Here is a 72089-nt window from a genome sequence, read left to right as displayed (position 1 = left end):
TTGAAATAATGAAAGCTTTTATTATTTAAAATTTATTATTTAATTTTTAAATTGACAGAATCTACACGCCATATTCTTGGTTCTTCAGGTAAAGTCACGTAGATTTGAAAATAAAAATAATTAAATTTAATTTAAAAATATAAATTTTAATATTTAAACTAATAAAAGCTTTCTCATTTTCAATTTATTATTTGAAATTTTAAAATACAAAAAAATAAAATACAAATAATAAATTGAAAATAATAAAAGCTTGTATTATTTTATAATAAATTGAAAATAAAAGCTTTTATTATTTTCAATTTATTATTTTAATTGTATTAACAGGTCCCTGCAGGGTGGGCTGGTAGGGCAAGTCTCTGCGCTGCCTATTGCTGATTTTACACCCAACAGCACGAGATTTCACTTCGTTAAAGTATTGAAAGGGGACGGACGGACACATTAATCTATTGCAGGCTGGTACACTCAGTTTACAACTTCGTTCCTACCAGTATTATGACTTTACCGAAGGAAGCAATAATCTGGCGTGTAGATACTGCCATCTGCTGGCCACCATTGTTGGGTGTAGATTGTGACTTAAAACTTTCGTGACTTAAGGAATTAATATTCTTGGTTCTTTCGGTAAAGTCACGTCCATAGAAAATAAAAAATTATCAAATCAAATAAATATGTGAAATTTTAAATAATAAAAGCAAAAAACCCACATTCATATTCTTGGTTCTTTCGGTAAAGTCACGGAGATTTAAAAAAATGCAATTTTAAAATAATCAATTGAATAAAAGCTTTTAATATTATTTAAGCTTTTGTTATATTCAATTTATTATTTTAATTTTTAAATTGGCAGAATCTACACGCCATATTCTTGGTTCTTCAGGTAAAGTCACGTAGATTTGAAAATAAAAATAGTTAAATTTAATTTAAAAATATAAATTTTAATATTTAAACTTATAAAAGCTTTATCATTTTCAATTTATTATTTGAAATTTTAAAATACAAAAAAATAAAATACAAATAATAAATTGAAAATAATAAAAGCTTGTATTATTTTATAATAAATTGAAAATAAAAGCTTTTATTATTTTCAATTTATTATTTTAATTGTATTAACAGGTCCCTGCAGGGTGGGCTGGTAGGGAAAGTCTCTGCGCTGCCTATTGCTGATTTACACCCAACAGCACGAGATTTCACTTCGTTAAAGTATTGAAAGGGGACGGACGGACACATTAATCTATTGCAGGCTGGTACACTCAGTTTACAACTTCGTTCCTACCAGTATTATGACTTTACCGAAGGAAGCAATAATCTGGCGTGTAGATGCTGCCATCTGCTGGCCACCATTGTTGGGTGTAGATTGTGACTTAAAACTTTCGTGACTTCAGGAATTCTTATTCTTGGTTCTTTCGGTAAAGTCACGTCCATAGAAAATAAAAAAAAATATCAAATCAAATAAAAATGTGAAATTTTAAATAATAAAAGCAAAAAACCCACATTCATATTCTTGGTTCTTTCGGTAAAGTCACGGAGATAAAAAAATACAATTTTAAAATAATCAATTGAATAAAAGCTTTTAATATTATTTAAGCTTTTGTTATATTCAATTTATTATTTTAATTTTTAAATTGGCAGAATAATAAAAGCTTTCATAATTTTCATTTTTTTTATTTTATTATTATTTTCTATCTGCGTGACTTTACCGAAGGAAGCAATAATATGGCGTGTAGATGCTGCCATCTGGTGGCCAACAACGTTGGCAGGTGGCAGCATCTACACGCCAGATTCTTGGTTCTTTGGGTAAAATAGAAATAATAAAGAAAAGTAAAAAAATAATAAGTCATGATTTAGTATTTTTTCATTTAATTCTATTATTTTCATTTTCAAATCTATGTTACTTTACCGAAAGAACCAAGAATATGGCGTGTAGATTCTGCCAATTTTAAAAAAATTACAAATTAAAATAATAAATTTAAAATAATAAAAGCTTTCATTATTTTCCATTTATCTATTGTATTTTTCATTAAATTTTATTATTTTTATTTTCAACCTACATGGCTTTACCGAAAGAACCAAGAAAATGAATCTGGATTTTGATTATTATTTTCAATCTATTTTAATTTTTAAATTGGCAGCATCTACACGCCATATTCTTGGTTCTATCGGTAAAGTCACGTCGATAGAAAATAAAAAAAATAATCAAATCAAATAAAAAGTGTGAAATGGAAAATAATAAAAGCAAAAAACCGACATTCATATTCTTGGTTCTTTCGGTAAAGTCACAGAGATAAAAAAAAAATGAAACACAATTTTGATTTTAAAATAATAAATTGAAAATAATAAAAGCTTTTATTATTATCCATTTATTTTTTTGTATTTTTAAATTGGCAGAATCTACACGCTATATTCTTAGTTCTTTGGGTAAAGTCAAGTAGATATAAAATATAAATAATAAAATAAAAGTACTAATTTTAATAATATTTTTAAAAATATTTATTTTATTTTATTGTTTCCCTTCTACGTGACTTTACTGAAAGAACCAATAATATGAATCACTGCAGTCACGAAAGCTTTAAATCAAAATATAATAATAACAATTCATGATTTTCATTTAATTATTTTCTTTTTATTTTCAAATCTACGTGACTTTACCGAAAGAACCAAGAATATGGCGTGTAGATTATGCCAATTGAAAAATTACAAATAAAAGTAATTTTATTATTTCCGATTTATTTTGTATTTAAATTTATTTAATTATTTTTAAATCTACGTGACTTTACCGAAAGAACCAAGAATATGAATCTGGATTTTTGCTTATTATTTTCAATGTATTATTTTAATTTTTCAATTTGCAGAATCTACACGCCACGTTGGTGGCCGGCAGATGGCAGCATCTACACGCCACATTCTTGGTTCTTTCGGTAAAGTCACGTAGAATGAGAATAAAATAATAAATTGATAAAATAAAATAACACAATAAAATTCTCACGACGTTTCGGCCACAACACAAGCGGCCTTCATCAGGTGAAGGGACGAGACTGTCTGGAGGACAGCGCTGGAGCGAACAAAGCCAAGCTCAGATCGAGACCTTTAAGCTGTGTGAGAAGGAACAAAGCGCCTTGACAAAGGAATTAGCATTGAATTTAGCATTGAAATGGCTGAGTGATTAGCTTGTGACTGGTCACAGATATGGCTATGTTAAAGTCAAAGCATACACATCCACAGAGGCACCCCTTGACAAAGGAATTAGCATAGAATTTAGCATTGAAATAGCTGAGTGATTAGCTTGTGACTGGTCACAGAAATGGATATGTTAAAGTCAAAGCCCACACATCTGAGCTATTAATAGTAACTGGGTCAGTGTCTACTTCAAATATTGTTCAGGCTCTGGAGACTTCCAAAGTTATTCGTGATGTTATACATTTGGTTCGTTTTGAGCATAAACGCGACCTTATTTTATTATGAAGTGATACACACGCTGAATATACGCACACAAACATCGTGTGCACGTGTGTCGTGCCCTCTATTGTCCACATAGACGGCTTGTGCTGACGAGAGAACGATCTTAACGTACAATGTCGTGACATGTATCAGCCCTTTGTCGATCCAGCGTTTTGATAGAGGCCTCCCCCACACCATGTCGTTCGTGGGAGTTGTTTAACCATACTTCACCATGCCGGTCAATGCGGGTTTGGTGAAGTGAGGAGGCCCAGAAACTTGTATATGCAGATACGAGTTTGCCTGTGCTTGCATCTGCAGAATTACATTCTCACACATCTTCAAGTGTAGTTTAATACTTCTAAAAATGCATTTATTCTTGAGGATTCCATAAAGTACTGTGGTAAAAAGAAAACAACTTGATTTGAATAAATTTCGATTTAAAGCTTTCGTGACTGCAGAGATTCATCTTCTTGGTTCTTTCGGTAAAGTCACGTAGAAGGGAAATAATACAATAATAAAAATAAAACATAATAAAATAAAATTCTCACGACGTTTCGGCCACAACACAAGCAGCCGTCCTCAGGTGAAGAAACAGAACTGTCGGAAAGACAGCGCTCCAATGAACACTGCTAAGCTTGGCAGCGTATTTTAAGCTGGGTGGGAGGAGCAGAGCGCCTTGCCAAAAGAGTTTACATATCAACAGAATAATTTAGCATTGAAGTAGCTATGTTAATGTGAGATATTAGCAGGATGTTAAAGTCAGAAATTAGCGTGTAACTGGGAGATTAGCATGATGTTAACGTGAGGAATTAGCATGTAACTGGTCACGGAAGTAGCTATGTTAAAGTCAGAGTTTACATATCAACAGAGGCATTTAGTATATTGACGCTAAAGAACTGCAACTACCCAACTATCATACAATAAACCGATGTGAAAGAACTAAATATAAACTACATCAATATAATCAATGTACTCAATATATTCTCCACTAAGCTGACCTACTAACAATAAGTTATTATACATTACACTTCTATGTCGCAAAAAATATTATAATATGCCTCCAAATAATATTTTTATTATAAACTGGCATTATACACTGAGTTACTATACACTACGTTAGATTATAATAATATTAGACTTGTAATATTACACTATGTATTATTTTACCAACCCTACTGTATACAACACTGCTGTAGATTCACTATACAATTACGATACTATATATTACCAAATAAATTATATTAAACATTACACTGAGTACTTTGTTGAACAGGGAATGCTTTGAGCTTGTGGGTTGAATCCATCTGTGTGGAGTTGTGTTATTTCCCAATATGCAAGGTGGGGTCTCTCTGGGTTCCACTCACACAAACATCTCAATGCAATGGGACCTTTCTGAAAATGCAGTACTTAGACTCAATGAAGCTTTCCTGGGTAACTAGTTAACATTGTAATATTAGCATGAGAGATAATGACGTTCACTTATAAGTGCCATTAATAGTACTATACTGTACTTTTAATGAAGACTATTTTACGTAGTTTTGTGTAAAAAAGTGTCCATTCTCAAAACTTTTTGACGGTCCCTCGTACAGAAATTATATTACAATCTTATATGGAGATTGCGAGTCAGAGTGTTGTGAATAGTGGAGTGAACGTGTGGTGCCATCATTATATTGTTGGTGTGTATATAGAGAAAGGCCTATTGGGTGGGTAACATTAGGAAATTGGAGGTAGTTAGTCATTGTTGTTTAGAAACAAAATATTACTTGGGTGGATAAGAGGGTAATATCGTACATGATAGGAACTGCAATATTGTGGAGTTCTGGTATAATGAGTTGTAGTATAAATGAATCTTATGTCACCTTAAATATGCCTTTGTGAGTACACTCGTGACACGGGTGTCATGCGCGTGACCTTTGTCTTTTGTATCCGATGTGCGAGAGCAACTCCGCTGCGAGTCATGGTGGTGCTGGGAGAATTGCCTTTACCATCGATGGCACTTCACCAGCACCCGTCTCAACCCCACCTCAATCCGGTAGAGTTACAAGAGCTAAAAAACTAATCTCTTGTGACGTCTGTGGGAAAAAATTCCAGTTTTCATGGTGCCTAGAATCCCACTTAAGAACGCATAAGGAGACCCGTGAGCAATGGTGCGGCATATGTGGACAAAGGTTAGGATCAGCCAGGAAAATTCAAAAGGCATTTGAAGAGCCACGAAAAGGATTATATGATAAAGGGTGCACCAGGCTTGGTGAATAACGGCAGTTTTGCCAATGCGGTGTTGAATCCACCGTCGCCCTATGAGATGTGCTCAGTCTGCGGATTTTTAAGTCCTATTGAAATCCTGAAAACTCATGAAAGTCTTCACGCACAGTTCTTGTACAGACCGAAGCCTGAACATGATTACACTTCGACAAAAGATAGCGGCGTTAAGATAAATGACATGAAATCCAATTTTTTTGAATGCTTTGGCCTAGTTCCACGTCAACAAACTGCTTCACCAGTCAGTGAGAATAAACCATACGCTGCCCTTGATCCTATTACGAGCATGAAAGTGTTGATGGCCTTGCAGCAGAAGAAGAAGGAAAAGCGAAGTAGACCTAAGCCCATTAAATAAAAGAAGACCACCACCAGCGTCACCAATTGCAGCAGTAGCAACAGCCAGAATTCGGACATCAAGAGGATGGACTGCACGGAAGCAGGAGGCTGCGTGGAGCAGAGCATCCCCAAGGTGGATGAACCCAACCTGGCACCTTTAGGTACGTCCTAGTAATGCACACACTACATTTCATTTGGATGTAATTCATAATTTCACAAATTAGTTAATGTACGCATATGTTGACCATATCTGTATGCCTGCACTGAGGAGTCTAGAAATCTGATGTGGTGCTGCTCGGATGTTGGGTTAAACCGTGAAACTCAGGGTTTCAGTCACCGAGCCATGATTAAACTGGCTTCTCATTGATGGTCTTATCCAGTTACCAAACACTTCTTCCAGCAAACACTTCTGATGTCGCGTGATGTGTAGGAAATTGCAACAACCTCCTAGTGGATAAAAAACGGTCACGAAGGGATGTCATGAGTAGTGCAATGATATCTCCTTCCACGAGCTGTTCTCTTACATGAGGTGGTTCACTGCTGTGTGAGAGTTGCACAGGGATACTTCATCTCATGACATGGAGCCAATAGCACCATTGGAAGGAAACTGAGCAAAATACATTGCTTGACAAATTACAAAAAGTATCTATTTCTTAACTGGGGTAAATGTTACTTAAACAAGTGGGTAAATTTAGGGAACATTTTTGAATGTATAGACCGAGTCATTTCCACAATGGGAATTTCCTCTTCATTGTACTAACACCTAACTTCCATGTGTATTTACTCGTTCTATTGCAGGTAATTATTGTGTAATTAATGAGCTGTAATAGAATAATCTGGCTCAACCACCTCAATGTTAAATTATAGTTGTTGCTCTGCATCAACATCAACCACACGAAGAAGTGCAAAATGTTGGGGCTTCAAAATAAGCCCCAAAAATGTATTATGATATTTTTCAGGAAATCAGTATCTTGCTTTTCTACTATTTGCACGCATGTTGAACTTCTTTCGTACCATACGTAGCCAACCGTGCTAATCGGAGGTATTTGTTGCTGGCCATTTGGCATTTTGGGCCCTTGGGCCTGTGGTCAGCAACCGTGATTGATAAAACGTCCCATATACATAGTAATGCTATGGCATCCACTGCATGGTGATAAATAAATTATGTATTAGCTCGTGCGTATGCTCAACGGTGGATGTCTTGTGTTCCAGAGGAAAAGCCCTTCCCGTGCAGTGACTGCTCGTACGGAGCGACGCAGAAGTCGAAGCTCAAGAGACACGTCCTGAGCGTTCACCACGTGCCCTTCGATAGCGCGCTGGACTCCGACTGCCCCAAGAAGAGAAGGCGGCTGGCTGGGTGTCGAGACCGTGGCTCAACTCTGGATTTGGAGCGCGCACGATGCTCACGGAGAACTCCCTGATGATTTATTTCATCCTGAGGCTGAGGTACCACGTGTGGGGCGATGAACTCAAGGTTTTGTGCAGCGGACATTTCCATGATGAAATTTCGTCACGTTCACTGCTGCGAGGTTACATCTATTGCCGTATATTTTTAGTCAATTGCTGTATTTTCTGGTAGACAATATATTTTATAAATTGTCCTAATTTCATAACATAGGTTTTTGGTTTAGATCGTGTAAGTATAAATGTGTCGTAATCCTCCACCACCTGACACAACCAATTAGTAAGGAATTTGTCACGTAAACAAAACTCCACTTTTAGTTACTACTTCAGCCCACCGGTGTTTTGGAGAGTAAATCCACAATATGAGTACGACGTTTCGCTGGTAATTACATCCAGCATCATCGGGCGATTTGCCAAAATAGTGAAGCCATCCACCTGCTTCCGGTCTTAAATAGAGAAAGGCGATGTCATCACTGAACCCATCAGGTGCAGAAATCAGAGGCAGAGGAGGGGGGTTATTGAAATTATATAATTAAATAGTAATAATTAAATTAGTATGTTTCCTCTATAAGTAATGATAAATGTAAGATATCTTCTTCCTCCACGCGTTTGTTCCACTCACGTGGGGTCCGCCGTCCTTGCCACCTTCTCCACACCGCCCCGTCCCGCGCCATCTCTCCCTCCGCTCCTCGGGCCACCACGTTCGACCCCATCACCACATCGCCCCACGTCTTCTTCTGCCTTCATCTCCTCATCTTACAATCACAATTACTTAATAATACGCTTCCAGGCCGCACTAAGCCTGTAGCTGTCAGAGAGGTTAAAATAATTACATTTTTCTCAGTTTCAATGGATTCTCGAATTAGTCTTGGCCAGTAATAATGAGTTTTACACACCACTTCATCGTTATCAAAATACATTAAGTGTCCTTGTTGGCAAGCATGTATTGCAACTTCCGACAGTTATGTTTGAGAGTGTTTAATATTTATTTGGTGTTCCTTTAGTCTTACGCTAATGTTACGTCCCATCTGTCCAATATAACATCTGCCACATAAGCCATTAATCCGATACACACCATCCGTTGACAACTTAGGCAATTAATCTTAAGTACAAGATACTATATTTTGAATTTTGTGTACCATGCCAAATCTTACTTAGATGTTTAGCTTTTTGCTTTTCCAAAACTCGAGCTAATTTCTCAATTACTCCCACGATATATGGTATTTTAATTGTTTAATAACCTGATTCAGCAGTATTGCTGTTCGATCTTGGTTTAGCATTCATTGCTGTTAATTTGAGCATTATTGTAGACATTCAATCGTAGCGTTTCTTTGACATGTTCAATCTCTCTCCCCAGACATTCACCATCTGACACTGTTTTAGCCAGATGTATGAGCATCTTGATGAGAGAGGTTTTCTGTACGGGGTGATGATGCGAATCTGCATTCAGATAGGCATCAGTATGCGTTCCCTTTTGGTAAACGCTGTGTGTGTTATTTTACCATTTAGGCCTCGTCCGATAAATCACCTCTCCTAAGGAAATAAGTATTTAGAGGCCACACGGGACCGGGGGGGGGGGGGGGGGAGTTTATCGTTGTGTCTGTTGCTGCGAGCAGATAGCGCGCAATGGAGAGCTTGCTCAGAGCGGAGCTGGGCACGGACTCGGCGAGGACGCTGGGCACTTCGGCCGGTGGAGGCTGCATCAGCACCGGGCAGAGCTACGAGACGGGGCGCGGACACGTGTTCACCAAGATCAACGCCAAGAGCGGGGCACCCTCCTCTACGCCTCCTCTACGCCTCCTCACCACCTCACCTCCTCTACCCTTCTCCTCGCCTCCTCTACGCCTCCTCACCACGCCACCTCACCACGCCACCTCACCTCCTCACCACGCCACCTCACCTCCTCACCACGCCACCTCACCTCCTCACCACGCCACCTCACCTCCTCACCACGCCACCTCAACACCTCACCACCTCACCTCCTCTACCCTCTTCGCCTCCTCTACACCACCCTGCATCCTTGCCTCAACCTTCATTCATTCAGCCCTGTCATTAATGTATCACTTTTTTTTTAGCTGCGACTACTAGCTAATTTGTCAGTTTCTCCCACGATATATGGTATTTTAATTGTTTAATAACCTGATTCCGCAGTATTGCTGTTTGATCTTGGTTTAGCATTCACTGCTCTGTTAATTTGAGCATTTTTGTAAACATTCAATCGTAACGTTTCTTTGACATGTTTAATCTCTCTCCTCAGACTTTGACCATCTGACACTGTTTTAGCCAGATGTATGAGCATCTTGTTGAGAAAGGATTTCTGTGCGGGGTGATGATGCCAATCTGCATTCAGATAGGCATCAGTATGTGTTCCCTTTCGGTAAACGCTGTGTTTGTTACTTTACCATTTAGGCCTCGTCCGAGCAAAATATCCAGGAAAGGGAGTGTGTTATTCACCTCCATTTCCATGGTGAACTGGATGGCCGGTTTTTGTGAATTCAGATGATTTAGACATTCATTCATTAAGTGTATCCTTACCATGTCGCCAGACAACCAAAGTGTCATCTACATATCTACACAAAAAAGTGGGTTTATATGTACTTGAAGCAAGTGCTCTTGCAACCCGGGGGTTGAGGACCCCTGTGTTAGAGGCCACACGGGACGGGGGGGGGGGAGTTTAACGTTGTGTTTGTCGCTGCGAGCAGACAGCGTGCAATGGAGAGCTTGCTCAGAGCGGAGCTGGGCACGGACTCGGTGAGGCCGCTGGGCGCTGCGGCCGGTGGAGGCTGCATCAGCACCGGGCAGAGCTACGAGACGGGGCGCGGACACGTGTTCACCAAGATCAACGCCAAGAGCGGGGCACCCTCCTCTACGCCTCCTCACCACCTCACCTCCTCTACCCTCCTCTTCGCCTCCTCTACACCACCTTGCATCCTCGCCTCAACCTTCATTCAGTCAGCCCTGTATCACTCTTTTTTCGCTGCGACTACTAGCACCACCGTGGTGAATGTTGCAGTGAACTTCCCCTCGTTGATTCCCCCCTCCACCCACGTTAAGGGACTCGGTCTACCAGACACTTTGACCGCTTCGTCTCATCCACTCCGCGTTCAACCACCGCGCCTCACTGCAGTTCACAAGAACGCACTCAACTAAACAACTCGGTCACCCACTCATCCAGTCACTAACTCAATCACCCTATCACACATTCATCCAGTCACTAACTCATCCAGTCACTAACTCAATCACCCTATCACACACTTATCTCGTCACTAATTCAATCACCCTATCACCCACTCATCCAGTTAACCACTCATCCAGTCACCCACTCATTCAGTCACCCACTCATCCAGTCACCCACTCATTCAGTCACCCACTCAATCACCCTATCACCCACTCATCAAATCAGCCACGCATCCAGTCACCCACTCATCCAGTCATCCACGCAATCACCCTATAACCCACTCATCCAGTCACCCACTCAATCACCCTATCACATACTAATCTAGTCACTAATTAAATCACCCTATCACCCACGCATCCAGTCACCCACTCATCCGGTCACTGACTCAATCACCCTATCACACACTCCTCCACTCGTTTACTCAAACACTCACCCATTTACTCACCCACCCGCTCACCACCATGCAGGTCACCTCACTCTTCTTTTCAGATTTATCAGTTTGCACTGCTCCACTCTGGAATCCACACCCGGTCTTCCTGTTTTCCCAAACTCTTGCAACAATAAACTTGATCAATTTAAGGAACGCGTTTCTTTGATCTTAATTATCTAATTACTCATTGGACAGTTATGTATTATTATTTTTTATTGTTACTGGCCGTTTGGCGTTTTGTATTGTGTGGGGTTTGCATCGCTGTCAACCCCTCATCAGTGACTACCTTATTACAGACCAATTCACACCTTGTTGGTCACCCCGTGCCCCTTATAAATCCCAACGTCCATCCTACAAAGTCCCATGACAAGGGAGAAACACACAAATAAACTTAACAAAAATGTTGCCCGTATTGAAACGGCCGTCTGCCGTATGGACCTGAAAACTCACTTTCCCCCAACAGAATACGGGTAAACCGTGTGGGTTGGCGGCTATGGGTTTTGTTGTGTTTGCGAGTCCAAGTTCTAGGACTGCACCCTGGGTTGTGCGTGGTCCTTATTGGTGGGAGATTCCCTTCGCTGTGTTGCATGCCAGTGGCTGGGGGTTGCCTGGGGCCAGTGACGTGTGAGCCGGTCCCAATGTGCACCAGCAAACATTTACCGCCAGGTGGCCCCAGTGTTTATTGCCCGTCCACACGTGGATGCCTGAAACCCATGTCAATCCACTGCTGGATGAGTCCCGCAATGAAGATACAATCAGTACATCCACTTTGCTTTTGGACTCCACCTATTCCATTGACGGCCGAATGCGAATCTAAATGTGCATACGTTAGAGACTGGTTAATGCGCATAGAAATCAAACCAATTGACCTACGACCCCATCAACTTTTGTAGAATTTTAGACGTGCATTACAGCTACTTTAGCCGGATGGTTGTGGTGGCTATGTATCCCTGTAATCAACGACTACGTGGAGGTGAGGGTTGGTGGATCACAAAAATGTTGCGACAACTCCCACCCCTTGGTCGTCAAGGAGGTAGAGAAGGCAGTGTCGAATAATGTGGACTCCGCCTGTTCCATCTGTAGATTTGTGATAGAGCATTGCCCCCCCCATTTGCTTGGATTTCTCCAGGTGCTCCGATTTCCTCCCACATGTAAACACTCATTAATCTTGATTTGATGCTGTCGTGACTGCAGGAATCCTTACTCTTTGGTTCTTTCGGTAAAGTCACGTAAGTAGAAAAAAATAATTTAAAAAATCGTCGATTGCTTGTGTGGCGATCGAAACGTCGTGATCCATTGTTATTTGTTCTACCTACGCGACTTTACCTAAACAACCAAAGGGTACAAACTTTCATTAATTGGCCGAAAACATCTTTATATAAAGAGGACAACAGAGCATGGGCAGGAGTGGTGGGGGGGGATTTGTTGCCAGCTGCTCACCATTTGACTGCCGCCTTCCCTCATCTGTAGTTCCTCGCGCCAAAGTGAAGGAATACTGTGTGCCAGTTACAATTATCACTTGAACGTAACTTGATCTTTCAATGAAAACAGCCACTGAGATTTAATACTGAAAATCTTTATTTTTCACATGCAGTGAAACAATGTTCTTAGTAGGCTTGTTTCCCTGGGAAAGCCTCACTGAGTCTCAAGACTCTTTTTCAGGAGGGGCCTGCCAACTTTTCGCAGGAGTAATTTGGATGTTTCGCTAGTACCAGTTACATTGTATGTTGTTGTTGTTTTGCAATGGGAGTAAACCCATACAGAGAAAGGGACCAGAATGAGGAAAGCGAAGCCAGGCAGTCCTTCAGAAGATGTCATGCACGGGCGTGACCACTGCACCACCCTGCCGCCCAAACAAATGTAATTTAAATAATGTACAATACTGGCAAATAAACCCTATTAGTATCAACCGAATTTCTGGACAATCTAGCACGTGTATAGCTGCATCGGTGTTTCTAAAAGTCGTGTTCAAATTGCTTATTAATAATATCATAAAGAACAGGTTTCCCACCTCTGGTTTCATTTGACTTACCGGTTGTCCTCATTATGTGTATCACAGGTAATATGGCAAGGAAAATATTACGCAGCACGAGTTGTAGGATTAGGGCAATTATGGTGACACACGTGACCCCCTCTACACAAGAAACAGCTAAGATTCATATTCTTGGTTCTTTTGGGAAAGTCACGTCGAAGGGAAACAATAAAATAATACAAATATAAAACAATAAAATTCTCACGACCTTTTGACTGCAACACAAGCAATCATCATCAGGTGTGAAAACCACAACAATAAAATTTGAAAGAACCAAGAATATTAATCTCTGCAGTCACGAAAGCTTTAAATCAAAATTTAACAGCTGAGACTCATTGCTGTGGTGTTGTGCGATTGGTGCAAACGACCCATTATTGTGTTTTGATGTTGAGCTGTTAAAATTGCACTGCTGTGGGGTGAGGTCAAGGCCGATGACTGCTTCCAGCGGTGTCAAGCTCAGCATTTTGAAGAGGCTCGCGGAGGATGATACTGGGCACTGGGGTGCAGTCTCCCTCCATGAACAACAGAGGGCAGAAGAGCGACGCTCACAACAACAATTGGCGGAGCACAAGGCGTATAAAACACAAAGTTGGAAGAAAGTTTATCTCGGGGAATTAACCCACAACACCTGGGTCTGTCCCGCGTGTTCACACGATAACGCGTTTTCACTACAACGCGTTTTCTTTACTTTAGGGAACGCTTCTCGCACAACGCGGAACGCGCTCCGTCACAACGCGCTTTCTGAGCGGACTACTTTCTTGAGCAGTGAAATTAATTAAAATCTTTTGCTCTGCCATTTTATTTTAAATTACGCCTCTTCAAAGAGCTTTGGTTGTAGTAAGCAATATTTGAATTTGTTTAAACGACCTGTATTCTTTTACAACATGTTTTATATTCCTAGGCATTAAATGTGTACTAAAGATTCAGACTAATTGTAAATCTAATGGGACCACTTTAATCGATGTCCGTAAGGTTTCGAGACGCACTCGGCGATGCGTGAAATGCAGTCCGTGTCCTTCCTCGTCCATTTGTCTTCATTCCAACGTCAACTTTGTTCTGCCGGTCTCTCTCATTAAGGCCACATGGCCACACTGTCTCTTAGTTCTTGCAAGCTAAGCTGGAGTCAGTCTCTCTCATTAAGGCCACATGGCCACACAGTGTCTCTTAGTTCTTGCAAGCTAAGCTGGAGTCAGTCTCTCTCATTAAGGCCACATGGCCACACTGTGTCTCTTAGTTCTTGCAAGCTAAGCTGGAGTCAGTCTCTCTCATTAAGGCCACATGGCCACACTGTGTCTCTTAGTTCTTGCAAGCTAAGCTGGAGTAAGTCTATCTCATTAAGGCCACATGGCCACACTGTGTCTCTTAGTTCTTGCAAGCTAAGCTGGAGTGAGTCTCATTAAGGCCACATGGCCACACTGTGTCTCTTAGTTCTTGCAAGCTAAGCTGGAGTCAGTCTCTCTCATTAAGGCCACATGGCCACACAGTGTCTCTTAGTTCTTGCAAGCTAAGCTGGAGTCAGTCTCTCTCATTAAGGCCACAATGGCTACACTGTGTCTCTTAGTTCTTGCAAGCCAAGCTGGAGTCAGTCTCTCTCATTAAGGCCACATGACCACACTGTGTCTCTTAGGTCTTGCAAGCTAAGCTGGAGTGAGTCTCTCTCATTAAGGCCACGTGACCACAGTGTCTCTTAGTTCTTGCAAGCTAAGCTGGAGTCAGTCTCTCTCATTAAGCCACATGGCCACACTGTCTCTTAGTTCTTGCAAGCTAAGCTGGAGTGAGTCTCTCTCATTAAGGCCACATGGCCACACTGTGTCTTTTAGTTCTTGCAAGCTAAGCTGGAGTCAGTCTCTCTCAATAAGGGCACATGGCCACACTGTGTCTCTTAGTTCTTTCAAGCTAAGCTGGAGTGAGTCTCATTAAGGCCACATGGCCACACTGTGTCTCTTAGTTCTTGCAAGCCAAGCTGGAGTCAGTCTCTCTCATTAAGGCCACATGGCCACACTGTGTCTCTTAGTTCTTGCAAGCTAAGCTGGAGTCAGTCTCTCTCAATAAGGGCACATGGCCACACTGTGTCTCTTAGTTCTTGCAAGCTAAGCTTGAGTCAGTCTCTCTCATTAAGGCCACATGGCCACACTGTGTCTCTTAGTTCTTGCAGGCTAAGCTGGAGTCATTCTCTTTTCGACATATGTCCCACCAAATTCTGTAATAATAATAATGTTCCAGTTTCTCTATATGTTTTAAATTTAGAAATTAAATAAATCTACATTTAAAAATCCACAAATCTGGCTGCCTCCTGATGATGCTGGTTGTAATTACTGGCGAAACGTCGTACTCAGATTGTTAATGTTGTGGCTTTGCTCTCTAACACACAACCGGTGTGCTGTACTAGTAACGAATTGGCATGTTCTGTTTAAGTGACAAACCTTACTAATTGGCGGTTTCGGGTGGTGGTGGGTTTACCGACATATTTTTATATTTACGCGATCTTACCTAAAAAACCTGTATTATGTAAAAATGCATTTATTTTCCCCCTTTCTTTTTGGACAGTTTCAAATCTCTAACGTCTTTCAAATTGTTCTGATGTACAGTGCTACATTTCAAATTACTGTCATGTTTGCAACGGGTTGTTTAAAATATATTTAAATGGTGTAGATTCATGTTTAAACTCGCTTCGAATCTGCATTCATCATTTTCTTCTTAAGCAGTCCGTAACCACAATTGGTGCATCGATGCATGACCCATTTGATTATTGTTTGTTGGTCTTAATTTATCAATTAAAATGTTGAGTGTGCCAAATCCTAAAGAGTGGCGTTTGAGTCGACCTTATTTATTTTATATTCACATCTGAAATGCCTGTGCACATGAATGTAATCCAGTTACACACTCTCCTACTTGTTCATCAACTCTCTTCGTGGTGTAAATTTGATGGCTTGTATAGCAACCATAAACAAACACAACAAGTCCGGGTGACTCATGATCCATGACTCACGATGCCAGTGGGCCAGGTTTCACTCTCAACTCTCTACCTGTGTGGCATGAATTAAACGCACCTGTAAATTTGACCTGAAATGATTGCACAACAATTGCCCCGCCTTCATGCGATGTTTATCCTCCACTGTTTATCTGGCTTTGACCTGAATTATATAAAAGTGCGGCTCTGCAACTGCTGTAGAGTCACATTGGTATAAACACATTTTACAATATGAACAGCGCATTGAAAACGCGTACTATTTTATGTATTGTTTAACAAGTGTGTTCACAAATCCACACTGAGAAACACGATGATTGGCAGAGGGGAGTAAATTATGTTTTCGATAGTGTATTTAAATAGAGCTACTGTAGGTAAGTAGTTTTCATTTTTAAAGGCATAGTTTAACAAGACAACACTTGCCACCATCCTTCAAACCCATTGGTGAAAAACACCACAGTTTATGTTTACATTATAATATGTTTACATTATATATAATATATAATATAATATTCTTAGTTTTTTCGGTAAAGTCACGTTGAAGAGAAACAACAAAATAATAAAATATATATAAAACAATATATTTTTATATTTTATTATTTTGTTGTTTCTCTTCAACGTGACTTTACCGAAAAAACTAAGCATATGAATTACTGCAGTCACGAAAGCTTTAAATCAAAATATAATATAATATTCTTAGTTTTTTCGGTAAAGTCACGTTGAAGAGAAACAACAAAATAACAAAATATATATAAAACAATAAAAATTCTCACGACGTTTCGACCATAACTCAAACGGTCATCATCAGGTGTGTCGGTTTGCATAAATTTATTTTGAAAACGGCATATTTATTTATTTATATATATAAAAATAACGTTTGCGTCACGCGCAACGATTGGCTGTTTGCCAGGACTAGTCCATCTATTTTTTGAAAAGAGGAGGGGGGAGACGAAATTTGTTTTTATGTATGCTGTCTGAAAGCCACTGTAAGCGTGAACAATCAATCAAGAACTGAAATGATTTATCAAATCTTTCCAATGATTGCTAAGATAGAATCCATCTTCTCGGTTGAAATTGTCTCTGTGTTTGTATATGTGGATAGCCTCATGAACGAATCTCTCATGGAAGCCAGATGGCTTACAAAGAACCTCCGTCTTGGAAAAGTCAATGGCATGTGAGCCTACTGAATTAGAACAATGATCTGCTACGGCCGAGGTGTTGGTCCTACCGTGTTTAAGGTCTGCTTTATGTTCACGAATGCGGTCCGAGATATGGCGTTTGGTTTCTCCAATGTAACTACTACCACAGAGGCAACTTAGTTTGTAGACACCAGGGTATTGTATGTCCGGAATCACATCTTTTACAGACGGAACCAGATCACGGATTTTATGTAATGTGTTGAAACGGACCTGGATCTTGTGTTTATTCAAGATTTTGGAGATCTTTTTTGTGATCCCAGCAATGTAGGGTAAAGTGATGGTTTTGAAAGGCTCCTCAAGAGGGTTCTTCTTCATGGTTTGAGTGATAGCTTTGCGGATTGTATAGTCGGAGTAACCATTAGCCCTAAGAGCTTGGTGTACGTGCTTGAGTTCACTGCTTATGTGTTCCTGGTCGGATATGCATTGGGCTCTATGATACAGAGTCTTGATGAGAGAATTCTTCTGTGATGGATGGTGGTGGGAATCCGGTTTCAGATAAGCATCCGTATGGGTAGCTTTCCTGTAGACAGAGTGGCTCATTGAACCATCAGGTCTCTTTTTAATTAGGACATCCAAAAAAGGTATCTTGCCATCTATTTCGACTTCCATGGTAAATCTGATGGCTGGGTGTATGGAATTGATGTGGTCGAAGAATTGGTCTAGAGCAGGCCGGCCATGTGGCCAGATGACAAAAGTGTCATCCACGTACCTCTTCCATAAGGTTGGGCGCAGAGTGGCAGTCTGGATGGCGTCAGTCTCAAATTTCTCCATGAAAATGTTAGCTATAACTGGAGAAAGGGGGGAGCCCATTGGGGTGCCCTCAGATTGTTTGTAGAAAGTTCCATTCCAAGTGAAGTATGTATTGGTTAAACAGTGTCTCACCAGGGGGGTACCTCAAGGTTTAGTCCTTGATGAACCAAGTCTTCAATGATTGCAATGGTGTCAGGTACAGGAACCTTGGTGAATAAGGAAACTACATCAAAACTGACAAGCAGGTCGTCTGGGGACAGGGAAATACCCTTGATTGTTGATACCAGGTGAGTAGAATTTTGTACCGCAGAGGTGGTCTTTCCAGTGAAAGGACGCAGGATTTCAGACAAAAAACGAGCTAGTTTGTAGGTGGGGGAGCTGATAGTAGAGACTATGGGACGAAGAGGTGTATCAACTTTATGTATTTTTGGTAAGCCGTATAATCTTGGTGGCCTGGCAGCAGAAGGTTTCAACGAAAACTGTTTAGATTGATCAATTAATGCGGTTAAATCAGAAATTATTTTGTTAGTTTGTGTGACGAGGCTGTTGGTGGGATCTCTTTTTATTTTTGTATAACTACCATCGTCGAGTAATTCTTTAATTTTGTTGTTGTATTCTATTTTATCCATGATGACAGTAGCATTGCCTTTGTCAGCTGAGAGAACTACAATATCATTCCTCTTTTTTAATTTATATAATTCAAAACGCTCATCTTTGCTGAGGTTGCTAGCTGGCATCTTAGCGTTTTTGAGGGTTGCAGCGATTTCAGATCTTGCTACGTCTGCAGCGATGTGACCCAGGCCCCTGAGAGCAACGTCTACTTGGGCAATTATATCATTAACTGGTATGTGTTTAGGTGTGACTGCAAAGTTTAGACCTTTAGCTAAAACGGATTTCAGACCATCGGAAATAGAACTGTTACTGCGATTAATTACGACTTTATTAACGTCTAACTTTTTGGTGTGTGGGTCCGGTCTTTTGTTAAAGAGGAGGTTAAATTTGGAAATCAGGTTTTCCTTACATTTGGTCGACATAGTAGCAGCTGAAGAGGCAGTCATATTGTCTACATGTTCCCAATCCGATGTGGACATTATTGCCGTCAATGATAAGTGTGATTTGTAGAGTGTCTTGTCTAACTGATCTAGTTCTGTGCGTATAAGTCTGATTTTTTCTGAGATAAGAGCTAAGCTAGTTTAGAAAAGAATTCGTTTCGCATTAGAAGAAGTTACAGTAGCAGAGGTGAGTGTAAATGCGATTGGTATTACCCCAGAGTCGCGGCATCTCTTCAGGAAGGTGAGAGACTCGATCAGCTGAGCTTTCTTATCCCGGAGTTTGTTGAAGGATCTTAAAGTTATGTGAAAACCCTCCCCGTAGAGGCGATAAAATTTTGATTTAAAGCTTTCGTGACTGCAGTAATTCATATTCTTAGTTTTTTCGGTAAAGTCACGTTGAAGAGAAACAACAAAATAACAAAATATATATAAAACAATAAAAATTCTCACGACGTTTCGACCATAACTCAAACGGTCATCATCAGGTGTGTCGGTTTGCATAAATTTATTTTGAAAACGGCATATTTATTTATTTATTTATATAAAAATAACGTTTGCGTCACGCGCAACGATTGGCTGTTTGCCAGGACTAGTCCATCTATTTTTTGAAAAGAGGAGGGGGGAGACGAAATTTGTTTTTATGTATGCTGTCTGAAAGCCACTGTAAGCGTGAACAATCAATCAAGAACTGAAATGATTTATCAAATCTTTCCAATGATTGCTAAGATAGAATCTGCTGCCAGGCCACCAAGATTATACGGCTTACCAAAAATACATAAAGTTGATACACCTCTTCGTCCCATAGTCTCTACTATCAGCTCCCCCACCTACAAACTAGCTCGTTTTTTGTCTGAAATCCTGCGTCCTTTCACTGGAAAGACCACCTCTGCGGTACAAAATTCTACTCACCTGGTATCAACAATCAAGGGTATTTCCCTGTCCCCAGACGACCTGCTTGTCAGTTTTGATGTAGTTTCCTTATTCACCAAGGTTCCTGTACCTGACACCATTGCAATCATTGAAGACTTGGTTCATCAAGGACTAAACACTGAGGTACCCCCCCTGGTGAGACACTGTTTAACCAATACATACTTCACTTGGAATGGAACTTTCTACAAACAAACTGAGGGCACCCCAATGGGCTCCCCCCTTTCTCCAGTTATAGCTAACATTTTCATGGAGAAATTTGAGACTGACGCCATCCAGACTGCCACTCTGCGCCCAACCTTATGGAAGAGGTACGTGGATGACACTTTTGTCATCTGGCCACATGGCCGGCCTGCTCTAGACCAATTCTTCGACCACATCAATTCCATACACCCAGCCATCAGATTTACCATGGAAGTCGAAATAGATGGCAAGATACCTTTTTTGGATGTCCTAATTAAAAAGAGACCTGATGGTTCAATGAGCCACTCTGTCTACAGGAAAGCTACCCATACGGATGCTTATCTGAAACCGGATTCCCACCACCATCCATCACAGAAGAATTCTCTCATCAAGACTCTGTATCATAGAGCCCAATGCATATCCGACCAGGAACACATAAGCAGTGAACTCAAGCACGTACACCAAGCTCTTAGGGCTAATGGTTACTCCGACTATACAATCCGCAAAGCTATCACTCAAACCATGAAGAAGAACCCTCTTGAGGAGCCTTTCAAAACCATCACTTTACCCTACATTGCTGGGATCACAAAAAAGATCTCCAAAATCTTGAATAAACACAAGATCCAGGTCCGTTTCAACACATTACATAAAATCCGTGATCTGGTTCCGTCTGTAAAAGATGTGATTCCGGACATACAATACCCTGGTGTCTACAAACTAAGTTGCCTCTGTGGTAGTAGTTACATTGGAGAAACCAAACGCCATATCTCGGACCGCATTCGTGAACATAAAGCAGACCTTAAACACGGTAGGACCAACACCTCGGCCGTAGCAGATCATTGTTCTAATTCAGTAGGCTCACATGCCATTGACTTTTCCAAGACGGAGGTTCTTTGTAAGCCATCTGGCTTCCATGAGAGATTCGTTCATGAGGCTATCCACATATACAAACACAGAGACAATTTCAACCGAGAAGATGGATTCTATCTTAGCAATCATTGGAAAGATTTGATAAATCATTTCAGTTCTTGATTGATTGTTCACGCTTACAGTGGCTTTCAGACAGCATACATAAAAACAAATTTCGTCTCCCCCCTCCTCTTTTCAAAAAATAGATGGACTTGTCCTGGCAAACAGCCAATCGTTGCGCGTGACGCAAACGTTATTTTTTTATATATATAAATAAATATGCCGTTTTCAAAATAAATTTATGCAAACCGACACACCTGATGATGACCGTTTGAGTTATGGTCGAAACGTCGTGAGAATTTTTATTGTTTTATATATATTTTGTTATTTTGTTGTTTCTCTTCAACGTGACTTTACCGAAAAAACTAAGAATATGAATTACTGCAGTCACGAAAGCTTTAAATCAAAATATAATATAATGTTTATATTATAATATAATGTGTACATTATATATAATATAATGCTTATAGAATATATAATATAATGTTTACATTATAATACAATGTTTACATTATATATAATATAATGTTTATGCAAGAGCCGGAGACTTATGGGACCCTGGGGTCCCACCATAAGGTTCATATGAATGGTTACCTAATAACTTTTGAAACACGGTAATCGCTGTGAAGTGCAGTTTCCAATTTTTATTGTTCACTCAATCTCTCTGGCCTTTCTATGCAATATGAAGAAGGGTCATTGCCCGAAACGTCGCTTATCGGATTTTTTCCCTTTTTCAAGGCCCCAGTGCTACTGATGCATGAATTTGTTTGGTATTTGAAATGATACGAAGGCTCAGCAAGTGATTCCTTGCAGACATAAACAGAAGTGATACGCGCCACCCCAACCACCCATGTCGCGAATCAATCGATTATCGCGATTGAGGGCTCGTGAATAAATTCTAGATTCAACGCCTTGTTTTAAAACGTGAACACAGCCGGCTCTAGTGACTGGAGTGGGTGGGTGTTGGACAATGTGAAACAATGACACGCAACGTATACAAATCTAAAACATAAATTCTTACGCATGCGATCCGGTGTGCATATCGCGATCTTCAGGATGAATGATCACGTCCGAATCAATGCGTCGTCGTTGCTCCCCTAGCATGCGCTCTGCATAACCCGCTCGTGTTGTTGTTGTTTGCGGCAGAGTTTAGGACCTTCGTGGCCAAGAGCCGCAGCTCCCGAGGCAAAGGAGTGATGGCACGCTTCAAGGTGCCGGACTTGCTGAAGCATCTCATGGAACGATACGGGGCTCCGGATATTCACGATCTGGGCATCCGTATCACCAGCATACCTCTGGGCATTTCCGTACGTGCCGTGCCTGCGTGTACGAGCGTGTGTGTGTGTGTACGTGTGTATGCATTGCGTCGCTTGTTGACTGCGAATTGTATTATTATTGGATGCCTCAAGTTATACTCTTTGGTTCTTTCGGTAAAGTCACGTAGGTATAAAATAAAATAAATCACGACGTTTCGGGCGCAACACAAGCGTCCGTCATCAGGTGGGAAAGCCTTGGTGTGCTGCTGAGGCAGACTGTTTTAAATGGTTTGAAATGTGTGTAGCCCATGGGTCATAAAGAAGTGGCCAGGGCTAGTGATGTTAACGTGAGAAATTATCGTGTAACTGTAAGGTAGGAAAGCGGCCTCCTCCTCGATTTTACGTGACTTTACCGAAAGAACCAAAGAGTGTGGATTCCTGCAGTCGCGAAAGCTTCAAATCAAGATTGCCTCAAGTATGTATTGTTGTTGCCCTTGAGGGGGTTTACTTTCGGAATTAAATGCGTTCTGGAATTGCTGACACACAGCCACAACGTACATGTCGCTGTGTTCACACCTGAGAGTGACACTGCATCAGCCTTTTACCAATATTCCCCCGCCCCTGCGTTTGCCTTACACGGCCACAATGCTGAGCTATCCTCAGTTGCTCAGGCACACAAGTTTTACACCTGTCTCCCTGTCAAGTGAATGCGGTGTATCCTTTTGTCATGCAGTCTGAGACAGACTTCCAACACGACTTCAGTTTTGGGGGTGCAGTGCTGTGACAAGAGCACTGAAGTAACTGCTCGTGTAAGTACATCATGTTAATATATATCGTATTGAAGGCTGAGGCCTATTTTACTGTACCGCTCCTTACAGAAATATTCTTTCCCGAGTGGTTGTGCATTTGTCGCTTGTTTCAGAGGTTCGCGATTCGATCCTAGGAGTCGCCCTCGTTAATATTATCCAAAACTGCATTTCTATATGCTTCACAAATAATGTAAAAAAAATCCCGTGTTGTTATTAATGAATGAGGAGGACATGTGTACCGGCGTCAGAATCAAAATTTGCAAATCTAAACAAGTACTCAGAAATGACTGGATTGGGTAAAACCACATGTATATATGTTGAACTTCTTTCGCACTGTACGTAGCCAACTGTGCTAATCGGAGGTGTGGAGGGCAACAAACTGAACACAAAAAGCAGTTCTAAAGAAATTGTTTTCAATCTAGATTTAAAAGTGCATAGCTCCAATGGCTTCCTAATATCGGAAGGAAGAGCATTCCAGTTGGCCGCAGAAGCCCATCTGAAAGCGAGTGATGCGGTAACTGTCTTTGTTCGATGGCTTGCCAAAAGCCACTGCTGCTAGGATCCACCAATCCCATCTCTCGATTGCAATCGTGCATTAGCAGCACACCTTGCATTCGCTGTTGAACCACTCGTCCATCACGTGTTCCATCATCGCAACTACAGCACTGCCCTGCACCTGTGGCCGCCACAGTTGCTAACATTGTGTTGTTTGTTTAGGTGATCGGCAAGGCCCAGAAAGGCGAGCGGGAGGTGATGGACCGTGGGCTGGCTCGCATCGAGTGTGACATCAAGCAGGAGGTGGAGGGCCGGCCACACAAGATCAAGAAATACCTGTTGGAGTCGTTCCCCTTGCCAGGGACGAGCGCCGATCTTCGCCGACAGTTCACGACACAGCCGGCGACCGAGATGGTGCTGCAGGTCTTCCAGAACGCCGAGGACATCTTTGTGAATAAGCTGAAGAAGGTGGGGGCCATGGCGTCTGGACTTAATGCAACAAAATTACCGTGCGAGAAAGTTCATGCATTTGCTTACATTTGTCAAAGATTTTCCATAATACATTTGTCCTCGGAATTATTTAATGAGTGATAATCGCCATACGTTTCAAGTCTGTGGATACTTCCACCATTATCAAAAAACTTTCTCTACCACTGAATTAACTCTCCTCTAAAATATTTAGGGCCATCGCTTTCACAAAATTCAGTCACACGTTGAGACAAAAGTAAGGGGGGGCATTGAAATTGGTCAGACACCTATGCATGTATCACCCTCTATTTGTCCCAACAGAGTGATATGGCTGCAAGTGGATTGGGTCCTTTATTGTTTCCACCAACAGTGTGTGCAGGACTTCCTGGGGCAGGTGAAAGGGGACACGCTGGCCCGGAAGCTGTTTCAGTTGGCCCTGTGCTGTGGCTCCCTCGATACTCCTCGCGACCTCGTGGTCAAGGAGAAACCGGCCACGTTTCTCGGCAACATCAGCACTCCCGACACCAGACCGCCGCTTCTTCCGGGTAGTAAGGAGACAAATTTTCACATACAGTAGACTCTCGATTATCCGCGCTAATTACGGGGAAGATGGCTGCGGATGATAAAAAATCTCGGATGATCCAAAGATATCTATTTTCTGCGGATCTCTATGACACAAACTAACGATCAACCGATCGATGCACGTGGTCGGTGATAAAACTTTCCTGCTCCCGAGCAGAAGACTCGGCCCTCTAAGTGGATAGCAGAGCCACGCCAATCACCATCAATCAAACTCCACCCACTGTTGTAAAGATATGCAACTACTGTACTGTCGAGGTGATCACGTAGATTTCGGATTCATGGGCGCACATATTTGCTCGATATAAGCACGTGACTTGTAACAAACATTTCCAAGAATTACAATGTATAACTATTTTTAGATTATTAATTTGGGCCTAAGGGAAAATCCATGAGTTATTAATAAGTAAAAATCTCATGTGCGTGGTTAATCCGCAAATCAGATAAACCGCACACGGATAATCAAGAGTCTACTGGATTGCACGCGCGCTGAATTGTCGTAGCTTCTCTAAACACCTTATTTCACATCTCGTCTCGATTATTACTAATGCATTAGTAAGAGTTTGGCATATCACGACGCATCAGTTTGTCAAATTTACATCGAGATGACCCGGGTGGCTGAGAGAGATTATTAGCATTGAGCTGGAAACGCTGAAATCCTGGGTTCGAATCCGGGTAACCACCTGTGATTAAACTTGCTTTTGTCAAGTGCAGCCAGTTGATGGTCTCAGCTCGGTCATTAATGACTGTCAAAAAAACCCAAGACATACTAAATAAATGGCTATGCACTTAATTTGACCAAGTCCAATATCGGCTCAACAGAGTGGGTGGGAATGTGCTTCCCTTTACTCTGTGGACCAGAGGTCACTAGAAGCAATGTCAGAGGTAGCTTTGTGATGTTCTCTTCTGCGGGCCATTCTCCAATAGGACGGGTTCCGCTGCTCCGTGAGAGATCCGAGTGGATACTCCGTCTCATGACACGATATCGAAAGCACAATCTGAATAAAATGTAGTTTCTTGTATTGTACATAGGGGGTCAGACCACGGAGGACCTTCAGAATGCTGAGTGTGATCTTGAAATTAATCCTGGACTGGTTCGGGGGATAGTTGAACAATTCGAATATTGGGGCGATATCGTCTTGCATACGGGTGCGAGAAGTCTGCCAGTGGTTTTTTTAGTCCATCTAGATTTTTGGGTTAGATCATGTAAACATGCACTCAATAATACGCGTTAATATGCACTATTTATGTGACCTAACCCAAAAATCTCTATTATGGATAATATTGGTCGCGAAGGCCTTCGTGTTAAACTTGTTTTTTGAGTCATCTGGAGAGTGATGATGAAACTTATCGGGAGGCCGTAGATGAGACGTGGGGGGTGGGAGGGCAGAGAGAGAGTTGCAGTTGTTGAGCCTATTGGAGCGAGTTACAGCATCGTTGTCCTCTCCTGCAATGGCATTGCTTGTCTCCTTCGCAGAGGCGGTAGTCGAGCATCTGGTCCGTCTGCTGAGCCACGCAAGTAAGATGGCAGAGCCCCTGGGCCTACCCGCGCTGTCACGCGTGGAGAAGCAGCTTGCCGAGCTTTTGACTCGCGCGACCTCCCCAGCCTGGGCCTCGGCTCCTTCTTGGACATCCTCCACCGCAACGCCCAGGTGCGTACGTGGCGTGCGTGAGCCCACCCGCCTCCAGCTGGTAAGAGGCAGTACAGCAAGTAGGTGTACGACACTGCCCGTGCAAAGTTTGAATGTACTTATCGCCTCCGAGTGGCGCTCAATGTTAAGTTTGTTTCCAAAATTGTGCGCGGTAATATTAGTTTATTATTACGAACTTAAAACTCATTTGTCGATAACTCAAATACGTTTTAAGCGTTATTTAATCACTGCCAATGCAGAGCACAACAAAGTGTCACGTAAGATGCATGGGTTTTCTCTTGTCACTCTTAAAAAATATCTGTGAATTTGGCAAACATCCCAAAGGTAGATATTGAAAATCACCGTTAAAATTGAGTGTACAGCGGTGACATTCAGATAAAATATATGATAACACTATATATGCAAAGTGGACGGGTGGCTCAGAGATCAAAGCTGTGCGTTGGCAATAATGAGATTCTGGGCGTGAATCTGGATTTTGACTGCTTGGGTTGAAACCGAGGTCTCAAGTCTTATCAAGTCGATCGTCCGAGCCCCGTCACCAGCGACTGCACAAAATTACAGTCTCATTAAACTTGGGTTTTGCACTTCATTTTCCTAATTCCATCTCTGAGAATAACAATTTCAGCTTGACTCTCGTGCGCCGCACAATCTCATAACACAGCTAATGTGAAAGTGTTGGCTCCTATTGTGTACAAGATAAAAGGCAACCCACCGCATTTTATGACACAGGGCCTGCACGGCTATGCGAGATTTACGAATGGATGATTTATTTGTCTCTTGACATTACGCCGATAGCGCATTTGGAAAACTAAAATTGAGAACGAATTTTGTGTTAATTTGCAAACTTAAATCTGTATTATTTCATCAGTTTTCGTGCACTGCATTGTGAGATGCAGCTCCATGCGTATCGTTTAGCTTTAAGCCGGTGTTTGCCTTGCGGTCGCCTCGGTGTCAACCAACTGATGTTGACGGATTTGTTGTGTCTGTGGTAGCTGTTGGAGGAGACTGGGGTTGTGATCTCTGTCCTGGGTGGATCTGGAGCCACAGAGAGGAGCCGGAGAGCGGCAGCCCTCTCCCCGCGAGCGAGGAGCCGAGTAGAGGCTGCTCTCACTCGAGCGAGGAGTCCGGAGCCCGCAGCCCTCTCGAGATCAGCCCTCCCCCGGGGGGGGAGCCGGGGGCCCGCGTCCCCCACAACTGACAACCTGTGTACCAACTGGCTGAGCGAGAGTTTGTGTGTATTTGAGCGTAATCGTGCCAGTGTTTAGCTGTACCAGGGAGTTTGATGCAGCAGAGTGTTTCGGTGTAGTAGGGTGTCCGGATTGTGCCGGCACACTATCCTTCTATCCGTAATGTCGTAGGGTGAGCTCCATTAAACGTTAACTCGGACCCCAACCTGTCAAAGCGCCTAATCTCGGAACGTGGTTCTCAACCTCTTACCTCACCCATGCTACGTACCTTTGAGACGTCCTGCTTTTACAAATGTTGATGAACTGGAGGGCAAAGGTCTGGAGGACCCCACATGGAGTCTGGTTTCTCACACCCGAGCCTCCTGTGACATTTCTGGAGGCTTCTCTGGGATCTTTGTCCCATTTATTGAGTGCGGATTTGGCTTACTTCTGGCTTCGTCCCAAGACGTCATCCAGTTGGGAAATACCCGAAGGTTGTGGGAGTCGCCCCGTGCTTCAGTTTATTTCCAACCCTCGCAATGGCCGGTTGCTCACCAGCCGGAAGTCTTTTGTTGCATACACCACGACCGAGGTGTTGAGAGCAGCCATCTCGTGGCTGGTCGGCAATGGAGATGGTATTATCAATTAGGGGAGCGTGAGTCTGTGGCGTTGGTGGTGCTGCTGTCACGGAGGCGACACGAGTTTAGGAAATTCAGTTTTGTGGGTTTCCTGTAGGGAGCACTGAAAGATCCTCTCTTCCTCTTTCTCCACCCTTTGTCTGTTGTCTCCATGTCCCCGTTCAACTCTTTCTACGCCGCTTTCCTTGAATGTGCAGCCGCCTTTACGGCCTCCCCTCTCCCCTTCTCTCCACCTCCAACCCATCTCCGTCGTAATCTCCTCCCTTTGTTCAGGCTCTTCCCTTTCTTCCTCAGTCTATGGATGGGGTTATTGTTTATCGGGTTCTTATACAAAAAATGGAGCTTATTTTAGCCTTTGAATAGGATTTTCTGTTTTCCTTCGGTAGCGTGTTGCGCACATAGGGAAGATCGAGCCACGCCACCGGTTCCCATTATCAAAATCTTTGTCAACTTGTCTCCCTCGGTAGGAATGCCTTTCCTTCTCCAGCAGGCAATTGTTTCTCTCTCTCACCTCCGTTATTTCTTCCGATGCGCTTTCTTAATCTCGCTTGCTGTGTGTCTCGACTCTATCATTCAACAAGGGCAAATTTAAAAATTTGCTTTTTTTTCCTCCACTGCTTTACCACTATACCTCCTGAGTGGGTACTCGGAGTTTCATCTAATGTACTATTTGATGGGTCGCTTCCACACAGCACAAAGGCGGTAGCTATCCGTACGGTAAATTTTTCTTTCAATTTCGATAGATTCTCGAATTATTCTTGGCCAGCAGTAGCTAGTTTTGCACAGAACTTCAACATTAAAATCAACTGAGTGTCCTTGTTGGCACGTGTGCTCTGCTACTGCTGAACACGGGTGCCAACAAATAATACATTATTTAAATGCATGCCTATAAAGGGCACCATACTTCAATAGGGATTACCATTGGTACGGCTATTTTAATACACAATAGACAGGAAGGACAAGATCAAAATGCTCTCATTATGCACATGCATAATGTACGTTGACTCGGTAATCTCCCCCCCCCCCCCCCACTTTGCGCGAGAGTGTCACAAATCTGGCTGTCGCCTGATGAAGCTAGTTGTAATTACTGGCAAAACGTCGTACTCCGATTATAAATGTTGTGGCTTGGCTCTCCAAAGTACCAGTGACGAATTGGCTTGTTCTGTTTCCGTGACAACCCTTACTAGTTGGCTGTATCGAGTGGTGGCGGGTTTTAACGACACGTTTATATATGTACGCGATCTAACCCAAAAAACACCTCTATGGATGATATTGGGCCCGAAAGCCTACGTGTTAAACCAAAATAAAAAATATTTACAAAATAACAATAATTTCTAGTTTTCCTCATTCACATCGTGATTCGTATGAAAAGACATGAGATGATTGAGACATGTTAAATCATAAACTATTTATTAATATATATACAGATAGTCCTCGACTGCAATGTCCTTGTCCACGTGCAAACAGCGTTAGGATAGCAGCCTCCTTTAAAAGTCTGAGTAGATTTATATGCTGTAGAAGACAGTTGACGAATCCTCGCTGCTTGATTCCTCCTCGGATCCCTTCAGCAGTGAGTCGTCACCAGTCTTCTCTGCCTGCTCATTCTCCATGTGGCACCGCTGGGGTGGGTGCAATACGCCAGGAGACTCCTTATGCAGTGAGCAGCGAAGCAGGCCCATCTCTGCCTGCTCATCCTCAACGTGGAATTGAGGCGATGGCGGTGAGCTGGGGGCATCGGTGAGGAGGGTGTTATGGAGACGGCCCAGCTCTGCCTGCTGCAGAATCGTCTGTACGACGAAGCGCTCGCGGCGCATGCAGGCGCGCACATGGGATGGCGTGTCCGGGATGATGTATGCAATGCAGGCCTTCGTGAGTAACACCACGTGCTGCACACGTCCACACACAGGTAAAGGATTTTCAGTTTCAGGATTTGCATGTAAAGGGTGCTTACTAAATATAATATGGCAGCATCTCAAAGTGCTTTACATCTCAGGTCAACTATTCCGGGGACCTGCAGCCTAGGGATATTATATTGTTACGTCGTTTTTCCCAAATTAAATTAAGTCATTTGAGTAATTTTTGAACATTTGGCAAATTATACCGAGGCACTTTTTTTGAATTACTTAATGGGTTTTTTACGTTCACTATGCAGCAGGCAACATTTATGTGCAGTTAATGCACCCACCGTATTCACCTGGGCAGCCGCAAATTACCGCAACAATCAGCAAACACTTACACTCGGCCATGTCACCACTACAAAGATTCCCTGTGTAGCCTTTCACAGACTGAGACAAGTGCATCTATGAAGGTTCGCACAGTGCCTGTGGGGGTGGTGTGCACCTTTATCTCGCCAGTGATGATTTTCACACACTTCATCAAGTACTCATTTTAAGATAGAATCAACTTAAGGGAAGCTCAACACTGGTTCTAATATTTTCCACTGTTGTTGGCTGTGGCCAGAAATAGTACTCCGGTCACACAGGATTGGTAGCGCAGTTCACAAACAACAACGCAGCCGCTCCCCTTCCCACAAGCACACATGCTTACGTGTGACAAATTGCATCAACAACATGAATCGTCTGCTGCATGATGAAAGTATTGTATTACCACTATTATTTGTGATCTCAGAAATACTGTGCAATTGTGAGGTGTAATAGCATTACTGGCATTATCTGTAATGACCCATTGACAATGATCACGGTTTGCTCTGCTGACCTTAACAACTGCTCACAGATGAGTCTATACGATGGTGCAGTAGTGTAAGGCTTTGCACACTAGACTTGCAATCCAGAGGTCACGGGTGTGAATTGATCTTTGGTCGTGGGAGTGTAAACAATGGTGAAAGTTTTTTTTTACATTCCACTGCCTCTATCCACCTAGCAGTGTAAATGGAATACATCCAGTCAATTGGTCGGCTGAGTTTGGTTCTGACCAGTGTGGGAACTCCCACATCTTCCCAAGACGTCTGACCAGTGTGGAAGAGCGGTAAAAATACATCTTAAGGGTCTCTCTTCAGCTCCCTATAGCAGGAGCGCTTTTGCCATCAGTGACATGAGCAAGTAATTGGAGGGCTGTACCTTTATCTTTCAATGGGTTTATGAATGTGTGTGTGTGTGCATGTTGATGTGTACCTGCATGGCAATGACGAAGGCCAGCTTTGCCGTCAGTACTTGCCAGTACTGCTTGGTGACGGAGTAGGCTTGGGGATGATCCGGCGGGTAGCGGTAACCTGGATACCTACACACGTACAACCACAAGCACGCATGGACTATATTAAGCAAAGTGCCTCGAAAGTAGAGTTGGCGCTAAATTGAACAAGTATGGTTGTGCTAAAACGGTAAATGCGTTCACAGCCCTTAAAAAAATCCGCTTCTGAAAGAGGGCCTTCCCACAACGTGCAGCTTGTGGGGGCTCTTTTGACAATGGTTCACGCTGGTCCGTGCCAGGTTGGTGAAGGCAGGGAGTACAGATAATGGGAGAGCAATATAGCACAACTGTTAATTTTGCTGAACTACCCACTGCTGACAACCTAGCTCCACAGTCACCTACTGCACCTGCATTGTGCATGGTGATCATCAATCTAAGCACGAACAAGGCTCAAGCCGGCTTGACTTCCGGAATCTAAGATCAGCTGTATTCGTGGTGATTTGATCATAGTCAAGTAAGGTTATATTAAATATCGATCAATATGGTTATATTGATTATAGTTGTGTATGCCAGCAATTCAAAAACGTTAGAGAAAAGGGTTGGTAGATCGCATCAATTTCTTAACTATCTGTGCTGAGGTGACCAGAAGATGGCTGTAGACCAAGTGGTTTCATGTCTGTGTGAACCTTTAAGCTTCATTTCAATATCATGGGTTCTCCAGGACCTCTTATTGCATCCCACATGCATAAGACCACCTTAAACTGGAATCCCAATGCACGGTCTTCCTGCAAAGGGATCTTGAGACTCAATTAAGCAGTCGTGGATCGATAGATAAATAAATAACATTACTCTTTAGCAAGGTAACAATGAGCTAGAATTTATATCAATCTATTATTATATTTCTCTAAGTGGGACTTTGGTTGTGAAGCCATCCCACCCGTACCCACTGCTCCCCCCCTCCAATTCCCCCCCCACCCCCTTTACTGTCCCCACCCACCATGCACACTCTTCCCCCAACCCTACCACAACCCCTTACTACCCAACTAAGCCAAACCCTGTGTCCACGGTAAGGGGCAGGGCATAAACAGAGGTGGGGCCTAGGGGAAGTGTGGGTCTTAAAAGGAAAGTCACGGAGTGAAAAGAGGAAGAGAATGAGCCTAATCAGGAAGGGGCAGAGCCAGGAGGACGCCACACCCAGAAGGATGTCGCATCTACCTGGACAACACACCCAGACATCAGTGCATCACATTCGCAGGGACGGCACCCCCGATAGCTGGGCATGACACTGAATGGCACAAACCTGCAGGTTGTGTGGATTGCCGGATCAAACCAGGCTGGCAGGATGTTGGGATAATTTTGCTCCTTGAAGTCGCTGATCTTGAAAATTGAAAAGCTGTCCTCCGTGTACCCATGCATTGTAGGCGAACCTGTGCCATACTCTGCTGAGTATCCATAATAATACACCAGGCGTGGGATGATGTCCGTTGTGAACGCCAAGATGCATGACTGTGGAATTAGCATACGGAGGCACAGCGATAGCGGTCACTTAGCATGCAATGATTTGACCAAGGCTTCTGAACATCTTACCTTGGCAATTACATTAATTTTCACAAATACAATTTGGGGGGTTGCTGCCAGAGTGAAATGGTTACCATATAAGGACTTGCAATCTGGCAGTCGTCAGTTCAGTCTCCTGACACAACAGTTGAAGCAATGGATCATTTTCTTAAATCTCCCCCACCTCTGTCCAATTAGCAATATAAATGGGTTCATCACTGTTTTAGCGCAGGTAATTCCACATCTTACAACATGTCTGGTCATCATGGAAGAGTAGGCCAAATACCGTGTAGAGGGGTTCTCTAGAGCTACCTTTAGTTGAGGCCCTTCTGCCAGCAGTGACATGAGCAAGCAATTGCAAGGCTTTACCTTTTGCGATTTTGGGAGAGAGTGGATAGGAGTGGTGGTGCAGTGATTCGTGCACTGCACTTTGAATTCAGCACACATGCAATTGACTTCCAGCTACGACTAACATCAGTGACGAGTGATACCCGAACCGCTCCTGGTCCCCCACTACACCTCTTCTCAAACCTGCCATGACCAGAATGGTGAAGTATGGTAAAAAGAACCCACACGGCTAACATGACATGTTATGTCACTCATAAGATGGGATACTGAGCGAGAAAGCGAGCGGACAATCTGGCGACTTACATTGGTGATTACAGAGAGGGTGGCAATGAAACTCAGAATGTCGGCCCAGGCTCCAATTCCTCTTGCTCGCGAAACCACAGGCCTCCTCATCTTCGTTACGAGCTTCCACGCGTCGACCCGCACTTCGATGATGTTGTTCAGCAGTGCGAGCAATGGCGCAAGTGGAAATGATGCCACGAAGAGAGTGACAAACCCGAATTGGATAACTGGGGTATATTTTGAGAATGGGTAGGGGGGGCAAGGATAGGATAATGAGTGAAACAGGATATAGACACACACTCTTAATGCTGTTATGTTGTGATTACTTTAAGCAAACAAAACATATTTTCAATGCATTGAATGTGTTTTAGTCAAAGGAGACCCCAAAATATGATCACATTTTCGTATCATTTGTTCACAAAATTATCGTGTCCATTACATTGGCCACTGAGATGCGACCAGCCACTACCATCTTTAATGCTCAGCTCTGGTTCACCTGGGTTTCTTTCGCACCATTTTCCACCACTAGGTGGCTATAATAACTAGATCACATCCTGTATTGAGGACTCCATTAACCGTACCACACATTTTTAGGCATATGCACTGTGGCTGAAATGCCAACAAATCACAGCAGTTAACCACAGTGGACATGATGCACAAGAGTTTTAAATAAATAGTAAGGGGGAGAAACGTCAACCCAAGCTGACCAATGTAGCTGCATTGGTTAGCAGACAAGAGGAGCAAATATGTGCTCCTATTGTTTCTAAAACTTAACTCCGTACATATGCACATACGCGCATGCTCAAAGACAATTGTGTTACAGTATATCCATAGATTGGTGCCTATGGCCAAATCACCCAGTACGTGTCAGATTTAATCAGATCCCAGAAGTTAAGGAGAGCTGAGCCTGAAAATTGGTTGGATGGGTGACCATGCAATAGTTATTGTGGGGTTGTGAGCAGCAGAGGACAGTGCAGCAAATTACATTTTTGTATTGTACATCTAAGCTCTTACATCTGTGCTCCCTGCCTTCAACAACCCGAAGTGTGGGTAATTTCCCTCCCACAACAATGTCCGACAGATACACAGGGGCCGTACACACGTGCCTATATAGTCAAATGATACCCAATTGTGTGTGTTTTTTTAAATAATAAAGTAAAACGCGTTGACTCCGTAGTGTGATCCTCTGAGCTCATTGTACCCATCTCGAGGTATTCATCAAAGAGTCCAAGTGGGCTCTGGGGCTGTAGGTCCATGTCTTGCTCCCAGCGCGTGTAGACAGCCTCAGGCCTTAGCTTGGCCCGACGCTGGGCCCACCAATTGCTGAACCATCTGGGGAATTGAGGGGGGAGGTACGCATGTGCAGACACAGAGACACCCTTACACACGTGCATATCCATTTGTTCATCAACTCTAGGTTTGCTATTTCATAGCTTTCCACTGCGTTTTCAGGTTGTATCATGTGAATATCCCAAGCACGTGGAGCGAAACGTCAAGACATGCCAAACAATATGCGGTATGACACAAAACATGTCAGAGAGCTGTACAAAACAACTGCTAAAACCTAAGTAGTAGCTGTTTTTCATTTAGCCCGTTGTCAATCCACTACACTCTTTCAGTCATGGGAGTTGCTTGTCTAATATTATGAAACTATGTACGAAGCGTCTGATCGGAATCTCGCATGATACTAACGAGGTGAACTTTGTCCAGTTGACTGGTGTTCACTGCTTAACCAGTGCACACTGCTAACAAGCTGTCGACACGACTTTTCACTGAATGCGTTTTCACACAACACATTTTCATTGTAACATGGTTCCTATATTTGGGAAAACTTTTCACACAACGTGGAACGTGTCCATTATAATGTGGAATGCACACTGTTAAAACGCCGAACGCGGCCATTATAATGCTTTCCTGAGCAGTCGACGATGAACGACTGTCTTGAGTTGCGCGGCTGAGCAGTTTGATAAAGCATGCCGAATGATACAGTAACACGGCAGCCTAGCCTGAGTTATTTATCCCACCATGGGATGACTGCAAGTTGATTTTACTGTGCAAATGTGATTAACTTAGTAATTCCTTCCTTGCGCGTTTTTACTTCATGCGGAAATTTTCAGGAACGCATCTACCGCGTTACACGAGGAAACGCCGTAATCAGACTTCACAGCTATCATGTGTTCATGCGATACTTACGGGATGATGACCTCCTGAAAATTGCCAACCATCTGCTTCACTACCATGATGACAGTGAGTTGAGAAGTCAGTTCAAAGAGACAGCCGTTTGGGGGACACTGGAGGGGGGATGAGGTGGAGAATAGATTCAGGTTAAACACTGAAGATATGAAATATTGGGTAATACATATATGGATACCACACATCATTTCTAATGATCCTCTCACATTCTTCTCTTCAGTCAATTGCACACTGCAAAACTGACGGCTCCATATGTTAGAGGGGACAGTGATTAAGAATATCAATATTCTCCAGATTATAAGAAACACTTTCCCCCTCCCCCTCATGTATTTTAAATAAAGAAAATGGTGGCGCATCTGATAATGTTTTGTTTGTTGTCCTTCCCCCACACATCCGATGCAGGCTGTGTACGGTGCAAAATAAGTTCAACACACAACATGCATACTGCAGTTGGTGTTTAGTATCAGGTGAGTTTAATTCCAGAGCATCGTCTAGTAAATATAATAATCGTAAAACATGAAATTAAGTTGGTAGAAAACACAGAGGCACTTAAATAATAAGCTCTATTCTTTATCCTTTATGTGTATTGTTTTTGAGAGGATATCAATCAATGAATCACCCTCGTGACGATTTCCTACAAATCTGCAGCAGGAGAAGTAGGCACCTTAATATAACACCAAATGTACTCATTATAATCATCTCATGTGTCAACAAGTCTGCCTTCAAACAGAAACATGAGCAACAGGTGCACATTTTGGGCAATGGACTTTCTTCCGAGCATAGAGTGACTGCAAATACTCAGGGTGACTCTGAATGGCAATTATGTAAATGTTAAACTACGTGTCATTAACACTGTCTTAATGACATTGATTTAACGTGTGCACAACGCAATGCTGCTTAATTCCTTACTCCAGAATTCGTTCTTGATATCATATTACGGGGCCGTTCTCTAACACAACGTGCTCCACTGCGCCACAGTGAGTCATAGGTAGTGGCTAAACATATCCTTGAGGGGGGCTGAAATACTGTACATTTTTAAGGATGATCAAATATATAATTTTAAATAAATGGCGTTTGATAAATACGGTATATAATTGAAAATGTCCAATGAGAGACCACAAGGGTACTACTTGCAAAATATGTGATAAACTAACACCCTCAAGTTAACTGGGTTACCAATTGCATCAGTCTAACACGTGTTCTGCTCGTGGTGACCTCGTGCTCTCTCAAGTCTGGTTTCGAAAACTGTTTTACTCCGGAGACTGTGTTAATGCTAGAGCTGGTGACCAGGTGTGAAGACAATGAGGCCTTTTAGAGTTCCAAAAGAAAGAGTCCTTATTTCGACATTTCACCAACAGCACGGTGTGAAGACAATTGTTGGGAAAAATATCAACTACAAATTAAAACATAAAAATGTTGTACAAACAGCATAGAAAACAGAGGGGCCAACCCCTCAGATCTACAGACCTCCTCGATTCTCCATTTTCCAAAGTAAGTGTAGCTTCCGGGGAAGCCGATGAATTTCCCCTTGAAAAATGCAATGTAGAAAGACGCCGAGTAGAAGTTGACGAACTGAAATAAGAATTTCTTGAACGTCAGCCGATACTCATATTCTCCTTGCGTCTTGGGCATCTCTGTGGGTGTGATACAAAGGCACACATGGACACAAACATCAAACAGGGAAATCAGTTTTGATATTACTTTCATAGTTTCTGGCACACAGGCTACGAGAAGCCACTGATAATGATGCCGCATTGAGGAATAGCAACATTTCACAATGTAACGTGCTTTGATATCCATTAAAATGAATTTGAAGATCAAAAGTTAATTTCAAAGATGTTGCTGGGGAATGAGTGACAGTGCACAAGTTGTTTACCAGGTGTTGTTCACCACATTCGCCCTGTGGAGTGTCCTTCAGTCTCCATTTGCAATTAAGCCATTTACACTGTCCGTATGATGTCTGAAAGCCAGTGCACTTGATTCTCAAATATCTATAAGGTGTATCTTAGTAATTATCATGGGTCACCTTTCAGAGGGGGTGCAGGCTTCAGCAGGATAAATTACTAATAAAGGGCTCAGTAGCTGGCAACATGAGCAACACAAGCAGATAGCTGACAGCTGACTAGAAGGTAGCAATGCAGCAGTGAGGGTCAGCCCACAATTACATTCAGTGATTCAATGGATCGAGAGGTGAAATCAGAGTGCTAAGTTGGCACCATTGAGATCCTGGGTTTAAATCCAGGCAGCGGCCTCTGGTAACATGTGTTCTCAAGTGCAGTGAATTGATGGCTTCAGGACGGTTACTAATGATGGCATATACATTTGTAACATACACCATTTGGTTCATCACTTAATTTGGTGAAATTCTAGTTGTGAGAATGAGCAATTTGACTGTTACGAGATTAACATTATATTCCGTAGTAGTGTGGATTGAAAAGTGCTTCCCCCTAATGTGTGAACCAGAGTTCACTTGAATGAAGGGTCTCAGAGGTAGCTCAGTGATATTCACTTCTAGGGCCATTTCATGACATTAAGGGTTGCACTGGTCTACAAGAGATCCCATTGGATACTTCATCTCAAGACACGATTCTGATAGCCCAATCGGAATGAAACTGGAGGAAAAATTTAAGAGAGTTCTGACAAAAACAGGCAGTAGTTGAACAAGTGACTGGATGATGCACTGATGCTGCTATTCATGGCCCCATGGTGCAAGGTTAAAATCATGATGACATTTTTACAGCGACATTATTTACCATGCACAACATTTATCCAAGCTTCAAATTTACATGTGTTCTCTTGTGGCGTATAATAAAATAAACATATGCAAACCGTGATGGTGATGACACCTACCCAGATCAGTGAGGACGAGGGCCAGCTTGTCGTAACCTTTGTTGAGTAGCAATATGATTACGATGTTGAGGATGGAGGCCGTGATGGTGGTAACCATATCAGGTGTGAGTAGGGCACCGATCACCTTGATCTTGGTCACATGATTGGGGATACTCGAGGAGAGTATGCCAAAGATGGACAGGCGGTAAACAACCACACCCAAAATTGCAGCAAGAATCAGGAGGATCTGCCAGTAACACAAGAAACACACAGGTGGGTGAGATTGACAGTCTTGTAGCTCTTTTCCACTATATAACCAAGCCGTGAGTTAGCTGTGCCGAGCTAGCCTGGTGTGGCTCAGGAGGTGCCAGTTCGTTTGTCTACAGCAGAACCAAATGACTGGCAAAATGTCGTACTCAGATTGTAGATATTGTGAATTTGCTATACTAGTAACGAATTGGCATGTTCTGTTTACGTGAACAACTTTACTAATTGGCTTTGTCGGGTGGTGGTGGATTTAATGACACATATTTACGCGATCTAATCCAAAAAAATATTATGGATGATATTGGTCGCGAAAAGCCTACATGTTAAACAAAACCTGAGCTGTTTCGCTAACATCACACACAATGAACGTGTAATGGTAACGTCACGTGGTCAATTGTAGAAAATGATGCAAGGTTATGAAAGGAATTACTATCCCTGGCCCTGCTTGACCTCGAGCCACGTTCAGATGTGAAGTTGAGACCAAAAGCCACAGGGCCAAGGTGAGGCCAAGGCGGCAGCTTTTTAGGCCACAATCAGTGTCAAGGTCACTCAAGGTTGGGTGCGCTAGTATGAGGCCAGTGTCAAGGTCGGTACCTCTAGTAAAACTCCTCGGACTGAGGCCACACACTCAAGGCCAAGGAGCTGAGGAAATCTTTTCCATCTGGCCTTAAGGCCGAGGACTAGTCTCGAGAAACCCAAATCGAGGTTGACAGGAGCAGGTGGATAACATGATACGGCTCATGATGTATTCATTGCCTTGGGCCACCTGTAGATATTTCAGGTGATTGGATTGACAAAGGGCTGTAAGTTATATAATTATGCATGTATCTATACCCCCACTTGTAATCACTCAATGGATCACACAGGAGGAACAACATAGTTTGAGAGCGATTCTGACTGGTGGAGCAGAGTGTGGAGGTTAGGATTGGGTCAAGTAAAAATATATATATGTGTATAACCCGTATATGAATCCACTGCTGGATGATGGCCTTCCCAACCCTGCGCAGATTGTCAGGGTTATTTTCCCATACTTCACCATGCACACCAGTACAGGTTGGTAAAGGATGGAAGCAAAAGAATGCAGTTCTCTGTTGGCCACAAGGTAGCTCTGCAGCAGCCTACAGTCCATTTTGTGCATGATGGTTACCCATTCGTGCAGTACCCAGGCTCAAAACCTGCTTCGCCTCCAAGATGAGGAACATAGCAGGTGACTTGGCCATAGCTCACTGGATCAGGAGAAGGGGTTCAATGTTGCTGTTGAGTTGGCGGACTCACCCAGAACAACACCATGATCCCGGAGAGGCAGTGTCGGAACCTCAGTATCCTCTTAGGCATATGAGGCTCCTCCTTCTGCACTCACAATGCACGGACCCAGACGGAAAAGCATTTGTATATAGATTAGTCTGTCGGAGTGACCAATGTTAGTGTGAGCCGTTAAGGTTGACTGATGAACTATTATTTGTTTTCCCCACTACTAGTTAAGCATGCGATGATATAAAGGAATGGATTTGATGGTCCTGATGTCTGAGAGTTGAGCTGGCAGCGCTGAGATTTCTTGGTTTTAATCCAGGCAGCTGCCTCCAATAAAACCAAGTAGTAAGCCGATCAGCCTGGTCACCAATATTACATTTGTTTCTTTTCTTAATTTGGACAAATTTCACCTTTCAGAATTAAAAAAGATGAGTTTGACCATCATGAACATTTCTTTGTAGCAGGGCTGATGCGAAAGGGCCACCCTCTAGTGTGTGTTCACTTGAAGGGATCTTATAAGTAATTATGTAACATCTGCTTCAGCAAACCTTTCCATAACATAGAGTTCCAAATGGACATTGTTTCATAACGATGCCGATAGGACAATCGGGATAATATTGGGAGGAAAACACAATTGACCAAAGGCCAACAAATATGTTAGAAGAAAAACTAGGAAAACAGTGAACAGTTACACATGCAACATTACAAAACAGAGGTGTGTTTGTGCCATGAGGTAGTCGCCGTGGTGACAGCAAAAAGCATTACCATGGTGATGATGTTACATTTCGTGGTCGTGCAGCGAGCCAGGTACTCGGGCCGGATGGGGTCTCCTTCCTCCGCCGCTGCCGTCAGGTCCCAGCGGTACGCGAGCGATGCCTGGCGACGCTTCCAAAATTCCAGGAACACCGTGGCTGTTGCGACACACCACACGGGGAGGATTTACTTAGAAAAGTAATTTCACTATCGATTGCTCAAGGGTTCAAAGGTTACCTAATGTAGTCTGTTAAATGTAATGTTCAAAGTAACTTCATTAGTACTTTTTTTTCTTTCATAAATACCTTTATTGGCTTTTTTTGGTACATTGCCACAATTTTATCCCACTTGCACTGAGTGGCATGGCATGAGATTGAGTTTTCCTTTGGATCTATAACAGAGCAGTGCTGCTCTTCGTGTTACAAAACGTTACACAAAAGTGAATGTCACAGAGCTACCTCTGTGATCTCTGGTCCACACAGTAGGGGTAGCTCTTTCCCAAATGCTTTGCCACGGAGAGGAGCGTTTGTTACGTGATAGTCAAGCTAACATTTTTATTCTCAGAGCTGGAATGTAGCCTAATTAAGTACAGAACCAACTTTAACATTATGGATTTTTTGTATTTGTTGTGCAGATATCGGTGACTGAGTTGAGACCATCATCTTGCTATAATTGAGAAACTGGTTTAATCGCAGGTGGCCACTTTCATTTCAACACAGAATCTCAGCGGCGGCAACGCAGCACTCTGAACTCTGAGCCACCTGGCCACTTTGCATTTTTCATGGAATCGCCTTGGGGTACCGCATTCGTTGCTTGTTGCAGAGGTTCGTGGTTCAAATTATGTGGCTGCCCTGATTAATATTGCCCGTGTATTAATTACACAAAAATACACACCATCTGCTTCACAGTGGACATTAAAGATTATCGGTTATCATTCGTAAGAGTAGGACAATGTGTGCAAGTCATGGTCCAAATTTACCCTCATTGAGCAGTGGGTTCATAATAGGACTGTCAGGATCACTGCATACGAACATTGCAAGACATGATGGTACTGTATATGGTTGTACGTATGTATGTTGAACTTCTTTAACACTGTATGTGGCCAAATGTGCTCATCATCATTGCAAACATGTTGATACTTGTGAATGTCACAGAGCTACCTCTGTGATCTCTGGTCCACACAGTAGGGGTAGCTCTTTCCCAAATGCTTTGCCACGGAGAGGAGCGTTTGTTACGTGATAGTCAAGCTAACATTTTTATTCTCAGAGCTGGAATGTAGCCTAATTAAGTACAGAACCAACTTTAACATTATGGATTTTTTGTATTTGTTGTGCAGATATCGGTGACTGAGTTGAGACCATCATCTTGCTATAATTGAGAAACTGGTTTAATCGCAGGTGGCCACTTTCATTTCAACACAGAATCTCAGCGGCGGCAACGCAGCACTCTGAACTCTGAGCCACCTGGCCACTTTGCATTTTTCATGGAATCGCCTTGGGGTACCGCATTCGTTGCTTGTTGCAGAGGTTCGTGGTTCAAATTATGTGGCTGCCCTGATTAATATTGCCCGTGTATTAATTACACAAAAATACACACCATCTGCTTCACAGTGGACATTAAAGATTATCGGTTATCATTCGTAAGAGTAGGACAATGTGTGCAAGTCATGGTCCAAATTTACCCTCATTGAGCAGTGGGTTCATAATAGGACTGTCAGGATCACTGCATACGAACATTGCAAGACATGATGGTACTGTATATGGTTGTACGTATGTATGTTGAACTTCTTTAACACTGTATGTGGCCAAATGTGCTCATCATCATTGCAAACATGTTGATACTTGTCACTGTGTCTGGACAATGTGTGCCAATGCTTAGCATCACTTACCCCAAAGTCCCATGAAAACTGCGAAGAATATGGTGACCGGATTTTCATACATGTGTGAAGTCTGCAACGGCATAATCAGAGGTGTTAGTCACAATTAAACCTTAAATCTTAGCATCCACGTCTTTTCAATATCAACAGCAGGAAAGTAATGATGCATCGATTGATTTTTAAGTTAAAATAGATTAATCACTCATGAAACATCCATTAAATTGTGGAGATGACAATGCTCTACAATGTCTGATATTATAGCGCTATTCATGTATCAAACAAATCTGTATAAATGTGACAGAAAGAGCAAAATAAGCAATGGGCAGTTCCATGATTGTGGACATACATTTCTGACACTTTAAAGTGAATAATCATTATTTCGTTATGACATGTCAACTAATTAGCACTGAAATTCAGATTTCAAAATACTTTGTCCACTTGTATTGATCGTGGAGAAATACTCATGAAATACATCGTGTCGGATTTACTCAGACAAAGTAACTTTTGCACTCCCGCTGGGATGTGACGATGCATTCATTTTCATGTATTTGTCTAACCATCGACTTAGTCCATTAAAATGCCCTATTTGCTAAAACTATAACTAACTACCTTAAAAATGATCACACGTGTATTATTAGTATAAATTTTTTTAACACCCACACGAATGGCAGCATAGTGTTTAGCATGATGTGCTGCAATCTAGTGATCATGGTTAATGTTAATGATACAATCTCAGCAACGTGAGTTGGCTTTGTGATAATGATGCACAGCACCAAAAACCAATAAGTATCCTTATTTAGAGGGAACATCGATGGTGTATTTGTGTGATACCTTCGCAGTCTCGCAGGTATCATTTAGCCTCCAAAAGGTGCATTTTTGGTCACACTGGGGACACATGACCAGGGATCCTCCGATGGTGTTGTTGCATATTTCTCCACTGCACACATAGACACGCACGAACATAAACACACTAATGGGCATAGTACACTTGGATGAGAAATATAATTTGCCTAAAGGTCATGCCACCTTTGAATGTGTCATACCCTCCCTTTAAACAAAGTCAGACTAAATTATGGGTTCCAACATCAAGCATTTTCCAAAGTAAAATGTATTTGCTGATTTCGATTTAAAGCTTTCGTGACTGCAATGATTCATCTTCTTTGGTTCTTTCGGTAAAGTCACGTAGAATGAGAATAAAATAATAAATTGATAAAATAAAATAACACAATAATATTCTCACGACGTTTCGGCCACAACACAAGCGGCCTTCATCAGGTGAAGGGACGAGACTGTCTGGTAGGACAGCGCTGGAGTGAAAGAGCCAAGTTCAGATCACGGCCTTTAAGCTGTGTGAGAGGAACAAAGCGCCTTGACAAAGGAATTAGCATATAATTTAGCATTGAAATGGCTGAATGATTAGCTTGTGACTGGTCACAGAAATAGCTATGTTAAAAGTTAAAGCATACACATCCGCAGAGGCACCCCTTGATAAAGGAATTAGCATAGAATTTAGCATTGAAATAGCTAAGTTAAAGCATACACATCCGCAGAGGCACCCCTTGACAATGGAATTAGCATAGAATTTAGCATTGAAATAGCTGAGTGATTAGCTTGTAACTGCTCACAGAAATAGCTACGTTAAAGTCAGAGCATACACATTCACCGAGGCACTTAGTACAAATCAAACAGGAGAATTTAGCATTGAAATAACTAGGTGAATTTAGCATTGAAATAACTGAGTGATTAGCTAGTGACTGGTCACAGAAATGACTATGTTGAAGTCAAGGCCTACACATCTGAGCTATTCACAGTACTATATAGTGAACCAATAAAAAACTAAAATATAAATTACCTTAATGTTATCAATAAACTCTATATTCTCCAATCAGCTAAGCTACCAACAATAAGTCGTTATATATCACAATACTATATGGCGAAAAAATGGGTGGATTCTTACCCTCAACTTTAGCACCACGGATAGCTACGGGCCCCGTTCAGACGGACGAGTTCGTCCATGGTCGGAACAGAGGAGGGGGAGAGAGACAGCTGCGAGGCGCTATTATACTCCATGTTGTAAAACCATACCATTAACCGTGGTGTGAGAGGTATTAAGAGTCAATGCTGGCGAAAGAGCTGCGGTCTGAAGGTCATCGTAAAAATACAATTAATTAAGAACAGAAATGGTTTAAAACATCTTTCCAGTGGTTACTAAGCCAGAATCCATCTTCTCGGTTGAAATTGTCTCTGTGCTTGTATATGTGAATGGCCTCATGAACGAATCTCTCATGGTAGCCGGTTGGTTTGCAAAGAACCTCCGTCTTGGAGAAGTCAATGTCATGTGAGCCCACTGAATTATAACAGCGATCTGCCACGGCAGAGGAGTTCGTCCTACCGTGTTTCAAGTCTGCTTTATGTTCGCGGATGCGGTCCGAGATATGTCTTTTGGTTTCTCCAATGTAGCTACTACCACAGAGGCACTTTAGTTTGTAAACGCCCGGGTATTGTATGTCTGGAACAGCATCTTTTACAGATGGAACTAAATCACGGATTTTATGTACTGTGTTGAATCGGACCTGGATCTTGTGTTTATTCAGGATTTTGGAGATCTTTTTAGTGACCCCTGCAATGTAGGGTAAGGTGATGGTTTTGAGTGGCTCCACAAGAGGATCCTTCTTCATGACTGGAGTGATGGCTTTGCGGATTGTGTAGTCGGAGTAGCCATTAGCCCTGAGAGCCTGGTGTACGTGCTTGAGTTCACTGGTAATGTGTTCCTGGTCGGAAATGCATTGGGCTCTATGGTATAGAGTCTTGATCAGGGAGTTCTTCTGGAATGGATGGTGGTGGGAATCCGGTTTCAAGTAAGCATCTGTATGGGTAGCTTTCCTGTAGACAGAGTGGCTCATTGAACCATCATGTCTCCTTTTAATTAAGACATCCAAAAAGGGTAGTTTGCCATCTTTTTCGACCTCCATGGTAAATCTGATTGCTGGGTGTATGGAATTGATGTGGTCGCGGAATTGGTCTAGAGCAGGCTGGCCATGTGGCCAGATGACAAAGGTGTCATCAACGTACCTCTTCCATAAGGTCGGGCGTAGAGTGGCAGTCTGGATGGCGTCAGTTTCAAATTTTTCCATGAATACGTTGGCTACAACCGGAGATAGGGGGGAGCCCATTGGGGTGCCCTCAGTTTGTTTGTAGAAAGTTCCATTCCAGGTGAAGTATGTGTTGGTTAAGCAATGTCTCACCAGGGGGGGTACATCAGTATGCAGTCCTTGATGAACCAGGTCTTCAATGATAGCGATGGTGTCAGGTACCGGGACTTTGGTGAACAAGGACACCACATCAAAACTGACAAGCAGGTCGTTTGGGGACAGGGAAATGCCTTTGATTGTCGATACCAGGTGAGTAGAATTTAGTACCTCAGAGGTGGTTTTTCCAGTGAAAGGTCGCAGTATATCAGCAAGAAAACGTGCCAGTTTGTAGGTGGGGGAGTTGATAGTAGAGACGATGGGACGAAGGGGTGTATCTTCTTTGTGTATCTTTGGAAGGCCATATAATCTTGGTGGTCTGGCAGCAGAGGGTTTCAACGAGAACTGTTTGATCTCATCAATTAATGCTGTTGAATCAGAGATGATTTTGTTCGTTTTGGTGACCAGGCTGTTGGTGGGATCTCTTTTTATTTTTGTATAGCTGCCATCGTTGAGTAGTTCTCAACGATGGCAGCTACTATCAACTCCCCCACCTACAAACTGGCACGTTTTCTTATTGGTTCACTATATAGTACTGTGAATAGCTCAGATGTGTAGGCCTTGACTTCAACATAGTCATTTCTGTGATCAGTCACTAGCTAATCACTCAGTTATTTCAATGCTAAATTCGCCTAGTTATTTCAATGCTAAATTCTCCTGTTTGATTTGTACTAAGTGCCTCGGTGAATGTGTATGCTCTGACTTTAACGTAGCTATTTCTGTGAGCAGTTACAAGCTAATCACTCAGCTATTTCAATGCTAAATTCTATGCTAATTCCATTGTCAAGGGGTGCCTCTGCGGATGTGTATGCTTTAACTTAGCTATTTCAATGCTAAATTCTATGCTAATTCCTTTATCAAGGGGTGCCTCTGCGGATGTGTATGCTTTAACTTTTAACATAGCTATTTCTGTGACCAGTCACAAGCTAATCATTCAGCCATTTCAATGCTAAATTATATGCTAATTCCTTTGTCAAGGCGCTTTGTTCCTCTCACACAGCTTAAAGGCCGTGATCTGAACGTGGCTCTTTCACTCCAGCGCTGTCCTACCAGACAGTCTCGTCCCTTCACCTGATGAAGGCCGCTTGTGTTGGGGCCGAAACGTCGTGAGAATATTATTGTGTTATTTTATTTTATCAATTTATTATTTTATTCTCATTCTACATGACTTTACCGAAAGAACCAAAGAAGGTATTTGCTGATGTTTAATTATAATTTTCGTTGATATCAGTGGTGTAACATCTCTATGTATTGATTTCCAGGGGTGTTTACAGCCCTTTTATCAATCGACTTCTGGCTGAGGGCCTCCCCACACCTCGTGGGTCATGAGGGCTATTTAATTCTAGTCATCCCACACTGGTCAGTACGGGTTGAATATGGGAAGCGAAGACTCCAGACACAGAGTACAGCAATGTATTTCCTGCACTTGCTCCCCGCTGTCCGTCATGCAGCTCCAAAGAGTCTATGTGTGTAAGTCGTATTATAAGGATACGTTTCACATTTAAACATTTTGGATTTGAATATTTTTTGCTTTTGATTTTCGGATTATTTACAATTCGTAAGAATGTACAATATATTCATGTGAACAAGAGTGACGAAACCCGATGCCACGTGATACGTGTCGTCGTGAGTGACGTCACAATGGGCGATGTCATGTTTTCTGAGCAATCCAAAACAATGTTTAATTTTCCCTGGATTGTCCGAAATATTGTAGCTAGGCTTGATTTTTTGGATTTACTTTTAGAAACAGAGACATTTGGAACATATATACATATACAATATATTGAATGTACTATATTTGTACTGTATATGTATATAAACTGTATGAGATTGTATATATGTGCATATGTACTTTAATAGTGAAATGTTAAAGATGTGGCCCTGAAATTGCTTGCTCATGCCACTGCTGGTGGAAGGTCCTCCACTAAAGAATGCTCTAGATTGCCCCTCGAGATGATATTTGGCCTACTCGTCCATGATGGCCAGACGTCTTGGACACGGTGGGAGTACCCATATTTTACCCCATCACATCTGAACTGCCAATCATCTAACTGCGGTGTCTCCGTTTATACTGCTGAGCATATGTGGGATAACTGAAGAAACCTAGCCATTATTTTAGCTGCCATGCCAGGCGATCGCACTGGAAATCTATAAACTGCAATTCTAGAAATGTAACTATTACGCCATGGCAGCATCCCATGGGATTGTATATAAGTGTATATGTATGTCTATATGTACTTTACGTGTATATGTACTTGTGTATAGCCTTAGTAGGTGCTTGCTGATACTCATTGTTCAGTCTGTATTGCTATACAGGAGATCTGTGTGAATTCTACATCTGACACATGAGTGTATGTGTGTGTGTTTGTATGCATTTGTCTGTATGCATGTGTCGGGCCAGTACCTAGTGATGTCACGGTCATTGCTGAATACTCCAAAGAAAAAGGAGATCAGGCCGACGATTGCAGCGAAGATCAGCATCTTTGTGTAGAAGCCGAGCCATGCAAAATAGAGCCCCACTTGCTCCCCGAAGTATGACCTGTGCCGACAACATCACTCGCACACACAGCGCAAACATCACCAACCGCACATGGCACCAGTGGTGTAGCTATCGAATATGTAAGCAAGGACCATGGGCTGGAGGGAAATGTGAAGAGCAGGGAAGGCATGGGCAAATGCTATTCTGGAACTCCATTTCCCCAGCCGTCTGTGCTATCAACTCCCAGCTAGCATTCAAGTCCAGCCTTAGGACCTTTCTGGACAGGGCACGTCCCTAAGAGGTACGATGGCCTGTGGTCGAGACTAAGAATGATGTGGCAGTCAAGAGAAGGAATGCGTCTGAGAGGATGTGCACCACAGAGATTTAAGTAATGAAATCAGCATGTGTGCAGGAGCCACATGGATCGTTGCATCAGGAGACTGGGAGAGATGGCGAAGGCTTGGGGAAGTCTTCATCCAGCAGTGGATAGGGCATGAACTTACCGCACAAGGTCAAGAGGCTGCTCCTTGAAAGAGCGCCCGGCTCTCGCCCACTCCCGTCGCAGCGTGTTGCGGTCGCCCAGCGTGTTCGGGTTTTTGGTGGGATGAACAGACTCACTCTGACATGGGGAAAGCAATTGTTAGTCACAAACACTGCATGGACATTCACAAATTACCAGCTCCACCCCCCCAAAACTCTGCCGTGGCGCTGCTGTGGTGTAATGGTGTTGCACACTGCACTGGACTTGCAAAGTTAGAGGTCGCCCATTTGATTTCATGGGAACGACAGTTAAAACAATGACCACGTTTCTTAATCACGCTGCTTCTTCCCAGCAAGCAGTGTAAATGGGTGCACCCACAGTTAATCTATTGGTTGTTCACGTGTTGTGGGATGAAGTGTGGGTACTTCTAATTCTTCCAAAGACTTCTGTCCCACGTGAAATAGTCGGCCAAATACCCTTGAGAATGGCTCTCTAGAGTGCTCGTGGAGTCCTTTCCAATGCATGGATATTGAACTTCTTTTGCACCGTATGTAGCCAACCATGCAAATCAGAGGTGTGTTTAGTGAGCTGGGGAACCTGGACACCTATGCGGCGCATCTCTGTGGGACACTAATGTTAAGTATGTGGTAAGCTTTAGACTATGCTATAGCGTCCTATACAGGTGTGCAATTCAGGTGTCGTACCTGGGCCTCCCGTAGGGTGTCAGTGTGCCCTCCACCCCCTACCCCCCCAACAACTTACGTCATGCAGTGGATAGGCTGCAGTATAGCAGCCATTTTCAATCATTTGGTTGATATTTAATATGTTCGTGCTGTCTTGTGGCATGGGGTTTTGCAGCATGTAGTGGACCTGTGTGAGCACACATGACACACATGACAAACATAACATGCATGAAACATAGGGCTGGGTGGGTAAGCTATTATTGACTCACTCCACTCTGAAATGTTTCCCCCTCTCCAACCACCACCAGCCTACACAGTTATAATGGGCCCACAACTCTTATTGAGTCCCGACTCGGAAAGGTCCATAGAACACCCCAAAAACTGAAGCAGATATGTACCGATTTCAGCAAGTACAATATCCAGATTTCAAGGAGACATTTTATGCATGCTTTCCATGCACAAAGGCAATTTATTCAGAATACAATACTATCAAAACCCCAAATGCCCACAATATTGGCTCGACAGGATACCTGCTCACCAAGAACCATATCAACAGTAGTCTTTCATTCTTTTGTTGTGCAGGGGAGAGTGATTGAGGGGACGTGGTTATATAATGTGGGCAGGACTTACAAAGGGTGGGGCTGCTAGCTCACCATGTCTCCTGGTTAAGCATCCCAAAAATTTGGTAGCTTTCTCTACAGGGACACATATTACCACAACCCATAAATCATAAATCCAGGCATTCTTAATAAACCATAATGATTTACACTTCTAACCACATGTCACTCAGAGATCGCAAGTTGCGATACAGAGCTGAAAACTTTAATTAAAATGATAAAAACACGACAAAACCCTTTTAAATTAACATGTTTTTGCAAAAAAACCACCCCATTCTGGCATTATTTATACAGCATTATTGATACAAACGTACGATTTGGCTGCGTACGGCCGGTGGGATGAGGACGTCATGATCCTTTATAGGATAGATGTCCTGCTGCGAACGCCAGTAGGGTGCCGTGAAATAGTCCGGTTGTTTGGGCACGGCTCCCGGCTTCAGGTGGTGAATATTTCCCAGGTAGTGAAGAGGCCCACTGTCTGAGCCTGACACCTGGGGGAGGTCGCTCTCCTTGAGTGGCACCTGTTTGATTTTAAATGTATTAAACCCTTTGCCTCGAGCACATGGAATCATCATCAGCCAAAATCAGTCCACGAATGGATGAAGGTCTCCCCAAGTTGTTGCAATCTATACAAGTCCTATAATACAACAAGTCCTTTAATACAACAAGTCCTATAATACAACAAATCCTATAATACAACAAGTCCTATAATACAACGTTCTATACAAGTCCTATAATACAACAAGTCCTATAATACAACAAGTCCTCTAATACAAGTCCTATAATACAACAATTCCTATAATACAACAAGTCCTATAATACAACAAGTCCTATAATACAAGTCCAACAATACAACAAGTCCTATAATAATACAAGTCCTATAATACAACAAGTCCTATAATACAACAAGTCCTATAATAATACAAGTCCTATAATACAACATTCTATACAAATCCTATAATACAAGTCCTATAATACAACAAGTCCTATAATACAACAAGTCCTATAATGCAACAATTAATATGCCAAAAGCCTCCACTGCATATCCCACCCACTCTTCAAGTTGTCCCACCAATATCCCCAGTCATGAGCACACGCACATGAGCCAATCTTATCTCGCCATCTCTATGATATACATCATCTTGGGCACGTTCTCTCCTTCTGCTGCCACTCCAATGTCATTTTCGGCCAGCAGACATCATCCCTTCAAGCAACGTGTCCTTCCCGAGCCCATTCACTTTTCTAAAAAGAGTCAATATGTTGCTAATATGCATATTTTTCCAAATGTACGTTTTTCTAATCCGTTTGTATATTTACGTCTCTCGATATCTCGTAATGTCAGTGCTACGATTATTATCGTTGAACGTCATAAATTATAATCATCACAATCATCACCCTCACCATCATACTCTGTATCACATGCATGATCATCGCAATTATCATCACAACCATGATGAATCTTCACAAACATTATTGTCATCACATTCATTATCACCATCATAATCACAATCATCACCACAATCATCATCACAATCATCGGCATCATCATGATCATCATTACAATGACCATCAGAATCTTGCCTGGATGTGTAGAATCTCGGCATAGGTGGTGAGTGGGTTCCATGGCGCGTGTACTTTCACAAAGGTGGTGCGTCCGCTCACCGACTCCTAGTGGATGGCACGAAGTTCATCGTCAGACTCTAGATGAGTGCATTTAGTTGTATTTATTAGACTTTGTTTGACCAGGTGAGAGTTCAAGGGAACAGGATGGTCTCATTTGGAAGAGTGTCCACGGCCGCGTGGATTTTCGTGCTTGTGTCACGTGTTGTTAGCACCTCGTGCCGATCAACGTGTGGCACAACCCAAAAGCAAATTGCATAACGTACGTGCAGTTATCGAACACTTATTACTACAGTATAAATAGCTGGCATGCCACATTAAGGTGGAGACTGTTATACCCTCCAGTATAAATGGGTAAGCCACAATTAATCCATCTTAAGATTGTGCATGGTGGGGTAAAGTATGGGTATTCGCTATCTCTTTCAAGACGTCTGGCAAGCAGAGAAGAGTAGGCCATATACCCTCCAGCGGGGATCTTTAGCGCTCCTACTCAAGGAATGTATGCCAGCAGTGAAATTATGAAGCAATCACAGTCTAACACCTTTTTATTTGTATACAGTGTCTGTCATCTATAGCAGAGAGACACGCAGGAAACTTACCTCCTTGGGTTCAATCTCGAGATCTAGCCCCATCTTCATCAGGCTTGCCTGATATTCGGTCCTCTTCTTCTGTCAAACAAAATTGACCATCTGTGTTATACATTGTTCTCAGTTGTGTCACTGTGGGAGTCAAGTCAAGAGGTGAGGAAACTTCTTGAACTCTTACAGTGAGTAGAGCCTCACATGGGAATCAATCAGAGAACGGCTCTGCAAAGTAGCATCACTGAACTGCTTCAGTCGGTGTCACCTCAGCAGACCTTAATAAAATAAAAATTTGCACAGCTCTTTGTCAATCAACTCTTTGAGTTTACCTTATTTGTTACAGGGATGGTCTCACTTAGATAGTTGCTTTGCTATTTTACAAGGGAGATAGATCCATTGTGCGTGGGTACAATAGCAACAAAATAAAAACATCAATATTGCAGAGAATGCATACTGGGTACTTCAGCACTGTTGTAATAGTTTTCCATTTGGCAGTTAGAATGTGGATATTACATATATCCTGTAAGTTATGTCTGGGTGTCGGTGTGTGCAATATGAAAGTGGTGTATTTATTGAGGAGTTGTGGATGGAGTGTGATACGTAACGATAATTGATTGTTGTTCGCCAAAGCAGTGAGGCGTATGGTTCAGGGTATGGATGTGCGAGTTGAGTGATGGGAGTCTAGCGTTCATTGACTAGCGTGGTCTGCAGTTGACGATACAGTTTGATAAAGGATGTATACTGTGGATTTAAAGACTCGTATGGAGGTGGCAGGGTGACTCAGCAGTCAGAGAGCTGAGCTGGCACCACTGCGTCAAACCTAGGTTTAGAGGCATGTGGTGTTGCACGTGGGGAGGGGTGATAATGCTGGGTGCAGGAAGGTGGAGCATTATTTGTAGGTTCCTCGTTCTCACCTGATTGTTGATGGCGTCCTGAGAATGGACCTCATCATCGAACGCGAGGATGAAATCGATCCGACGGACTCCATCGCAAAAGTAGATAGTGTCCTACACGCAAAGGCAAGCACACACACGAATATGAGAGATGTAATAGCTTATGCATGAAATGTATATTTATTCCTAAGCTCATGATACATGTATCAGGACATAAGTTAATCTGCTATTTGTATGCAAGTTGTTTATTGCTATGATGATGTACTTGTTTACCCAGGAAAACCTCAATGAGTTTACATTTTTATTTTCAAGGAGGGTCCTACCAAGTTCTGTTTTTTTGCAGTCGAGAACGAAGTTGCTTAGTTTAATTCCAATTGAATAATTTGCATGTATTTTTTCAGCATTGGTACGTTTGGCCAATACCAGTTACACTGTGTCATTTAGCTATGGGAGGAAACCAGAGACCTGGAGAAATGTGTACACAAAGCATCTAGCCCCTGTGCATTATACAAAAAACATCAGTATTTTCTAAAGTGCATTGTGGTAATGCTATCTTAAACCACCATCAAAATAAAGTTGAGCAAATGTGACAGACTAACAGCAGCAGTTATGCAGTGATATGCAACTGTGGACCGGTGTAATCCTCATTCGGATTCATCAGCACAGTATAGTCACCAAAACGCACTGCTGCAAAGGCTGCAAATCTATAAATGAGGAGCAGCCATGTCTACACTTTGGGGCCCATTAGTTGGCGAATGCAAACAACAACTAAATCTGTAAATACCAGGAATCTCCCATCTTTGACATTAGCCAAGCTAATTTATAGGCAGTGCAAATCCACGTTGTGCCGCATCGTACCTGGGCCAGGGTAGATTGAAATGATGACGTCGAAAAGTCTTGCGGCACCGTTGAAGGCTGAGCCTCATGCCCCTCCGCTCCCTCCTCATTCATTCTCTCCACGAGCTCTGCATAGGTAATGTGGGGGTAGAGGGTTCATTGCATTAGGGACAGGGGAGGCAGGTGCAGGGATGGGAATGTCGGTAAAGAACCGCACATGGTACTCATGTGTAAAGCTTTCTCATAAATGTCGACGCTGCTCCAGTGTGAGTACACCTGTGGTATAAAGTTGTATTACCATTAGGGGACTTTTACCCCATTGAATATCGTACATTTTAACAAAGCCGTGCCCAGCATGGTCAGACACAAACCAGGGCAAAAAATATTAGTTGGAATATGCAAAGTCATTTTTGCCCTGACAGCTTGTCAGCTATACTCTTTGGTTCTTTCGGTAAAGTCACGTAGGTGAAAAAAAATAGAAATAGAAATAAATCACGACGTTTCGAATGCAACACAAGCACTCATCATCAGGTGTGACAACCACAGCAAGGAAACTGTTTTACTGAAGTGGGAGAGAAACCAGGGTTAGGGCAGTTAAATAAGTCAGAGAGGGGGAGGGTGGGGGTGAATGGGGCGAGGAGTGCGAGCGCGGCAAGCGCTGCAGAGACGCTGAGAGTAAAAAAGAGGCAACATGATTACTGCCAAGATGGAAGCTTGTCAGCTTCTGCGAGAGCTTCCCCGTGACCACACAGATCATGGTGGTTACTTGACCACATTTCAATTGAAGTGCTGTCGTCCCGACAGTTCTGTTCCTTCACCTGAAGAAGGCCACTTGTGTTGTGGCCAAAACGTCGTGATTTTTGTTGGTTTATTTTTTACCTACGTGACTTTACCCAATAGAACCAAAGAGTATGGATCCTTGCAGTCACGACAGCTTCAAATCCACATTTCACCACTCTGGTTAATGTGGGTTGGTGAAGACGTATAGTATGTATAGTACAACCAATTTTGATGGACTGCCCTTTGCTGCCCACCATGTAGCCCGACACCACACTTTTAGACCTGTTATGCACTATCCTGGCTCAAACCCTGCTGGGTTATCACGTTTTTTTTTTATCACCGTGCCTCGATTCTTCCTCTTAACCTGCATTTTGTATCCACGGGATAACATGTGCAGTTTTATATGGACGTGCCAACAGTGCCTCCCACATTTCTATTGCCTGGTTCTCCACTGGCCGTTTTCCATGTTGCGCTAGAACCAAAAACCGGGATACGCTAACCTCACGCGGTGTCTGAATATGGCTTGGGGCCAAGCAGGGCCAGGGGCGGGGATAATGACGCGTACATTGTGCGTGACATTCGGTGAGTGCACGGTAAGGACACCAGTGCACACCACACCAGTGGTTCTCAACCGTTGTTGGCTACCGGTGCCCCCCCTCGTTGTTGAATTTAGTTTAAACCGAGTAGCCCCCCCCACTCCCCCCTTGACCCAACGTGGTTCTGAGAAATCAACGTGTGAATAATGAACGTCAATATTTTAACCAATTGTCCACTTTGTGAGAGGTATATCCTAACCAGCTGCTAGTAACTGCAAGCGAATAAAAACAAATTAAACGGACGCTCTGCACGCGAGACGTCATTAGTTCCCTGGCTGCTCTTGTAAACCCGCATTGTGTACGATCAGTGAGTTTAGAAAGTGCTTTCATATCGTTCCAGGTTACCACGTGGATACAAATTGTATCGTAGTTACTTTACATTGTCCGATTCATACATGACTATTCACCAATGACTCATGTCCGATATGATTTCACATATTTATACATTATCTCACGTACACCCTGGGGCATTGCCACATAGCCCCCAGGGGTCCGCGTACCCCCGAGTAAAAAAAAAGAAAATTACTGCACTACACCACCCACATGCGTCTCGACGCGCTCATCACACGTGACGTCCGTGGCACGGCTCGGGTTCCGCAGTGGAAACATAACTTGGTGCCTTGAGAGCCACACGGGGCTGGCTCGGCACTGCCCTGGCGCGGCTTGGTAGCGAGGTGGAAAATAATTCGCATCACGTGGAAATTTATAGCAGCCAAATAACTCTGAAAGCACGTTGATTCTAAATGTTAAAGAAACAACCGGAGGACCCAGGGAATAATCCACGCGGCCACGAGAAGACAGAGAGAGAGACACGCAAACTCCAAATATTACAGGCGTCACAATTTGGATCGAACTCACGGACTTCCTGCATACGAGGCGAGGGAGATAACATCTTGCGAGGGAGATAATATCTTGTCATGGAGATAACATCGTGTCAGGGAGATAACATCTTGTGAGGGAGATAATATCTTGTCAGGGAGATAACATCTTGTGCGGGAGATAACATCTTGCGAGGGAGATACCATATTGCGCGGGAGATAACATATGTACTCTTTGGTTCTATTCGGTAAAGTCACGTAGGGAAAAATAAATAAATAAAATGGACAACAATCACGACGTTTCGGCCACAAAACAAGTGGCCTTCATCAGGTGAAGGGACCAAAGAGTATGGATCCTTGCAGTCACGAAAGCTTCAAATCCACATTTCACCACTCTGGTTAATGTGGGTTGGTGAAGACGTATAGTATGTATAGTACAACCAATTTTGATGGACTGCCCTTTGCTGCCCACCATGTAGCCCGACACCACACTTTTAGACCTGTTATGCACTATCCTGGCTCAAACCCTGCTGAGCGTCCGATTAAAACACTGACGAGATCTCAATATTTAAAACTGGCCCAAAGCCCCGTCATAGCACGAACATTACACTTTACCTATCTCAACAAATGTGGACATCATGAATCTTTGGTCTAATCTCAGATCTTGTGAGTTATAACTCGGGAGCTCCTCATGCACAGCCAGCCAAGGATAACTCCCTGCTATAGTGACGTCACAGCAAAAGGGCGTGACGTCACCTAAATATGGGCGTGGTCAAAAGCGGCCCCATCCCCTGCTCTTCCCGACCTTGCTTCCCCCCTCGCCGAGGTTACCCACATGAACAATAATAATAAATCATAGATGTACATTATGAAAGAATCAATGATTTTTCACAAAACTGCTCCTGTACGGCCTTTTGCCAATCCCCTGCTGGAGAGCCTCTTGACGATCGCACGAATCGTGTTGGTTATTTGCACATACTTCACCATGCCGGTGAGTATGGGTTGGTAAAGGAAAAGGAGGAGCATTAACGTACAAACAAAAACCTATTTTACTAGAATGCCTTCTGCTTCCCATCATGTAGCCTGTAACACCTGGTATGCACTATCCAGGCTCCAACCTCCTTAACGTTAGATGGAGACATCTGACACATCCCCAGCAGTTTTGTCCACAGGCTCAACATTTAACACAAACACACATCTCTACCACTAACGTTAAACTTTACCTATCTCGACGAAGGTAGACATCGTGAATCTTTGATTTTTTCTCGAATTCAGAGTCAGAAGTCAGGAGCTCCTCGCGTGCACAGCCAGCCCACGATAAAGTCCGACCCAGAATGATGTCACCGTGACGTCGGTTCAATATAGGCGTGGCCAGAATGTGGGTGTGGCCAACGGCGGCGGCTTCCCCGCCCCCCGCTGCCCCTCCCCGCAGGTTTCTCTCAACCCTCAGTGCGCATGCGCAGGCCGCGCGTCTTGGACATCGCCTTCAGCGGCCGTTGGCGACGCGGCGGTTGTGGCGGGAAAATTAATAAAAAAAACTTCTCCGAATAACCGCGACCTTTAACTACCCTCACGGATAATCCACACGGATCTCTGGACGGCAAGGCGAAGACGATCAATGGAATAATCTCCGGTGAGAGACGGAGAGAGATGGGCAGGCGTGAGGGCGAGCCAGGTTCAACTTTGTTGAACGCTGAGCGCAGAGTGAATGGGGTTTATACTCTTTGGTTCTATTGGGTAAAGTCACGTAGGTGAAAATAAAATAACAATTTTCACCTACGTGACTTTACCCAATAGAACCAAAGAGTATGGATCCTAGCAGTCACGAAAGCTTTAAATCTAGAATTGAATGGGGTTTGCTTCACTCAGCACGCGGCTTGGACACTTCGGTGTGCAAAGTGTTGTCTGGTTGTGCCGTGTAAAGGAGGAGGACATTCAGTAAATGTCGTTGGTTTGTTAATGGGAGTGTGTGGCGCGGTAATGGACTGGGTACGACTTACAACACAAGTTCTGCTCACATTGCACGCTAAGGGTTAGCACGGCGATTACTACGCGTGCATTTATTAGTTATTGTTCATGTTAAAAGTAGTATTGATTGTTAAGACAATGATGTTTAGTATTTGTAGGAGAATCATTTCAATATTGTACAGTATAGCATTGTCCTGCTGTGTGGCTCTCACGTGGCGAGCATCAGTGCAGCAATATTCAGTACGTGGTTGTAATGCACTTCTATAGCCCCCTGCCACCAGTGCAGCAATATTCAGTACGTGGTTGTAATGCACTTCTATAGCCCCCTGCCACCAGTGCAGCAATATTCAGTACGTGGTTGTAATGCACTTCCATAGCCCCCTGCCATCAGTGCAGCAATATTCAGTACGTGGTTGTAATGTACTTCTATAGCCCCCTGCCACCAGTGCAGCAATATTCAGCACGTGGTTGTAATGTACTTCTATAGCCCCCTGCCATCAGTGCAGCAATATTCAGTACGTGGTTGTAATGTACTTCTATAGCCCCCTGCCACAAGTGCAGCAATTTTCAGTACGTGGTTGTAATGTACTTCTATAGCCCCCTGCCATCAGTGCAGCAATATTCAGTACGTGGTTGTAATGCACTTCTATAGCCCCCTGCCACCAGTTCAGCAATATTCAGTACGTGGTTGTAATGAACTTCTATAGCCCCCTGCCACCAGTGCAGCAATATTCAGTACGTGGTTGTAATGTACTTCTATAGCCCCCTGCCATCCATGCAGCAATATTCAGTACGTGGTTGTAATGAACTTCTATAGCCCCCTGCCACCAATGCAGCTATGTTCAGTACGTGGTTGTAATGCACTTCTATAGCCCCCTGCCATCAGTGCAGCAATATTCAGTACATGGTTGTAATGCACTTCTATAGCCCCCTGCCATCACCAAACTCACACTGACCAGCGTGGTGAAGTATGGTAAATAACCCCTCCCCCTGGGAGCTGCATAGCATGGGACAGCTGTCAGCCAGCAATGGATTTAAAAAGGAGCTGTACTCCGCACACATTCTTATTCAGGGTAGGGTAAGGAACTTGGAGGTTCGGTACGCATAATGTGCTCGGAAAGTATTGTATTCTGTATGTGTGTTGAACCTCTTTCGCATCGTACAAAGCCAACCGTGCTCTTCGGAGGTGCGATAATATATAAATATAAGTAGTCATACTACTGTAATACCACTTAATATTTAGCATTCATTGTATTAGTAGTACGGTAATTTTTTTATATGCAGGTGTGCATGCCAAACGTTAACCAATGTTAAATGTTAAGCCTTCTCTTTTGAATACAGTGTGATTTAAACATGGAGTTGTCTCCAGCTAATTCTTAAATGTATATCATTCATAATGTAGTAGTAGGCAGGTAGTGCATTTATGACACTTCAATTGTACATAGAGCTTGCAGGTGTGATGAAGGAAACCATGGGAAAGGCTGGAATTTTTGTTGAAAAAAGGACAACAGCCACAGTAGCTTAAGAGACCTAACGCGAAGTGGTCGACACTGGCCCATGCGATCGCGTTGCGACAGCGGACCCACTTTCCGCACACAGCAGCTCCTCATGGTGCCCCCCATACCAGGACCAGTGGTGACCTTGTAGCCACAGCCATTCCTCTCCCTGGCCCCATCCGGCCCAGGCATCCCAAATCGTACAAAATGTACTGCAACGGTGGTGAGACAAACAGCCCTTCGGGCGACAGCACGGTGACGGACACAAGCCCTCGCGGCAGCCTGGGCAGCACGCTGCTCCGGACCGGAAGCGGGGGCTAGCACAGCCCTGTGGTGTGCGGAGAGCAGTGCTGCTCGTAGGCAAGCGGTGCGCTGGACGCCTACATCGAGGACTTTGAGCAGAGCGGAATCTGTGCGTCACCGCCACCCAGGATACGTGCAGAGCACAGCGCCGCGCAGCATGGCGGAGCGGAGACGCGCGGAGGAGAGGAGGATGCACAGTGTGGATGAGGGTGGGTTGCGCCTCTCGCCACGCGAGGAATCGCTCCGTGGTGCTTGCACTCGAGTGGCTATCGAGTGTGCACGCAGTGCAATGGTATTGAAGCTATAGTAATAGGTTTTTACCCTTTTATCTGGCACAAAAACTGACACCTTTATACAAGGGATCATGTTTGCAATAACCACAACACAAGTAGTCAAAATGCAAACAAAAAAGACAACTCTGATAATATGCACTGCCCTTGAATTTGATTGGTCCACACCCGAGATGGCTTTTCTGAGATCCCAGTCTCCACTGGTGTTGGACCAGAAGACGCAAAAAGGCGTCTTCTTATTCTTAGCGTCTTCTTGTTTGCATTTTGACTACTTGCGTTGTGGTTATCGCAAACATGATCCCTTGTATAAAGGTGTCAGTTTTTGTGCCAGATAAAAGGGTAAAAACCTATTACTATATCTTGTTACTGGCAAAGGAGGTCTCATAAGGTATCGAAGCTAGTTGACTGGAGGGGGGATAATTGGAGAGGAGAACCCCATTTATTTGCTTGTACTGGGTGCTTGTCAATTATGCTATGCTATCATGAATGTAATGTAATTCCCCTAGAAAAAAACCCTTAATAAGGTCTAAAGATACATTTTCGTGAGAGTCCCACACTGGGATGCTTGGCAAATTCCATTAATGAGTTGATTGTATGTCAGAGAAAACTATCCACAGTAAGCACACGCATATGAGAGGATAGCATAGGTCTGAACAGATAGGTCGGTGCATGCATTTCTTTCTCCTGTCATCTTCCAGCAACTTCACTGATTATCGCGTTTGTAAAGTTTGTGAAATCTAAGTGATCCTCCAACCTTTGTGTCAAAATTTGCAGATCCTAGACTGGACACATCTGAAGTTTAAACAATAACAGCTCATGCACTGATTTATCCCATATTCTCACAAACTCCACAAATGGATAACATCATTAGTTACTGATGGTGCAAAGTAAGGCAACATTGCAGGATTGCCGTTCAGGGGTCAAGGAATCTAGGGGAGAGCAAATTCATTGTGTACCAGTAAAATGTCTGTGGGTCTTACATTGCAGGTGGCATGCTGCCTGTGGAGGACCTCATCTCGGGCACGTGCAGCCTCACTGCTGCACTGCAGCGGTCATGGCTTATAGCCCGACGGTCAGTCTAACCACGGACCAGCTCCTAGAGGCGCCAGTTGACGGTTCCTCCAAGTCCTTGTTCCGCTCGCCTGGCGCCCACCGAGACCTCGCAGTGTCGCACAGAGGCAAGCGGTCATCTCTCGGGGTCACCGCGCACAGCCTCGGCGCATCATTGGTGAGGGGCAATAAGGCAACTGAACGGTTGAGCTCAACAGCGAGAAGCAACAAGGCCCTGATGCCATTAAATGAGTCGGCAAAGCCCAAAAATTATTTCTTTTCTAACCAGAAGAATGTTTTGTTGTACTTACGGAGCAGTGAAGCAACTAGGCGTGAGCACTTGCCGAACGGCGGCTGTGCGACAAGTACCTATCCCAGGTGGTTGACAAGCCAAAAGGATGAGCTGGATGTGTCGGGGATCACGAGCATTCCTGAGCTCAGGTACCCGGCCTGGCTGCGTGACTGCGATGTGGACTCCCAGACCAGCAGCCACGAGACGGATACCAGCACGAAGAGAGCAGGTGCCGCTCAGAGCCCGCAAAGCAGACCAAAGTACCCAGAGTGGCTCAAAGATTTGGACATCTCCGGCCTTACGAATGTAGCCAACGAGGAGCCCGTGTCAGAGGACCTTAGATCCCTAGGTGTGTGTGTGTATATATATAGTCTGTATATAGCAGATGACATTTCATATGTTTTCAGGTACATATTCAGTCTTTTATCACAGAGACGACTGAGCGGCCACCCTTGTGGTTGTGACATGCGATGCGTGATTCTTGATGCACAGCCTCATTGGAGGAGCTGCTGAGCAGGGCGCGCATGGAGTTGGAATCCCCCGGCTTGGAGGCCCCCTCCCCGGGCAGCTTCAACACGGACGTCTTCCTAGGGGCTGATCGTCCCTGGGAAAACCCCTCCACGCCATTGTGAATTTATCTTTATATTCACACTCACGCACAGCATAGAGGCTGCACCGCCTCTAAGTATGATGTCAGATTATGAATGTTATAAGCTAAGCAGGTAAGCCTGGTTATTACTTGGATGGGAGACTATTTGGTAATAGCATATATTATAGATTTTGGCTGCTAGGTAACCAGGAGTTAGTAATACAGCAATGGAATCTTGAATCTATATCCGGAGTTTTGCATTTTACTCCCTCTGTTTTCACCGGGTTCTCCGATTTCCTCTCACATACCACTCGCTGATGAAATTTGCAAAATATCACTGCCAAACCCGCCTGAGACTTGGTGAGATTTTTCTGGCTTCCACCATGATAATAAGTCAACCAAGTAATTTTCTCTCAATCGTGTCTCTTCTCAGGGCCGTGTACCACCTGTCGCGTCTGAAAGAGCTGGTTGACACCATCAAGGAGAACAAGGATGGCTGCATTTTAAGGCGGTGGTCGAGGTTTGTACTCAGAAGGATACGTTCGCTTGGTCCTGCTAATTCATGGTTGTTAAACATCAATGGTACTTCAGGTGCTGTGGTGTGAATCGCAATTACTTGTGAACTTGTGGGGCCCATGGGGCACAGTAATTGCCCTGTTAATGGCAGTGCCACAACAAAGTATTGGAAAAATGTGATGAAGTTCGTTCAGGGTTGGAGTTAGTGAATGGTTGCAGCAGTATTTTGCACAGCAAATCCATGCAGACTCAAATGTCACTTGAAAGAGAACGGATATGTGAAAAATATTGTGAGCACAACTAAACTTATTTTGGTTTTAGCCATTTTGGAAGGTGACTACTTTATTGGGAACATACATGCTAGTATTTGTGTAGTTATAAACATTTGGGAAATCACTGTAAAAGTACATTTGCTTATTTAGATTGCACTATACCTGTATTGTAAAATTTCAGAACCTTTTATGTAACTTGTAATCAATAAACCAAAGTTGCATATTGTATGCAACCCATGACTTGGATTGTTTTTATCATGTCTTGTTTAGCATGATTGGTTATGTACAGTGTGAAAGAAATTCAACATACATTAAATATTTTCTGATATTTGAATGTTTATATTGTACATGTATATTTATTTTACAATAAATCTGAGACAAAGGCTTATACACATGGAATTGAAAATATTCAGCTATGATTTGTATTTCTCAAGTATTTTAAGAAAAGTCAGCGAGTCTCGTGACATGTCTTCACATTTGGGGGTGATGATTGTGATGGATATCCAAGCATTAACCTGCTTACATTCCTAGAGTATGTAAGGTGAATTTGGGCATTCTGGGTGATTGGGTTTTAGGCCAAACACAGGCAGATGGTTGGGGATAGATGTTTTCAAGCATCTATTAATTATTCATCGGCATGTACTATCTTACTATGATGTAAAGTTCAAAGACATGGTTCATGAAGGGAATGGAATAAAAACTCAACTGTGCACAAGTATGGAGGAATTAATACTTGGAATTCAATGCAAAGATCTGGCCATATGGCGTTTACTGGACACCAGGGTTGCCAAACAACACATGAAAGATGTGTATCAGGCACAGCCTCTGCATTATGAAAAAAATATCACTTCCTGAAGAAGTGCATTTTGCTTCTCCTGTCTTAGGTCACCAAAATAATTTAGAGCAAATGTGACTCGACTGACACAGGCAGCATTTATACTTGTGAAGTGTTCTCCTTCCGACGTGTGGTGTGTGTCGCACACACTGTCGAAGACGAGGTAGTTGCAGGAGACATCGTCTCTTTATTATCTTGTTCACACCAACTCCGGCCTCACTCGACCACGTTGCCATAGAGCCCGGCCTAGACACGACCCTGTCCGTGTTGCACCGACGGCGTCGACCGAGAAGGCCAGCTACTGTCTGGCCACGCAATGATTGGGCGAATGCGGTGGCAACGACAGCGACGACGAGACGAGTCCACTCCCAGAACCGGCAGCCCGGAGCTCTCGCTCTCCGCTGCTTATATTATATTCTATATTCTACTCGGCGCGGCTTGGCTCTGCCCTATCCACGCCTCCCTTCTCGAACCGACCAGAGGGTTCCAGAGGCTTCCCTATGAGGTCTTCCATGACCCTTGCCCCAATTCCTCTGCCCGGCCGGCATACCCGTATATATGCTCAACGGCGTGTGTGCAAACTTTCCACTGCAGTTGCCGCTGCTGGACAGCAGTCAGCGCTGTGTCACTACACTTGTATGAACACAAGAATTACATAATCATGTCTACACTTATATGTAATGGGCTGAGATAGGCGCACACAACTTCTTGGGAGGCAACACTATTTATTAACACCAACACATTACACTTAACATAAATTTCGATTTAAAGCTTTCGTGACTGCGGGCTAACACCAATCCCGAATATCCGCCCCCACAGCCCTTTAAATAATCTCCAATACAGCCCCCCAATCGGCTATGCGTGTATGAGTGACGTCCCTGCCCTCTAACCCCCGACCCCCCCCGTCCCGCGCGTGCGATTGGTGTGTCGCTCTAAAACTGACTCCAAATCCCCGCCCCGCAGTCCTTTAAACAATCTCCATTGCCCTGCATCGGCGGCAACGCATGTGCGAAGGACGTCATTGCCCTCTGACCCCTGACCCCCCGTTCAGTTCGTGTGAGTGGTGCGCGGGGTTGTGTGAGCGGAGACGTGGCGTTTGAGTGGCTGAGAAGCGACGGATTGATTCCAGGCAGCCACGTGCCAGCCCCGAGCTATGCCCCACAAACAGGACCCCCGGACCCGAGGGGCTGCGGCGCGAGGAGAGGAGCCGGAGAGCGGCAGCCCTCTCACCGCGAGCGAGGAGTCGAGTAGCGGCTGCTCTCACTCGAGCGAGGAGTCCGGAGCCCGCAGCCCTCCCGAGATCAGCCCTCCCCCGGGGGGGGGGAGCCGGGGGCCCGCGTCCCCCACAACTGACAACCTGTGTACCAACTGGCCGAGCGAGAGTGTGTGTGTATTTGAGCGCAATCGTGCCAGTGTTTAGCTGTACCAGGGAGTTTGGTGCAGCAGAGTGTTTCGGTGTAGCAGGGTGTCCGGATTGTGCCGGCACACTATCCTTCTATCCATAATGTCGTAGGGTGAGCTCCATTAAACGTTAACTCGGACCCCAACCTGTCAAAGCGCCTAATCTCGGAACGTGGTTCTCAACCTCTTACCTCACCCATGCTACGTACCTTTGAGACGTCCTGCTTTTACAAATGTTGATGAACTGGAGGGCAAAGGTCTGGAGGACCCCACATGGAGTCTGGTTTCTCACACCCGAGCCTCCTGTGACATTTCTGGAGGCTTCTCTGGAATCTTTGTCCCATTTATTGAGTGCAGATTTGGCTTACTTCTAGCTTCATCCCAAGACGTCATCCAGTTTGGAAATACCCGAAGGTTGTGGGAGTCGCCCCGTGCTTCAGTTTCTTTCCAACCCTCGCAATGGCTGGTTGCTCACCAGCCGGAAGTCTTTTGCTGCATACACCACGACCGAGGTGTTGAGAGCAGCCATCTCGTGGCTGGTCGGCAATGGAGATGGTATTGTCGATTAGGGGAGCGTGAGTCTGTGGCGTTGGTGGTGCTGCTGTCACGGAGGCGACACGAGTTTAGGAAATTCAGTTTTGTGGGTTTCCTGTAGCGAGCACTGAAAGATCCTCCCTTCCTCTTTCTCCACCCTTGTCTCTACTGTCTCCATGTCCCCGTTCAACTCTTTCTACACCGCTTTCCTTGAATGTGCAGCTGCCTTTACGGCCTCCCCTCTCCCCTTCTCTCCACCTCCAACCCATCTCCGTCGTAATCTCCTCCCCTTTGTTCAGGCTCTTCCCTCTCTTCCTCAGTCTATGGATGGGGTTATTGTTTATCGGGCTCTTATACAAAAAATGGAGCTTATTTTAGCCTTTGAATAGGATTTTCTGTTTTCTTTCGGTAGCATGTTGCGTACATAGGGAAGATCGAGCCACGCCACCGGTTCCCATTATCAAAATTTTTGTCAACTTGTCTCCCTCGGTAGGAATGCCTTTCCTTCTCCAGCAAGCAATTGTCTTCTCTCTCTCCTCCGGTATTTCTTCCGATGCACTTTCTTAATCTCGCTTGCTGTGTGTATCGGCTCTATCATTCAACAAGGGCAAATAAAAAAAAATGCTTTTTTTTCCTCCACTGCTTTACCACTATACCTCCTGAGTGGGTACTCGGAGTTTCATCTAATGTACTATTTGATGAGTCGCTTCCACACAGCAGAAAGGCGGTAGCTATCCGAACTGTAAATTTTTCTTCCAATTTCGATAGATTCTCGAATTATTCTTGGGCAGTAGTAGCTAGTTTTGCACAGAATTTCAACATTAAAATCAACTGAGTGTCCTTGTTGGCACGTGTGTTCTGCTACTGCTGAACATGGGTGCCAACAAATAATGCATTATTTAAATGCATGCCTATAAAGGGCAGCATACTTCAATAGGGATTACCATTGGTACGGCTATTTTAATACACAATAGACAGGAAGGACAAGATCAAAGGGCTCTCATAATGCACATGCATAATGTACGTTGACTCGGTAATCCCCCCCCCCCCACTTTGCGCGAGAGTGCCACAAATCTGGCTGTCGCCTAATGAAGCTAGTTGTAATTACTGGCAAAACGTCGTACTCCGATTGTAAATGTTGTGGCTTGGCTCTCCAAAGTACCAGTGACGAATTGGCTTGTTCTGTTTCCGTGACAACCCTACTAGTTGGCTGTGTCGAGTGGTGGCGGGTTTTAACGACACGTTTATATATGTATGCGATCTAATCCAAAAAAACACCTCTATGGATGATATTGGGCGCGAAAGCCTACATGTTAAACCAAAATTTAAAATATATACAAAATAACAATAATTTCTAGTTTTCCTCATTCACATCGTGATTCGTATGAAAAGACATGAGATGATTGAGACATGTTAAATCATAAAGTATTTATTAATATATATATACAGATAGCCCTCGACTGCAATGTCCTTGTCCACGTGCAAACAGAGTTAGGATAGCAGCCTCCTTTAAAAGTCAGAGTAGATTTATACGCTGTAGAAGACAGTTGACGAATCCTCGTTGCTTGATTCCTCCTCGGATCCCTTCAGCAGTGAGTCGTCACCAGTCTTCTCTGCCTGCTCATTCTCCATGTGGCACCGCTGGGGTGGGTGCAATACGCCAGGAGACTCCTTATGCAGCGAGCAGCGAAGCAGGCCCATCTCTGCCTGCTCATCCTCAACGTGGAATTGAGGCGATGGCGGTGAGCTGGGGGCATCGGTGAGGAGGGTGTTACGGAGACGGCCCAGCTCTGCCTGCTGCAGAATCGTCTGTACGACGAAGCGCTCGCGGCGCATGCAGGCGCGCACATGGGATGGCGTGTCCGGGATGATGTATGCAATGCAGGCCTTCGTGAGTAACACCACGTGCTGCACACGTCCACACACAGGTAAAGGATTTTCAGTTTCAGGATTTGCATGTAAAGGGTGCTTACTAAATATAATATGGCAGCATCTTAAAGTGCTTTACATCTCAGGTCAACTATTCCGGGGACCTGAAGCCTAGGGATATTATATTGTTACGTCGTTTTTCCCAATTAAATTAAGTCATTTGAGTAATTTTTGAACATTTGGCAAATTATACCGAGGCACTTTTTGAATTACTTGATGGGTTTTTTACGTTCACTATGCAGCAGGCAACATTTATGATGTGCAGTTAATGCACCCACAGTATTCACCTGGGCAGCCGCAAATTACCGCAACAATCAGCAAACACTTACACTCGGCCATGTCACCACTACAAAGATTCCCTGTGTAGCCTTTCACAGACTGAGACAAGTGCATCTATGAAGGGTGGCACAGTGCCTGCGGGGGTGGTGTGCACCTTTATCTCACCAGTGATGATTTTCACACACTTCATCAAGTACTCATTTTAAGACAGAATCAACTTAAGGAAAGCTCAACACTGGTTCTAATATTTTCCACTGTTGTTGGCTGTGGCCAGAAATAGTACTCCGGTCACACAGGATTGGTAGCGCAGTTCACGAACAACTACGCAGCCGCTCCCCTTCCCACACGCACACATGCTTACGTGTGACAAATGTCATAAACAACATGGATCGTCTGCTGCATGATGACAGAGCGTATTGTATTACCACTATTATTTGTGATCTCAGAAATACTGTGCAATTGTGAGGTGTAATAGCATTACTGCCATTATCTGTAATGACCCATTGACAATGATCACGGTTTGCTCTGCTGACCTTAACAACTGCTCACAGATGAGTCTATACGATGGTGCAGTAGTGTAAGGCTTTGCACACTAGACTTGCAATCCAGAGGTCGCGGGTGTGAATTGATCTTTGATCGTGGCAGTGTAAACAATGGTGAAAGTTTTTTTTTTACATTCCACTGCCTCTATCCACCTAGCAGTGTAAATGGAATACATCCAGTCAATTGGTCGGCTGAGTTTGGTGCTGTTCAGTGTGGGAACTCCCAGCTCTTCCCAAGACGTCTGACCAGTGTGGAAGAGCAGTTCAAATACATCTTAAGGGTCTCTCTTGAGCTCCCTATAGCAGGAGCCCTTTTGCCATCAGTGACATGAGCAAGTAATTGGAGGGCTGTACCTTTATCTTTCAATGGGTTTATGAATGTGTGTGTGTGCATGTTGATGTGTACCTGCATGGCAATGACGAAGGCCAGCTTTGCCGTCAGTACTTGCCAGTACTGCTTGGTGACGGAGTAGGCTTGGGGATGATCCGGCGGGTAGCGATAACCTGGATACCTACACACATACAACCACAAGCACGCATGGACTATATTGAGCAAAGTGCCTCGAAAGAAGAGTTGGCGCTAAATTGAACAAGTGGTTGTGTACAAACGGTATATGCGTTCACAGCCCTTTAAAAAATCCGCTTCTGAAAGAGGGCCTTCCCACAACGTGCAGCTTGTGGGGGCTCTATTGACCATGGTTCACGCTGGTCCGTACCAGGTTGGTGAAGGTAGGGAGTACAGATAATGGGAGAACAATATAGCACAACTATTATTTTTTCTGAACTACCCACTGCTGACAACCTAGCTCCAAAGTCGCCTACTGCACCTGCATTGTGCATGGTGTTCATCAATCTAAGCACGAACAAGGCTCAAGCCTGCTTGACTTCCGGAATCTAAGATTAGCTGTATTCGTGGTGATTTGGTCATAGTCAAGTAAGGTTATATTAAATATCGATCAATATGGTTATATTGATTATAGTTGTGTATGCCAGCAATTCAAAAACGTTACAGAAAAGGGTTGGTAGATCGCATCAATTTCCTAACTAACTGTGCTGTGAGGAGACCAGAAGATGGCTTTAGAGCAAGTGGTTTCATGTCTGTGTGGACCTTTAAGCTTCATTTCATTACCATGGGTTCTCCAGGACCTCTTATTGCATCCCACATGCATAAAACCACCTTAAACTGGAATCCCAATGCACGGTCTTCCTGAAAAGGGATCTTGAGACTCAATTAAGCAGTCGTGGATCGATAGATAAATAAATAACATTACTCTTTAGCAGGGTAACAATGAGCTATAATTTATATCAATCTATTTTTATATTTCTCTAAGTGGGACTTTGGTTGTGAAGCCATCCCACCCGTACCCACTGCTCCCCCCATCCAATTCCCCCCCCCCCACCCCCTTTACTGTCCCCACCCACCATGCACACTCTTCCCCCAACCCTACCACAACCCCTTACTACCCAACTAAGCCAAACCCTGTGTCCAGGGTAAGGGGCAGGGCCTAAACAGAGGTGGGGCCTAGGGGAAGTGTGGGTCGTTAAAGGAAAGTCACGGAGTGAAAAGAGGAAGAGAACGAGCCTAATCAGGAAGGGGCGGAGCCAGGAGGACGCCACACGCAGAAGGATGTCGGTAATTCCACATCTTACAACATGTCTGGTCATCATGGAAGAGTAGGCCAAATACCGTGTAGAGGGGTTCTCTAGAGCTACCTTTAGTTGAGGCCCTTCTGCCAGCAGTGACATGAGCAAGCAATTGCAAGGCTTTACCTTTTGCGATTTTGGGAGAGAGTGGATAGGAGCGGTGGTGCAGTGATTCGTGCACTGCACTTTGAATTCAGCACACATGCAATTGACTTCCAGCTACGACTAACATCAGTGACGAGTGATACCCGAACCGCTCCTGGTCCCCCACTACACCTCTTCTCAAACCTGCCAGGACCAGAATGGTGAAGTATGGTAAAAAGAACCCACACGGCTAACATGACATGTTATGTCACTCATAAAATGGGATATTGAGCGAGAAAGCGAGCGGACAATCTGGCGACTTACATTGGTGATTACAGAGAGGGTGGCAACGATACTCAGAATGTCGGCCCAGGCTCCAATTCCTCTTGCTCGCGAAACCACAGGCCTCCTCATCTTTGTTACGAGCTTCCACGCGTCGACCCGCACTTCGATGATGTTGTTGAGCAGTGCGAGCAATGGCGCAAGTGGAAATGATGCCACGAAGAGAGTGACAAACCCGAATTGGATAACTGGGGTATATTTTGAGAATGGGTAGGGGGGCAAGGATAGGATAATGAGTGAAACAGGATATAGACATACACTCTTAATGCTGTTATGTTGTGATTACTTTAAGCAAACAAAACATGTTTTCAATGCATTGAATGTGTTTTAGTCAAAGGAGACCCCAAAATATGGTCACATTTTCGTGTCATTTGTTCACAAAATTATCGTGTCCATTACATTGGCCACTAAGATGCGATCAGCCACTACCATCTTTAATGCTCAGCTCTGGTTCACCTGGGTTTCTTTTGCACCATTTTCCACCACTAGGTGGCTATAATAACTAGATCACATCCTGTATTGAGGACTCCATTAACCGTACCACACATTTTTAGGCATATGCACTGTGGCTGAAATGCCAACAAATCACAGCAGTTAACCACAGTGGACATGATGCACAAGAGTTTTAAATAAATAGTAAGGGGGAAAAACGTCAATCCAAGCTGACCAATGTAGCTGCATTGGTTAGCAGACAAGAGGAGCAAATATATGCTCCTATTGTTTCTAAAACTTAACTCCGTACATATGCACATATGCGCATGCTCAAAGACAATTGTGTTACAGTATATCCATAGATTGGTGCCTATGGCCAAATCACCCAGTATGCGTCAGATTTAATCAGATCCCAGAAGTTAAGGAGAGCTGAGCCTGAAAATTGGTTGGATGGGTGACCATGCAATAGTTATTGTGGGGTTGTGAGCAGCAGAGGACAGTGCAGCAAATTACATTGTTGTATTGTACATCTAAGCTCTTACATCTGTGCTCCCTGCCTTCAACAACCCGAAGTGTGGGTAATTTCCCTCCCACAACAATGTCCGACAGATACACAGGGGCCGTCCACACGTGCCAATATAATCAAATGATACCCAATTGTGGTGTTTTTTTTATAATAAAGTAAAACGCGTTGACTCCGTAGTGTGATCCTCTGAGCTCATTGTACCCATCTCGAGGTATTCATCAAAGAGTCCAAGTGGGCTCTGGGGCTGTAGGTCCAAGTGTTTGCTGGAAGAAGTGTTTGGTAACTGGATAAGACCATCAATGAGAAGCCAGTTTAATCGTGGTTCGGTGACAGAAAACCCAGAGTTTCACGGTTTAACCCAACATCCGAGCAGCACCACATCAGATCTCTAGACTCCTCAGCGCAGGCATACAGATATGGTCAACATATGCGTACATTAACTAATTTGTG

General features: G+C 43.7%; 1 protein-coding gene and 1 long non-coding RNA gene across 2 annotated transcripts; one reads left to right on the top strand and one right to left on the bottom strand.

Annotated features, from left to right (window-relative positions):
* Nucleotides 1-22274: 22274 nt before the first annotated feature.
* On the top strand, nucleotides 22275-24074 carry LOC142929114 (uncharacterized). Its single transcript, XR_012945269.1, has 3 exons — nucleotides 22275-22423; nucleotides 23106-23181; nucleotides 23899-24074. It is a non-coding gene; the product is annotated as an uncharacterized LOC142929114 (long non-coding RNA).
* Nucleotides 24075-26595: 2521 nt separating this feature from the next.
* Nucleotides 26596-49068, bottom strand: LOC142929095 (anoctamin-5-like). The gene is made up of 16 exons (XM_076069547.1): nucleotides 49058-49068; nucleotides 48913-49026; nucleotides 48335-48469; nucleotides 43514-43619; nucleotides 42695-42755; nucleotides 40819-40964; nucleotides 40078-40152; nucleotides 38557-38782; nucleotides 37174-37340; nucleotides 35707-35804; nucleotides 34715-34845; nucleotides 33535-33740; nucleotides 32657-32832; nucleotides 31311-31416; nucleotides 29827-30065; nucleotides 26596-26602 (listed from the first exon to the last, which is right to left on the bottom strand). The coding sequence occupies exons 1-16, from the start codon at nucleotides 49066-49068 to the stop codon at nucleotides 26596-26598; spliced, it is 2004 nt and encodes a 667-aa protein (XP_075925662.1).
* Nucleotides 49069-72089: the final 23021 nt, after the last annotated feature.

The sequence above is a fragment of the Petromyzon marinus genome, chromosome 25 (genome assembly GCF_048934315.1).
Source record: "Petromyzon marinus isolate PM22_M1 ecotype Great Lakes invasive population chromosome 25, UKy_Petmar_22M1.pri1.0, whole genome shotgun sequence".
Taxonomy (NCBI): Eukaryota; Metazoa; Chordata; class Hyperoartia; order Petromyzontiformes; family Petromyzontidae; genus Petromyzon; species Petromyzon marinus.
The sequence above is the reverse complement of the archived record's forward strand: the minus strand, read 5'-3'. Positions and strand labels throughout refer to the sequence as shown.

Excerpts from the sequence above, each read along its gene's own strand:
- LOC142929095 (XM_076069547.1), bottom strand. Across the intron at positions 40,153-40,818 it reads AATGTAACATCATCACCATG|AAGGAGGAGCCTCATATGCC; the intron begins GTAATGCTTTTT and ends TTGTGAGTGCAG. Across the intron at positions 34,846-35,706 it reads TTTCAGGAGGTCATCATCCC|ATGGTTCAGCAATTGGTGGG; the intron begins GTAAGTATCGCA and ends TCAATTCCCCAG.